Raw genomic sequence first — 72089 nt, 5'->3', positions numbered from 1 at the left:
GGACATCATTTATGTGACAGTCTTCTCATGCTCACTGTTGGTCATCTCTGCAGATTGCCATATGGAATTCAGGGTCATTTTCATGTCAGTCATTTCTCTATTGCCATTCCTTTATCAAATTCTCCCACTTCTAAAATTCACAAATTTACTTCACTCCTTCCTAGAATTCACCGAACATTGATGATACAAGCCTATCAGCTGCAGCCACATAATGATGCCCTTAAGGCTGAACCACCCAGTCTGGTGAAGATTCTTTTTTTTTTTTTCCAGAATGATTAATTTAATTGAAGAATCTGCCATTTTTTTTTATCTTTTTTTAACTTTGAGTATTTCTTATTTACATTTCAATTGTTATTCCCTTCCCAGTCAACATCCCCTAACCCCTCCCTCTCCCTTCTCTATGGGTGTTCCTCCCATCCTCCCCCCCATTACCGCCTCCCCCAACAATCACATTCACTGGGGTTTAATCTTGGGGACCAAGGGTTTCCCCTTCCACTGGTGCTCTTACTAGGATATTCATTGCTACCTATGAGGTCGGAGCCCAGGGTCAGTCCATGTATAGTCTTTGGGTAGTGGCTTAGTCCCTGGAAGCTCTGGTTGGTTGGCATTGCATATGGGGTCTCAAGCCCCTTCAAGCTCTTTCAGTCCTTTCTCTGATTCCTTCAACGGGGGTCCTGTTCTCAGTTCAGTGGTTTAATGATGGCATTCACCTATGTATTTGCTGTATTCTGGCTGTGTCTCTCAGGAGAGATCTACATCCGGTTCCTGTCGGCCTGCACGTCTTTGCTTCATCCATCTTATCTAGTTTGGTGGCTGTATATGTATGGGCCACATGTGGGGCAGGCTCTGAATGGACGCTCCTTCAGTCTCTGTTCTAAATTTTGCCTCCCTGTGCCTTTCCAAGGGTATTCTTGTTCCCCTTTTAAAGAAGGAGTAAAGTACCTGCATTTTGGTCATCCTTCTTGAGTTTCATGTGTTCTGTGCATCTAGGGCAATTCAAGCATTTGGGCTAATAGCCACTTATCAATGAGTGCATACCATGTGTGTTTTTCTGTGATTGGGTTACCTCACTCAGGATGATATTTGATTTTTGACAAAGGAGCCAAAACCATCCAATGGAAAAAAGATAGCATTTTCAGCAAATGGTGCTGGTTCAACTGGGGGTCAGTATGTAGAAGAATGCAGATTGATCCATGCTTATCACCCTGTACAAAACTTAAGTCCAAGTGGACCAAAGACCTCCACATCAAACCAGATACACTCAAACTAATAGAAGAAAAAGTGGGGAAGCATCTTGAACACATGGGCACTGGAGAAAATTTCCTGAACAAAACACCAATGGCTTATGCTCTAAGATCAAGAATTGACAAATGGGATCTCATAAAACTGCAAAGCTTCTGTAAGGCAAAGGACACTGTCATTAGGACAAAATGGCAACCAACAGATTGGGAAAAAGATCTTTACCAATCCTACAACAGATAGAGGCCTTATATCCAAAATATACAAAGAACTCAAGAAGTTAGACCGACAGGGAGACAAATAACCCTATTAAAATATGGGGTTCAGAGCTAAACAAAGAATTCACAGCTGAGGAATGCCGAATGGCCGAGAAACACCTAAAGAAATGTTCAACATCGTTAGTCATAAGGGAAATGCAAATCAAAACAACCCTAAGATTTCACCTCACACCAGTCAGAATGGTGCAGATTCTTTAAGTCTGGCTTTCTTTGTTCCTCTCTAGAAAACAATAAACACTAGGTAGAATGGACATCACGTCACATCTGCCTTGTAAGAAGCAAATGACAGGTTGGGGATTTAGCTCAAGCGGTAGAGCGCTTGCCTAGGGAAGCCAAAGGCCCTGGGTTCAGTCCCCAACTCCGGAAAAAAAAAAAAAAAAAGAAGCAAATGACATGGAGGAGTCACTTAGAAAAGTATGCAATATGCTCCGGGAATGAGGTTTTACTTTTTCCCTGTATATGCTAGCAAATTATATTAAATATATTAGTTGTTTAAAATCAAAAGTCTTTAGAGAAACAATATACTCAGTTTGTTTTTGACTCTGATTCTGTCAGGTAACGAGCTTAGAATATATGTCCAAATCTCAGAAGATTCTAGAGGACAAAATGAAGCTGTAACTAAGCAGAAATAACTCAGTCAAAATGTTAACATTCCACAAAATAGAGCTTGCTTATATTGGTACTATAGCGTGGTGAATTAAAATTTGGTAAAGCGTATGAAGGATAGAGTATTTTGATGATCATCGATAATTAGAACTAAAAACAAGTGGGAAAAAAACCCAACAGAGATTTTAGTTCTAACATATCAAATAAAAAAAGGGAAGAAATAGAAAGAACCTTTAAGTTATTCCTATCAATATTCTTTCAAGAAATGAATCTAATTAAGAATGAATCATAAATTGGCTCTTCCTGTGCAGATGAGTTTATGCATCTTCTACTGAGCTCTACTAAACTATTACAAGTCCTCTGTACTAAAATCGATTATTAGATAAATGTTTACGTTGAGGGTGGAAGGGGCAGTTAAGTCATTAAATTGTCTGCTCTGCAAATATGAACACCTGAGTTAAATCCATAGAATTCACCAGAGAGAGAGAGAGAGAGAGAGAGAGAGAGAGAGAGAGAGAGAGAACAACCCACGTATAGTATCTTAATTTCAGTTCTAGCACTAAGAGGAAAACCCAGGCAGATATGTGGGGCTCTTAGTCGATCTGCTTGGTGAGTTCCAGGCCAGGCAACAGAGAGACCGTGTCTCAGAAAACCAAAGTAGATAACAAAAGCCTGAGGTTAACTTCTGGCCTTCACGAGCATCTACACACATGTTTATCCTCACAAACACAAGTTCACATTGTGTACATACCAAAACAAAAAAATATCAGCAGACCTCAGCCAAAAAGGGAGGAAGCTCATGCCTGCAATCTCATACTTGGAAGGCTGAGGCAGGGGATCCAGAGTACTAACCCACCCTGGGCTATTTAGTAAGACCAAGACTAACCCAATCCATATGAAATCCTGTACAATAGAACAAGACAAAAGAAAAAAAAGGAAGGAAAACAAAGCTAAAGTTTTAGGTTTATACTGCACTATTCATACACCCATGGAGTAAACTATTTGGACATGATCTGTCACTCTTTTCCGTTGCTGAGATTTACTAATTTTTTTTTTATATAATTTTGGTCAGGGAGGTGAGATTTGTCTGTAATTCTGTTCTGTGTGCAGTCTTTCTAATTTTGGATGCATATTATACTCACTTCACTAAAACAACTTTGAAGGATCCTCTTCTTCCACCCCCTCCCCCTTCCTCTCTCCCTTCTTCTCCACCCCCTGGGCTCTGAATTTTTTTTAGTATTGGAATTATCTGTTCTTTGGTAGGATTCCTGGGCAAAACCATCTGCAACTAGTATTTTTGTTTTGTTATAACCCTTTAACAACTTACTGCTTTTTCTTTATCTGAACAGAATTTGTCAAATAAAACTGGTTTTATAATCATCTATTAGTGAAATTTGTCATTTAGTTTTTCGTTTTTCCTACTTTTATTTCCTCAATCTTTGTGTCTTTTGTTCATTCTTGCATTCATTCATTAGTTAATTTTATTCACCTTACACTCTGATCGCAGTCCCTTCCCTCTTCTACTCTCAATCTCACCCTCACGAACAGGTGCTCATTACCCCCTCCCCTTCTCCTTAGAGGCCAAACAAGGCATTCCAGTTAGGGGAACAGGATTCAAGGGCAGGCACCAGAATCAAGGGAGGGTACTTGAATCTCACTCAGAAGAGGAAATAAAATAGACATCAGAGGTGAACGAAGGGAGGGAATTGGGTGGGAAAGGGGGTGAGGAGGGGAACTGGGAAGGTGGTCAAGTGTGGGTAGCAGAGTAGGGGGCAGAAAGGGTGGGATAAAGAACAGAAATCAGTGGAGGAAGCATCTCTTGCTCAAGCCTGAGATCTGAAACAGGAAGGCTTCTGGGAGCCTATGAGGCTGACCCTAGCTGAGACTCCTAGCAACTGTGAATATGGAGACTGAAGTGACCACCTTTCAATGGAGGAGGGGATATCAACCCACCTACAAAACTTTCATCCCCAAATTTGTTCTGCCTACTAGACGCACAGGGAGCAGATTAAGGGAATGGTCAACTTGGGCCCCATCCCATGAGAGACAGCCCATCCCTGACACTATTAGTAACACTGTGTTATGCTTGCAGACAGGAGCCTAGCACAACTGTGTTCTGAGAGGCCTCATCCAGCAGCTGATGGAAACAGATGCAGAGACCCACAGCCAAACATGAGGCAGAGCTTCTTAGGGAAGAGTGTGGGACAGAAGTGAGTGACTCAGAGAGAAAAGAACACCACAAGAACACCTACAGAGTCAACTTACCTGGGCTCATGGGGGCTTAGAGACTGAACCACCAGCCAAACAGTATACAGGGACTGGATCTAGGCTTCTACGCATTTGTAGTAGATGCACAGCTTGGTCTTCGTGTGGGTCCCATAACAGTTGGAGCAGGGGCTGTATGTGACTCAGTCCTTTTTAACTTGCACTTCTATATTTTCTACATTAGAATAGCAAGTCCCAGGCATATTTCATTGTTTTCAAGGTAGACATTTGTGAAGGTATTAATTCATACTTCTGTTGCTCGACTCCTAAAATTCAGCTTTTATTTCCTTTAAGCTTTACTAATTCTTGCACTTATGTATTGATTCTACTGTTTCTTTCTAGCCTATTAAGTGCTTAACTTCTTTTCGTTGCTCAATATAACATGTAAGATTAATTCTCTCCTTTACACATCCTAAAATTTGTATTATTTGATATTTTCATTTTCTTTTCCGGATTTTTTTTTTTGTGGTTTAAATGTAACTTAGTTGAGAACTTTAGTATCAAAAGTAATAGAATTTTTATTTTCTGATTATGCAATAGTTTATTACATGGTGATCACAAAATGTGATCTATATCATTTCACACATGTCAGTGGATTCATCTTCCGTAGTTCCAGCTACCTGTAATCAGCCATAATCCAAAAATATTAAGCAGACGATTCCATAAATAAATCCTAAGTAAAGTTGAATGCAATTCTCAGTAATATGATAAAATTTCACATCATCCTATCCCATCCTCTCTGAGATTTGAACCACCTTTGTGTTCATCAAATCTGTACTGTATATGCTACCTGCCACTTTAATGATCTTCTCAGGTACCAAATTGTTGCAACAGTATGATGTTTGTGTTCGAGGATGCTTTGTTTTATTTGTTACTGGCTCTAAACTACAAGAATAGTAATTCTGGCAATTTTATTTCAGCATAATATTATAATTATTCTATTATTGGTGTTACTTTTTATGATGCTTGATTTATAAATTAAACTTCATAATGAGTATAAATTTGTGCAATAAATCATACTACATCCAGGAGTCAGTACCATCTGGGGTTTCAGGTATCCAATTGAGACTTAGAATAATACTAACTATGAAAACAGGGCTAATACCTATAAATAATGTGTGTGTGACAGAAAGTTTTCTCAACATTGTGTTTATTATTCTGTGCAGCTGTTTGGTGCACAGTCATAAATATTATATATTAATTTTACATTGTAATTTATATCTTTAAAAAGCTTTTCCAATTAACATTTTTACCTAATGTCTGTGTTGGAAGAGCAATATTAATCATTTATTCCTCCTCCTCCTCCTCCCCCTCCTCCTCCTCCTCTTCCTCTTCCTCTTCTTCCTCCTCCTCCTCTTCCTCCTCCTCCTCTTCCTCCTCCTCCTTCTTCTCCTCCTCCTTCCTCTTCTTCTGTATGATCTCAGTTGTGAGAATAAATCCAGGGAGTCAAAAAAGAATAAAATACCATTATGTCTTTATTAGTAGAAATGCCAGGAATTACCATGTCCTGCTCCACCATGGAATGACATGGTCCCTACCCCCTGGAACAGATGGCTGCTGTGTGCTGCATAAGTTTTGTTTGTATAATAATGTACATATTTTCATGCTCCTCCTTCAAGGAAAGTCCTCTCTGCCAAGGCTAGTGACACCATGATAATCAGAGACATCAGGAATCTGGGAGGCAAGGGTGTTTCTAATCTCTCAGCAAAATCATAGAACACCGTGACCTTCAGGACAGCCCTTAAGGCTAGGAAAGAACTCTGAAAACATAAGTTTGAAAATATATACCTTCTCAACTGTGCAAAATATAAAGATTCCATATGAATTGTATAAGAAGCTTCACAGATCTAAAGGAACAGAGGTGGTCACACTATAAGCCAGCTTGACAGGACGATACTATGGAAGGAGATAAAGAGATTTGGGGAGTGACAATCACAGGGTAAGGTCCCACCAACCTAGGTTTACAAAGTCAGACAGATTTCCAAATTCTTTTGCAATGTTAACAACAACAACAACAACAACAACAACAACAACAACAAAATGTGCTTGCTGTCCTTTTAACAAGAGTCAAGGGGGTAAGGTCATAAAATGCTGGTTCTGTGAGATGGTCTAGAGGGAACCTGGGATAAATGACTGATTTAATATGTAAATAAAAACACCTGGGCTTTTGGTCTGCACAAGATGAGCTAGCAGAGAACAATAGCAATTTGTTTGTTTGTTTGTTTGTTTTCTTAAGAATGTTTTTCTAGCAAGAACTGAGCTATCTGGAGATCCAACAACTCTTCAAGAAATTTTTCTAACAGGATTTCTGATTTTGTTTGAAAAATCCATGGAGAGTGAATATAGCTCTTTTAGGATTTTTCATAGTTTATTTAGAATTTTTTCTAATAGAATTTCTGAACTTGGTTGGGTATCCCAAGAATTATGTAGGAAGCTAACAGCTCTTTTAGAATTTTTCTAGCTTTCTGATTTTGATTAAAAAAAAAAGAATTTTAGAATTTTTTCTAATTGAATTTCTGACCTGGTCAGATAATCCAAGAATTTTTTATAGAAGCTTTCCTGACTTTGGTTGGAAAATCCATAAGCTATCCAGAGGCCTTTTAGAATTTTTTATTAGTGAAAGAGAGCTTTGTCAAGCAGACTACAGAGCCAAGAGCTCTCTACAGAGAGCTGTCTATAGAGCCATCTTGAGCAGAACATAGGACGTCAGCTTGGGTCCATGATTTCACTTTGAGTTGTTTGTCTTGAGGTTCCCGAACACCCCTTCTTCTCTCAGGAACCCTTCTCCAAGCCGAGGCTAGTCATCGGCAGGTAATCAATCACAATACCTTCTCAGAACTCAGACCCTATTAACCCAATGGGAGACAGTAGAACTGGAAATGTAATAACAGAAACATGGCTTGACCTTGCCAAGATTTTGCTTCAGTTCAGCTCCTACACAAGCCAATGATTAACACAGTGGACATATGACTCAATTACCAAGTTGTTACGCCATTTCAATCTTATCTATTCAATTAGTCAATCTTCCTCTCCTAGACTGGACCAAAGAAGCAAAACTAGGAATATAGGTTACCCTGTTCTGTTCCTTCCAGTGATCTTTTAGTAATAAGTGCTAGTTACCCGCACAGTAGACATTCCCTGCTTCTTAGCAAAATAACATTTTCTGGAATACAATGTATACTAGGTTTTCTATCTCCCATAAAAGTAAAATGGCTAACCCAGTGTCAGAATTAGTTACTTATTGAATAGGCAAAGCCCCCCCCCCCTTCTGCTTTATCTCATTCAGTCCTGTGTTGTCTTTCTGCTTAAAATGTAAACAAAACCACAAAATCCTAGTGACCATCTGGAAACCATAATGAATCTTTCTGAAGAAGCTCACATCTCAGAAGAGAGGAAGGATAAAGACGACATCCTCAGTGACTCAGCTCTGCCGCACCACTCCTGAACTGCCCACTTCTAGATGCCATTTATGTTCATATGCACTTGAGCCATCATATGCTCTCACCACCACAGCAAGCCTTTGGTTACTAGCAGCTGGTGCACTTGCCAAACGCATGTCACTTACAGACGTGCGACAGAAGAGTGTGAGCTGTGCTGACAATGAGGATCACACTGAGGCAGACGCAGACACCTTCCCATCTGCTCCTCAGAATATATCATGCCACTCATCCTTTATCCCTAAGAACCCCCTAAATACTCCTTATGATCACCTCTCCCTATTTGATATCTCTCACTTATCTTGCCCTTTCATATTTAGGATATGTGAGAAGCCTACACTGGCATAAAAAAACAATATATTAATCCATATAACCCCAAAATATCACTTCTTAATTGTTAGAAAAAGTCCATATCTGTGTCAATGCTGATAATCTTTTTATGTTTTTAATTTATAACTGATGACAAACTAATCAATCAGGGCCAGAGTTGTATTAGAAAGTCAGCATCATATCGGTGATTGTTGAAACTGTATCTTGGAGAGATGCTGCAAAGAGCCAAGAAAAATAGACCAAAGGCAGAAGCCAGAGGAATCTCAACTCACCATCTCTTTCTGAAGGGAAAAGAAAAGAACCTTATTGAAAATCAACATGTGGTGAAGACCCAAGCCACCTCTGGGACAGCTGACATCAGCTGTCTATAAAGCAGCACTTCCGGTTTGTTCCCATTTTGACAATTGAGAAAAAATTCTTCAGCTGAACCCAAACTATCAAACAAAAAGAGCAATGCTCATCTCATAAGAGAGATAAAGAGCTTCCAGACTTATAAGATAGCAAGTTTCTGCAGGAGCAACTGATGGCTCTTAACTGGCTATTGTAAAATAAATCAATAAATGTTCTTGTGAGTCTCTGTCATTTCAGATGAGGGTGGAAGGACTCCCTTTCAAAAGATCCAAATCAGTGTTTTACTAAGTGAAACTTAAGCTCTCTCTCTCTCTCTCCACTCACCCCAATGCCAACAGAGAATAAATGCAGGAAAAGTTATTCTTGAATTTAATGTATTTATTTCATAATGTTACTTTATCCTTGGGGCTTATGACCTCACTTCTCTATGCCTACTCATAGCTAACAATAGTGATTGATATTTTTCCTTCATCCAGCTTAAAACAAATTATTTTTTTAAATATTTTATTTAGTTACCACATTTCTCCCTTCCCTTTCCTCCCTCCAAACCCTTCTCTATGCTATGCCCCTACCCATTTCCCCTTCAAATTCATGAACTCCTTTCTCACTAATTGTGTGTGTGTGCATGCGTGTATGTGTGTGTGTGTGCGTGTGTGTGTGTGTGTGTGTGTGTGTGTGTGTGTGTGTGTGTGTGTGTGTGTATGTCTTCTGTTCAATGCTTGCTATCTATATGTATGTTTTCAGGGCTGACTGTTTGACACTAGACAACTGATTAGTGTCCTCTTTCTTGGAGAAGGCCATCCCTCCCAACCCAGCTTTCCTGAGTTTCCTATAGTATTTTTTGCAGGCTTGGGACCTCAAGGGCTTTTCTCCATTCAGTTTGGAATGTTTGTTGGTATCATCTTTGTTCAGCTCATGTTTGGGCAACCGTGTTGGTGAGACTTTATGCATGAGCTTCTGATAGTACTAAAGACGTGATCTCATGGCAAACTCCCCTATTCTCTGGCTCTGACAAGCTTCCTGCTTCCTCTTCTGCAATGTTCCCTGAGCCTTATGTGGCAGTGTTTTATAGATGCAGACATTAGGACTGAACTCTCTAACTCCGCATTCCCACTGGCTGTGGTTTTCTGTAGAATCTCGTTTACAATAGATGGAAGTATTACATGTGAATAAAATGCTGCTCGCCTATTAGTTTAAGCAGAAAATAGGCAAGTGGAAGTTCTGGTACAGACAAAGGATTTCTGGGAGAGTCAAGCACAGTGCTTTTGTCCCAGGGTCTAAAGACGACATTTGAATGAAGCTGAAGGAGAGGTAGCTGGCCATGTGACATGACTTAGACCAGTTTAAATGGGTTAATTGAGTTATGAACTAGTAGAAATGAGCCAAAGTGTTTGTTCTAGGCGTTTGTTCATGTGTAAGACATCTGAGAGTCATTATGTTAGGGAACTTGGGTGTGGATGGAAAAGCCCAAGTTTTCAGTAGTAGTAGTATCCAAAAATAAGTTTTCTTAATAGGAGGCAAAAACTACATTTATTTGTGGGCATAAGGACAGATGTAAATTGTGGTTAGGGATTATACTGGTTTAGTGAATTGGTGGCTATAGATTCTCCTCCAATAGCCATGACTTCACTAGCACTGAGTAGTTAACTAGGTTTCCGGACTGGACACAGTCTCTCTCTTGTTGAGTAGGTAAAAGCCCAATTAAAGAATTGTTGCTTATCACCAAGGTATGCATGCCACTATTGCATCCTTAAGGTTAATGTGCCATGCTGGTCATTGATGTGATCCATAGACATCATAATTCAGCAGGACTGTTGGTTTCTTCCTTCCTTTGGAAGCTTAGATGGTATCTATCTTCTGGTACCACGAATTCTAGTTTTCAGAGAAAGAGCACTCAGCTCAGTTCCAGCTCAGGAGTCTCTGGCCCGTTTCTAAAGTTCATGATGTCTTTTTCTTGAGTGGAAAACCAAGAGTCACAGCAATAAACTACATGTTTGGGGAACCTCTTGGACAGCCCTGGATATCAACTTAAAAGAGGAATTCTCATGTCTGGTGCTGAGTTTTCTGTTAGGTGGTCTTTTTCTCTTGGAGGGAGCATCATCAGCCCAAGTGAGAAAAGTTCATTAAAACTATATATGTGTATATATATATATATATATATATATATATATATATATATGGAATTACATGTGTTATAGGAAGGTTGGCAAATCATTAATAATATTTTAATCCTTTTTTTTTCTTTTCTTTTTTGTTTCAGACAGGGTCTCACTGTGTAGCCTATGTTAGTTCCCACTCTAGATCTTCCCACATGAGTGGCAGACTTCTTAGGATTACATACATATTTCACCATGGTTATCTGTCCTTCCTCATTAGTGACTCTTTCCTAATATCCCAAGAGTCCCATATGTTCCACCTGGGACAACACATTGTCCTATAAAAGGTGGGATTTAGTTGTGCCAAGAAGACTGATTAGCATAGGCTCAAATTCAATAAATGAAGTACTATGCATTAAGCACCTCATAGAACATGTAAAATATACAATGCTTTTGCATGCTCAGTAGGCATTGAGTTTCACATTATCATACTCTAGACATATTCCAGGTATCCACACTTTCTCTCATCTTCAGTAATCTTTCCCCATTAATACATTTGAAGAAAGTACAATTTGTGTTACCTCTAGTGAATCAACCTCACACTGTAGATGTGTCTTCTTGCTACTCTAAGCTACCACCCATGATACCTTGCTTAGATCCTCACCAAGAACACTTGGGATACCTTCTTTCATTGTCCTACTAGAGCTGTGTATGCAACAACAGAGGGGCAAGGGGAAGCTTCACTTCCTTTCACTGCTTTATCTCCCACACTATCACATACCAAGCATCTTTCCAGATATTTTAGAAGAGTGGGATATATAGAAGCAAAGTAAAAGATATAGCAGTCATCTTTCATTTGGCTTTTCTAGTGTCCAAAGTTAAAGAACCAATGTTTCCTTAAGAATACCTCAATTTCTTCATTCTTAAACAATGCCTGTTCTTCCACAAAAGGAGTCTGGACTTTCACTTTCCTCAATATGGTTCAATATAGCCCTATCTTTGTTTTCCTTTATATACCCAAGGTAATATGAGGGCATATTTCTCAAAGGATGAGCTATTCAATATAGAATAGCTAAGTATTTAAAATAGTGGTACAGAATGGTCCTTGGCACTCAGAATGAATATCCAGTCCAGCCTCCCTGGGAAATAGAAAAGTATTTTAAGATTTCACCTCCTTCTGGGTTCTATAAAAGATAAAATAAACAAACAGACAGGTATATACATGAACTCACGCACCTACTCAGAGATAATAAAATCTAAATCCACCTTGTAAAATAAAGGAGGGATAGATATAATAACATTCCCATAACTCCAAGCTGATTTTGAACTTGCCATCCTCTGTCTTAGCAAGAAGGTAGACAGATGACACAAAAGGTTGGCTGAAGCAGAAAGATGAAGGATCAAAGGTCACCCTAAACTCCCTATCAGGTCCAAGGCCATCCAGGATACAAAGAAAGACATTATAGAAAGAAAGAAAGAGAGAAAGAAAGAGAGAGAGAGAGAAAGAGAGGAGAGAGAGAGAGAGAGAGAGGAAGATAGAAAGAAAATTTTTTTCTAAAAGTACCAAAGTTCCACAATGTGCTCAGCATCTCCAGGGGAGGACAAGGCAGCATGTTACATAATAATTCAAAAGCATAGAAACTCTGTGTTGTTCGTCTTATCCTCAGCTCTAGAGCATAGGAGATTTACCAATTAGAAAGTCACTTGTCCTAGTTACCATCTCAAGGGGCAGGAATTTTGAAATGAAGTATTTAAGATTTGATTCATTCTTACAAATCAGTACATATAAGCTCCATGGATGAGAACTTTTCTTGTGCATATGTGAAAGGGAAGATTTATAGCCTTCCAGGCCAAGTAGTCTCTTCAAGAGTTAGAAGATTATCACCTACGATACCCAAGACTCTACATTTGGTCTTTGGTAAAACATGGAAGAAAGTTGGTACAAACTCTTGCTGGGTCTTGTATGAATCTGTACCTAGTGTTCCAGCTAAAAATGTTCTTCCTAGACAAATCCAGGAAAGAAAATGGGAAATACATTAAGTTAATAATCTCCTTGGGTCTAAAATTGTATCCAATACATAATAGCACTTAATAGTTCCAAAGTCGAACCAAAGTGATATCAAGTGGGCTTTGAGTGCTATAATTCTCAAAGAGATCTCCAGTTTTTAACAGTAGAAGGAAAGCCTTGTTGTTGAAAGCAGAGTTGAGTATGCTTATTGGGATTTAATTGCCAATGATAGCACCAGATTCATCAGAAGAGCACTCTCTGCAAGGTTTTATTAAGGGCAAGTTTAACATCTTTATTTCTCAAACTATAGATCAGTGGGTTAAGCATGGGAACCACATTGGTATAAAATACTGAAGCAAACCTTCCCTCTTTCATTGACCCAGGGAAAGATGTGGTTAAATAGGTGAATGCCCCTGACCCAAAAAACAGAGCAACTGCAACTACATGGGAACCACATGTGCCAAAGGCTTTGGATCTGCCCTCCGTGGAAGGAATCTTAAGAATGTTGGAGATAATCAACGCATAAGAGATAAAGATGCTGACACTGGATGCCGTGATGACCAGCCCAACAACAATAAAAAACACAAGCTCGTTGGCATAGGTGCTGGTGCAGGAGAGCTGTAGGAGGGGGAGAACTTCACAGAGATAGTGGTGGATCCTGTTGGACTCACAGAAAGTAAGTGTCAGCATGCTTCCAGTGTGTGCCATGGCTCCAGCAAACCCTATCACATATGAACCAAACATCAGCAGAGCACAGACCTGAGGAGACATGGTGACCGTGTAGAGCAGAGGGTTGCAGATGGCCACATAGCGATCATAGGCCATTGAAACCAGCACATAGCACTCAGAATTGACAAAGAAACAGAAGAAAAACAGTTGAGTCATGCATCCCATGTAGGAGATAATATTTTCTGAGACAAAATCACTCAACATTTTGGGGGTGAACACACAGGAGTAAAAAAAATCTATAAAGGACAAGTTGAAGAGGAAAAAGTACATTGGAGTATGAAGACTAGAATTCAACCCAATTAAGGTGATCAGCCCCAAATTGCCTACGACAGTGAGCATATAGATGCCTAAGAAGAAGAAGAAGAGAGGCAGCTGGAGAGCTGGTTGGTCTGAAAATCCCACAAGGATAAATTCAGTCACAGAGGAGCTATTTCTTGGAGCCATCGCCTAGAGAAGTGGAATAAAACACACAATGATGGCTATAGGCATGCACAATGGAAGAAGTCTCTAGAAGGTAAGTCAGTAAGTATGCATGCCTGCTTTTCTTGACCTCTCCTCCCTCATCTACACTTCTTTTCATCTTCAGTCACTCACTAATAGTGTGACTGAGCAGAGCTCATTTCCCATGAGTTGATTAAAAACAATAAGCTGTTTATTTACACGGATAAAAGGACTCTCTTCTCGCCTAATAATAGATAAGGAAGCAGATGACTTCAGCTAGCTACTCACAGGCTTTCCAAAAGATAACTCAAGATCCAAGAAGGCCTGGTGCCTTATGCTTTGTTAAATGTAGATCTGCAGAACTTATTCTATTCATGACTCTCTCTCAACCACACATGAAGTTCCCACCTACAGAGAAAATCAAGCCCGAAGTGTTCCCTGCTGGCACTGTTTTTACTGCCTTCCACCTTCAAATCCCTTTACTTACCTTGCCTGAGGGTTGACTCTAAGAGCAACAGAGTAATAAAGGATTTCTAGAGCCCTTGTGTATGTGTTTAGAAGAGAAACATCAAGAAAGAATTCAGAACTTTCCTCTCCTCCTTGGTTCTCAGTGCAGGGTTCTATTCAATAGCTTTTACCCAGAAGATAGTATTGCTAGATCGCAAGTCTGATAACTCCAGATGTTCACTCTTCTTCCGGTTCTAAGAGTCTGTGCTTTATATAACCCCAGTTTGCTGACGTGCTCATGGGGTGGACCTCAGTTAAGGTAGACTGTCACAGTTGCTCTCCATCAACTTCAAGAAAACAAGCAAGCCTTTTGACAAGAAGTAAAAGCTGTAAAAGCTGGGATATTGCAGGAAGTTGCACAGCTTGGTGATCTTGGGGACCTGATTAAGGCAGATTCCCCTGGGAATTTCTCTAAAATCAGTCTCTATGGGGATGAAACTACTTCCATTGTTTACTGGCTGTGTTAGATATTTCTGTTCCATCTAGAGGAATCAAGTTCTAATCAAACTTCCCCTGTACACGAAGCATATTATTATTATTATTATTATTATTATTTACTAAGTTTGGAAGCTCATTCTTCCTCTCCATCATTCTTGGAGCCTAAAACTGACTTTAAGAAGAAAAGACTCCCAAACTTAGTTCCTACCATTTCCTGAGGAGCTTTGAGGGGAAGACAAAGAGAACACATAAAATGTTCCCACATCCATGAGCATCTTACAACAGGGAAACACCACCACAGGTGCCACCTATACTACAGAAAAGTGTAAACAAGCCTTGATTAAAAGCCCTTGGTCCTGCCAAGACTGAACCCCCAGTGAATGTGATTGTTGGGGGAAGGGCGGTAATGGGGGGGGAGGATGGGGAGGGGAACACCCATAGAGAGAGGTGGAGGGGTTAGGGGGACGTTGGCCCGGAAACCGGGAAAGGGAATAACAATCGAAATGTAAATAAGAAATACCCAAGTTAATAAAGATGAAAAAAAATACCATAGTATACGTGAGAGAAGCACTCCTATCTGTATGGGGTAGGAAGTACTTCATCGTTTGATCCTACCCTTATTTAGATGACAGTGATACCTTTCATCCTCTCAAACATTAACATCTGCATTTTTGAGTTTCCACTGAAGCTACCTAAAATAATCTGTTTTCCTCGAGTGGCCCTAAAAAACACCACTTATCCTTGTATGAATATTAATAGCATGTCCTTTCACTCTTAAATATATTTCATGATGGATTGCAGGTTTTGTGTTTGTACTACTAAAAAGAGTGCAAGTAAGTACTCAGGTCCTCTGGCCCTGTGGTTTTGCGGATTGACTAATGTTTGTCTACTTTTTGTCAACTCTCTCTATCTGCCACCTTTTTTACCCTTCGAAGTCCTCCTTAACTAAACTTACCCTTCTTTTATCACTTTTCCTTCAAACATTGAAAGGACTTAAACTACAAGCTGCTTCTGATTTACTGAAGCCAGGAACTTTAAGCAAAAAACTAGAAACTCAAGCTATATACCTAAAATAGATTAGAAAGAAAAGCCAAGCACAACCAAGAATAAAATAATAAATCAGTCAGCATTGTTTAACTTTTTTATTTAAAAAAAAGCACTTTCTATTGCTAGGTGCATACTCAGTAAGAATATAAGTTGGCCTTAACTCATGCTAGGTAGTGCTCATAGCACAATTATATATATTATTATTATATATATGAGCCAAAAACTGAAAGTAACCTACAGGTCAAGCAACTGTAGAATGGATAATAAATAGTAGGATTTTCAAAATTTGTGGAATTGTAACAAAATAAGATTTCATTTAGCCATGAAAGTCCATGATATCAAGCTATCATGAAATAAAAGAAAGCAAGCACAAATGGGCACATGTCTGTGGCTCTATGGAATTGTGATTTAAATACAAAATGGATTCCTGAGCTCAAGTTTGAATGTTTGGTTCCTAGGTAATTAGAATATCTGAGGAAGTTGTAGAACCTTTAGGATATGGGATGGAGTCAGAAGAAGTCAGGCACTGGGGATGTGACTTTGAGGACTACACCTAGTCACTAGGTCCTTCCTTTCTCTATGCTTCCTTCTACTATGAGGTGAGTAGCTTCCTCCTCAGCACATCCCACCGCCAATATTTCCTGCCAAATAATTTGTCCTGAAAAATGTAAGCTAAAATGCCTCCTCTATTAAGTAACGTCTATCAACTATTGGAAATATTTGGTCACAACAGGATTAAGCTGAACATACATACATATAATTATAGTTTATTTATTCTTAATTTGCTGTATAACCTACATGTATGTCTGCGTTTTTAGCTTCCATGTAGGTGCTGGGAATTGAGCTCAGAGCTCAGGTCTTCTGGAAGAGCAGCCAATGTTCTTAACCACTGAGCTGAGCCATCTTTCCAGTCACCAAAATACCTTTTTTTTTTTTTTTTCTTTCTTTCTTTTTTTTTTTTTTTTTTTTTTTTTTTTTTTTTTGAGACAAAATTTCTCTGTGTAGCCTTGACTGTACTGGAACTCACTCTGTAGACCAGGCTGGCATCAAACTCACAGGAACACAACTGCCTCTACTTTCTGAGTGCTGGGATTGAAGGCCTGTGTCACCACTGTCTAGCAAGCAAAACAAGCTGGACATGTTTTGGGGTGTTTTTTCTTTGGTTTTTTTTTTTTTTTGGTTTTTTTTTTTGTTTAATTTTAATTTTTGAGACAAGCATACAAGTTTTTAAAACAAAAAATTAACCTGTTGTTTTAGAAATCAAGCATCAGTTTTCTTCACTTGGGGAGTTGGAGGCTAGTAACAGGAAAGAGACACAAAAGACAGGCTGCCAATGGTATTCTATTTCTGACATGACTACTGCTTGACTGTATCTAGTTAGCAAAACACTCGTCAGTTTATAGAAATATATGGTAGACTTAAATTAAATGTTTAAAGAATAAGTGGAGGACAAAAAAACCATCCTACCAAATTAATTTAAGCATAAAGTGTCTAAACATTCTGTGCCATAATGTTCTCATTTGGAAAATGGGTATTTGCTGTCCTGACAACTTGTTATACAGTAGAACATGCAAGAAAAATAGCTCTGTTTTTTATTTCTCATCCATTATATGTCTCTTAAAATAAAATCCTGTTTTATTTCTCCTTATATAAAAGAAGGAAGGCTATAGAAAAGATAATTAATGCATTTGGAGCAATCACAGCATTATGTTCCAAGCAGTATGCTGGATGTTTTCTAATATAATACTGTGTGTTTATAACAACTATGGAATGTATATGCATGTGGCAGATTGTCTTTTCCAAAGATGGCCACACCATCTCTCTCTCTCTCTCTCTCTCTCTCTCTCTCTCTCTCTCTCTCTCTCTCTCTCTCACACACACACACACACACACACACACACAAATATAGCTTGAGTCTGACATGTTCTTAGTGGAACAGGACTGATGCTGTTCCAGTAAAGTGATGGGACCTTGGCTCTGTGGATGCTCTGGAGCTTCTTACACCAATAGAGTATGATAAAATGGATGCCACATGACATCCAACAAGAGGTCATACAGGGATGTTCATACCGCATTTCTTCCTCTTTTGTCACCTTCCTGCTTTTTTTCAGCACAGTATGTTCAGAGCACTCTGGCCTTGTTTTAAAATACACTGCAAGGTAAACTTTCCAGTCTTGAAAGAGAACAGACAGTCTTTGGGATGTGCATGAATGGAGTAGATATCATAAAAAAAAAAAAAAACAAAACAAAACAAAAAAAAAAAACTCAAGAAAATGTCCAAGGGAGTAACCAGGACAGCTCTGAGTTATATGGTTCGGTGAGATCTGCATGCAACATAGAAACTCCCCTTTCAGTCCTATGTTGAATGATATTTTTGAGGTTTGTTTTTATAAAGAAAATGAGTGTTTCTTCTCAGTACATGTACTTTCTTACCCACCACATTCTTCCACCTTGGGTGGAAGCTTAGCAGCTGTGTGGCAGTGAAGGAGAAAGTGTTCTCTCTGTTCGTCAGTTTAGATGCCACCTTGTTCATCACTCATCAAATATTTATCAAGAACAACTATTTCTACAGTATTAAAACACTTTATATTTAGAAAGATTTCTTTTGATTTTTAAAAATTATAGAAATTATTGGTGAGAGGTACAAACTTATCTATTTTTTTCCATGAAAGACCTTATAGAAACTAAGTAAAAACTTGGTAAGAATAAAGAGGAAAATCAAGAAAGTACTAATGTAGAGGGACAACCACTAGAACAGGGAACCTGTGGATTCCTGGTGTCCTGTAACTTTGGGTTTAGTGAGTTTCCTATGCAGGACACAAGAGATAAAATCCAGCATGATGCTGAACCCCAAAGGAGGCATCTTATGTCTAAATTAAAGGAAAAACTCACAAAGGAAAATAACCAACGTTGACTTGGTCTTAAAGAAAGAAAATTAGACAAAACATTTCTTGCAAATCTATAATCACCTCCATGTGTGAGGTTAAAAAATATCCATATCACATGTATAATAAAAAAGTCACTATGGAGAATATTATTTCAATACAAATGCAAAAGAAATTCCCCCAAATAAACATCTGGGGATCGTGAGCTCGTCATGCAAATCATTAAACCAACACGAAACAAGATGACATAAGTGAGAATCACATGAATGACACACACAAAACATGCCTTACATTGTTTGCTACTTATAGAACTATTACGTGCGTCAGTGCGAGAGTTCTAAATAAATGCATTGAATATGTTTAAACAAATAAAGACAAATTGAAGATTTTGTTGTTGATTTGGTTTAATGCTTGTATTATGTTAATTACGTGAAGTTCCCAAAATTACGTGAGAATCCTAAAGTAAGACACTAAGGGTCCCTGCCCCAAGTTGGTCTCCATTGGTAAATAAAGTTTCCAGCAGCCAATGGCTGTGCAGAAAGACGGAGGCGGGACTTTAGGATTCATGGGCAAGGGGAGGGAGAGACAAGCTAGAACGGCTGTGTAAGAAAAGTAATAAAATCCAGGCTTAAAAGCTGCAAAAGAGAGGGCATACAAATTACGTAAGAGCCAGAGAAGAGGGACCCGCACACACCCCTCCCCACTGGGCCTAGGACAGTAAAGGTGGAATACAGATTTAGTAAGTAATAACTCAAGAGTATTGAACGGGAGGTATTAGCAACATGGAAGTTTGGGAGTGGCTCGGCCATTGAGCTGATTGAGGCATATTAAAATAGAAGGCTGTGTGTGTGTGTGTGTGTGTGTGTGTGTGTGTGTGTGTGTGTGTGTGTGTGTGTGTGTGTGTGTGTCTATGTCTGTGTGTGTGTCTGTGTCTGTGTCTGTGTCTGTGTCTGTGTCTGTATCTGTGTCTGTGTCTGTGTCTTTCATTCAGGAATTCAGAACACTGGGGCAGGTAGCAAGGAACTCTTGCCACCACCGCAGGGCGATTCAGGTAGCATTAATCGCCGACAGCAAGGTTTAATAACGGAGTCATGAAAATGCTAAAAAAAAATCAAGTAGAACTTTAGACAGTAAAATAGCATCACTGAAATCGGGTCCCGATTTATATAATAAAGTAGAATGATTGAAATTGGGACCGCTATCGATATGTTAAATATGGTAGACAAAATGAGTAGAAAATAAAATTAATTAACTGAAAGTGGATACAAGGACAGTACCTGGAAGTCAACATCAGTTGAGAGTAGAAGAGACCATGAATTAAAGATGTATTGTGACAAATCTAGAAATAAGAAGGTCCATCAGCTGAGCCAGTCTTATGCTTTCGTTGTCTCCATGTCAGAAGATTCAAACAAAAGCGGCTCAAAAAACGTTTAGAAAAAAAGTCCCATCTATACTGAGCTTGCACAAACTTGTTTCCTTTTCATTGTTCCCTAAACAGCCATTAAACAATTTGCATTGCATTAATATTGTATTAGACATTATAAATAATCTACTGATGATATAAATATATGTAACTTGTATTCAAATATTGTGTCATTTTACATAAGAAATTTTAAATTGGCTAATCTGTAAATCTATTCTAGTCCTTCCCCACCAAGGATACTGAGAGACAATTGCAAACACAGAGCACTGAACTTAATTTAGACCCAATTCTCCGCTCTAAAAATGAGGCAGAGATCAAAATAGACACAGCTCCTGTGGCTTAGACATATAATCCAGATGGGAAACCTAGAAGAAAATAAAACCTACACATAAATGATTCGAAAACAATTAGTGTGCAAGGAGGAAATATGAATTTCCATATAAAACCATATACGTGAACCCTAGTAAGCCTTGAAGGTCTGAAAAGACCTCTCTAAGAAACTGATATTGAGTTGCAAAACTGGAAAGTAAGTGGAAATGAAATTATTTATTGTGATTGCACAACCTCAGAATGTCTTCCATGTGTGCCTTCACCAGATCCAGACCCCAAATCATCTGACAACTCTTAGAAGCTACAAGCAGGGACTGTTTACACTACGTTTTGGCAAAGATGAAGAAAAAAAGACAAATGTCTCCATTAATAACATAGGATGCTGAATAGACCAGCAGGATCAGCCAGTGAGCCTAACCAGACAGTTCCACCTCCTGGCTCTCCTGTCATCCCTGATTCCAGCAGCTGGATCACTAGCCAGTTCTCAGAATCTGTGACCTACCTCATTTCTTGGCATTGAGCATCCTCTCTTATTTTTATTTTTTATATTTTTTTTTAGTTAACCATCATCAATTTCGCTGTTCAAAGCTAAATACTTGGCTTGCATATAAAAACAAACTTCAAAAACATCATTCAAATGCAGAATAAGAAAAGACTTTCTAGATAGTGAGCAAAATATGAGTGAGCCAAGTATCTCAGACCCATACTGTCTACTTCTCCGGCTTCTCCGGCCGTGACCTTAAGGGTATACTTCATGTTATCTACTACTTTTCACACACACACACACACACACACACACATCCCAAAGGGTATCTGCTCTCTCTCTCTTCTCTCTCTCTCTCTCTCTCTCTCTCTCTCTCTCTCTCTCTGCCTTTCTCTCTCAGCACTGGAAAAATAGCCACCAAGATTTTGCATTCTAGTATATTTTGACTAAAAGCTAGAGGTAATGGTTGACTACAAGGAAACAGTGATACCTGAGCACAGAGGGGCAGTTACACATGTGAATTCACGGCAGTTTTGACCACAAGCATAAGATCTGGGTAAGAGCAAACCACACGAAATGCCAGCATAGAAAGGGGAGGTAGTCAGGAATCCCCACCCCTAGCCAGGGAGCTATGTGCAATTGATAGCTACTGGAAGGAGACACGGCTTACTATAAGCCTGTGGCCGCTGATAGGCTTTCCATGCCCCAGTGGGAGAGCATAGACCTAAGAGTCCATGAGCAGCAAAAAATAAACTTGAGAGGCTTAGAGAGAGAGAGAGAGAGAGAGAGAGAGAGAGAGAGAGAGAGAGAGATAAAGGGGGGAGATGTGGGTAAGAAAGCAGGTAAAACTAGGAGAAATTTGAAGAGAGGACAAAAACTATCAAAATATATTATACGAAACTCTCAAAAAAAATAAAAAAATAAAATAAAAATAATATTCCCAATTGTAATGAACACAAGTTGCTTTGTTGGCTACAGACACATGCATTCAATTAAATATCTGGCCAGCTTTTTAGATGAAATGTCAGCTACATAAAAACAAAATGAAATTTAAGAGACAACTGTTTAATGTCTAAGGAAAACAACGGCTCAACAATTAATGTTATTAATAATTAGATGGTTAGTGTGTATAAATTATTCAGGGTTGTTTGACTATCCTGTTTTGTATGTATTACGGGTTGGCTTTTAGGCTTTGAATGAAATAACTATTATAGACTTACATATCATTTTTAAAGAGTCAATACATAAAATGTTTAAAATCCGTATCAAGAATAGATTTTTTACACATATTTTCAACAAATTTTTGCTAAATTTGGGAGATCTGACCAATAACCCCTCACTGGAGAGTTTATATGGCTCAGGCATTAACTTACTACTATGATTTTATTAAACAAACATAGCTTCAAATTGCCCTCTAAATGAGTATCTCTCTACCAATAGATCATTAGTGCAGCATTCCAATCTCAGAGAGAAGTTTCTTTGTGCACTGGACAGTGGTTATAGCAAAAGCTAACAACTGATCAATGTGTCGAATACGTATGGAGTGATCAACCACAGTGTATCCACAAAAAAAAAAAAAAAAAAAAAACTTCCCAAAAAGGGTCAGAGACCATCTCTGAAGAGGAGCAGAAGACTTATAGAACCAGAGGTCTGGGAGGAACAGTGTCTTCTGGGCATGACAGGGCTGTGGTCATGAACTCACAAGCCCCTGTAGCTGCATGCAGAAGACCTGTATAGCATTAAGCAAGCTGGTCAATATTCTAGGATGCAGATGGTTGTGGGTTCATCAGTCTCCACCCCTAAAGGTTGATAACTTTTGACAGTTGATGGTTTCAAGAGGGAGACACAGTTCCTCTAAAGATAAGGCCCTTGGTAGGTAGACCAGGCTGGAGTTGATGGCCTCACACTCATGTGTATATGGGCGGAACAAGTTGGATTCTGTGGGGTTTATTTTTTAAAGAATAAGAAGACAAAAAGATAGGAGGAGGTAAAAATGTAAGGGATAAATCTTAGGGGAACTGGGAGGAGGAATGAGCTTGATTATGACCAAAATATACTGTATGCAGTACAGGATTCTCAAGTAATTAATTAAAGTATCACATTTTTAAAATATGGAAAACAGTTTTACTCAAAAAAAGAAAAAAAACCACTGCAGGCTTTTATACAAAATATATCTTTGAGTTAATAGCATGTTGTTTGTGCTAATTCTGTTCAGAAAGAGTCTCTAATTATTATGTTGTTACTATGGAAATGCATACTCTGCTTTACCATACAGTTTGAGAAATCTATTCCTATTAATTTTGAATAACAAATAGATCGCCAGCTCAGAAATCAGAACAGTATTCTGAGCACAGAAAATGATAAAGGGGTGTGAAGAGAGTTATAAAGTGGAAAAGCCCAATGCTTCAAATTTAGAAAATGACAATGATATTGATAAGACATGTTATACATGGTAAGGGAGTTTGGTGTTGGTACAGTGTGCAAATGCTTTAAATTCACTGTTTTCTCCTCCCTCTCTAAGTCCATAATCAATTAAGAAATTATCTATAGAAGTCAAACAGAAAGCAAAGGCTTTGTGGAGGATAAATTCAGTTAGAAGTCTTGGCTTGGATGTGAACCTACTATAGGACATTGAAATCCCCTCCTTGTACATCACAACATGGTTGAATTTTTTTAAATCTGAGTTCACGTCCAAACTGAGCTGAAGAACAATTTATCTCCTGTCCAAAGAACACATGATTGCAAGTGGAAAGCCAAAGTCCTGAGAACCTGCCCGCCCTAACAGAAAGCAGGGAGCTGTGACTGGAAGAAAGGGTAGACCACTCTGAGCCACAAATTCATTCTCCCCACTTCTTATCAGTTCTGTTGACCTGGCTTCTCCACTGGGATGGAAAGAAGATGATGTAAGCATGAAAGAAAGATATTTCTGTTAAAATCCAGGGTCCCTCCCCACTAGAGGATGGAGCCTGAGTGAGGCCAGAAGGGCTCAGAGAGCCTGTCATCAGTTTGTATATGACTGTAATCAATGATGAGCAAGACAAAAAAATCAAAACACAGGATTCTTTAATATCTAAGGAGATTAAAAAAAAACTCCCTAGTTAGTTGTAGTGATCGTTAAATGGCTAGTGGGCATGATGGAAGTAGGTTAACCTAACTAGATGCATCCTGGGACTTTGAGAGATGAGAGAGGACTAAGGAGGTGGAATGGATGGTAGAGTTTGATAGCCACTAATAAGTCATAGGGAAAGCTTACCTCAGGATTTACAAGAGAAATTTAGGACATCAGAATAACAAATTAACAAATTTTAAACCCCTGTGATGAGAAGCACACAATACTATCTTTCTCTGTAGCAATCACAAAGTTTTGCATACCACTGACATTGCAGTATTAAACACATGATCATCACATAGCTGGTAAAAATCATTATTTAACACACAATTTTACTGAAAGCTGTGTTACATGTTTACAGAAAGACAGTAAAATTATAAAACGATACCTAATGAGATCATATTCTACACATGCATATATAGCATTATGCAAAGAGGTCCGTGTTTTTCTACTTATGGAAAGAGAGAGAGAGGGATGGGGAAAGTGGGGGTGGAATATTCTGAAAGAACATACACCAAAATGCCACGAATGTTAATATTTAAGCGCTAGGATCATGGCGTACTTTTCTTTCAGAGATTTTACTTATCTCTATGCACTTATTATCTCACACATTCTACCATATGAGCATTTCTTTTGCAAATTTGAAACAAAAATGTTTTTAAGAATTAAATTATGAGTAAAACACTGCATAATTTAAGTATTTTAAGTTACCACTGGGGATTTGTTCAATATTCACTTAACACCTTCTGTATCTGCCAGGCATCAAGTTCCCTGAATTTGTTAGCTCACCTGGATGAAATTGAGACTATAAATAAATGACTTGTGAATATGCTTCAGTGGTATCCATAAAACGATAGTCCGTCAGTCCCCATACATGTGTTAGTACTCATTCTATTAGCCCAGTGCCTTCTAGAAGAAAGAAAAACCTTTGGTGTCTTTCTTTTGACATATGCTTATAGGCAAATCGTTTCCAGCTCAGAGTAAATTCAGGCTCTTTCTCAGCTCAAGGCAGCAAGAACTTGGACTTCGTACAGGTGAATATATATGCACTGCACGATCTATTTCTTACACACCCAGATTGAGCCTTCTGGAAGGCAGCTAGTGTGAAAAATGTGGGCTCTTCAGTTCCATAGCTCAAATGCAATTCTTCATCCTGCTTCGTATTATCCGTGCAGCCCAGGCAGGTCCCTTCACTTCATGATTTTTTTGTCTTTTCCTCTATAAAATGAGGATAATTGTCTCAGAAATTTGTGTAAAAAGTTAAATAAGGGTTTGTTTATAAAATTCATAGAACACAGAAGGCCTCAAAACTGTATTAGAGATTGAAAACCATGAGGGTTTAAATTGGAACGTCTTGTACAGATGTCTTGTACAGATATCTACTTTCATTCTCAAATACTGATAGCCTGGACAGTTTTCTTCTAAAGGGAGACATCTAAAGGGAAAGATGGAAGGAAGCAAATGAGACAAATGGTCGGTCGTATCTTGAATAAAACTGAACTAAATTTCATCTACAACCAAATTGTACGGCTTTTTCCTCTCATCCCTGGTTCACTGCTTTCTCTTGGCCTTGACATCAGTGGAAAGCTACAGAAGATGTCATGTAATTAGGTGAAAAGGGGACCACAAATGACACAACACATGGGTCACCATTTTGAATGTCAGCAGACTTTCCAACTCACACAGAATCTAGGGACTTGGGGAGACAAATACCTAAGTGCATGCTTTGTAAACATGAATGTTTTCTCACTAAGTACATGATCTCATAATCACACTAAACATGACACATCCTACCACACACCCATGTCTTGGTTTTAAGCATTCTTAAAAGCAGAGCCAATGTCGAACATGACAGGTCTAAAATAAATCATTTACCAGAAGGAACTAAAATTCCCAAATTCTAATAAAGGTATATTAAAAAGGACATAGAAGCCAGAACAGCTGCTTTCAGCCAAGTCATCGTATGTTGATTATTAAGCTAAGTGCTAACTATTAGGAATCATAATCCATCAGACAAAATTAGAATGCACCACAGCCATGATACACATGACCAGTGACTAAAAAGGACCATTGTAAAAAAAATTCTAGCTAAAAAATTTATACTGAATTTTTCAGAAATCCCCATTTTTTTTTTTTTTTTTTTTTTTTTTTTTTTGGAGCTGGGGACCGCACCCAGGGCCTTGCTCTTGCTCAAGAACCGCTCTACCGCCGGGCAAAAACCCCACCCCCAAAAACCCCATTTCTTAAACATTCAAATCATAATAGGTTAAGGTAAGAATTATCAGTGTATGCTAAAATTCTGTGTAAAGGTTTGAAATGGAACAACACATTTTGAACAGTCTAAAAATAGCACACTACAGCTACTGTCAAGTCTTAAATGCCAAAGGAGTGACCATCCCCAATAAAATCACGAAACAGCTCATGACAAAGCCTTCATATTATCAAATGTTTGCAGAGGAAATCCCAAAGGATATACAATACATAGTCACATCTGAGAGAAAAATGTGACAGCGTGTCCTGACAAGGCAGCAGTAAGTCCTTTAAGTCAGCAATAAAGAACCATGTTATGGTCTTGTAGGCTTTGTGTTCAGCAAATTCACCTTGTGAGAACAGAGACGCAGGCAGGACTTGGAAGCGTAGCCACAAATGTGAGTGACTCCTTTTTTTCCTTGCCTAGGTTTTCTCTCCTGTTGTTGCTGGGCTATTAGTTGAAATGGGGTGAAAAATTAATTATCAAACTTTGAAATTTTTTTCGAACTTCGAGGTTTTATAAAACATCCTCCCAAGGTTTAATGAGATAAAGATTCGGCTTACTCATCTTATCTAATGCCATGAATTTTCACCTAAGAAGGGGAGGAAAGTTGGGATTTATATGTCTGCATTAGTCACCAGGTTAGGCGTCACAAGTAAACAGAGAATGGGGGATGGGACAGTGAGTCCAAACATGCCCATTTCTATATTAAAAGAGAAGGACATATTCAGGAGAATGAGAACATAAATGCCAATTTAGTAAATCAGATTAAAATCTACATGCCCCATTCTTGTGTCCAATGATAATAACACCTGCCTGACACGTGGTAAGCTAGGCAGGGATGGGAAGATGAGATGACAAGGATAACTGGGGATGTGTGCACAAACTGTAGCAGCCAACTTATGGTAGGGATGGATATAGAAAACTGAGCAGATAATGGCTAAATGCTAAGTATTATGAGAACACATAGAAAAGATGTTGACACCAAAGAGACACAAAAGTAAGGTTGTTCTAAAAGAATATCTCACCATAGATAAGCACAAAACCTGAGTCTCCACAGAAAATCTCCTCTTCCTGCAATAAAATGAACTATTTATCAAAGAAGAATTCCATGAAAGAAAAGAAAATTTCCAGTTTTGCTCTTTTACTAATTTCTTTTTGTTTAGTATTTTGTATGTATGAGTGTTGTACATATAAATGTTTATGTTTGTATTTGCTTACATGTGGATGTACATGCACATGTGTGTGTTTGCATGTTTGGGATTCTTCTTTCTCTGTTCCCCTTGCGAGTGGGGAGTGTGTATGTATTTGTGTGTGTGTGTGTGTGTGTGTGTGTGTGTGTGTGTGTGTGTCGTACATAGGCATACATAGAGACCAGAAGTTGATATCCAGACATTCTCTTCAGCCACTGTCTGCCTTACTTTTTGAAACAGAGTCTCTCACTGACTCTGAAGCTCACCAACTGGTTATGTTAACAAGTCCTCAACATCAATTTCTCTGTCCCACAGTGCCAGGGTTACAGATGTGAATACTTCCATACCCGGTTTTTATGTGGGTACTAGACTTTCAAGCTCCAGTTTTCATGCTTATGAAGCAGGTACTTTACCCATGAAGGAATCTCCATGCTTCTTTTTTTTTTCATTTCTTTATTCAAACAAATATCAGAAACAGATGGTGAAATAAAAAAGGGAGGGTGTAAAAGAAGAAGACAATAAAGTGAATGTTGCCACCACCAAAAGCGAATGTGGCACCCAGAGAGAGAACCAGATGAAATAAACTTTCAACAAGAAAAATTCAGGGGCTAGAGGGATGGTTCAGTGCATAAGATCATTGGCTGTTCTTACAGCGACCCGGGATCAATTCTCAGCACCCTTGGGTGCGCACAACTGTCCGTAAATCTAGTCCCAAGAGATCTGAAGTCCTTTTCTGACTTCCAAGGGCACCAAGCATATACTGGCACACAGACATATATGTACACATAACATTGTATGTATGGTATACATAAAATAAATAAATGTTTAAAGGAATTTTCTATAAAACTCAAGAGTCCTGCAGATGCAAGAACTGAAATATTTAGCTTTTTTTTTTTTTTTTTTCGTTTCTTTTTTTCGGAGCTGGGGACAGAACCCAGGGCCTTGTGCTTGCTAGGCAAGCGCTCTATCACTGAGCTAAATCCCCAACCCCAATATTTAGCTTTTATGTGGATGCTAGACTTTCAAACTCCAGTTTTCATGCTTATGAAGCAGGCACTTTACACATGGAGGAATCTCCATAGTCCATTTTTTCACATATATTCTAATAGAAGAGAAACTTAAGACTTGGTGAATATAAGTATGTTTAGCAAGCATAATTTAGAAAGATGGAAAATAGCCTAGTACACAAGAATAGAAGATTGGTAATTACACAGAACACATCCATATGATGGAAAGTTGAGCTATCATGATAGTTGAGTCAGAAGCAAAAGATAAAAAAAGTCTTGCTGTGAGCCATGTCTTTCCCAGTATTCACTGTCTGGAAGCCATGTTTTTACTTTTTTTACTTCTTTTTATTTTTGCATTTCTTCTCCTGGTCCCTTTTGTCCATAACTACAGTCCTACACATGCATCTTTATTTCTTTCTGACTCATTTATTCATACTAAAAACAACTTCTTCCTCTTCTGATTAATTTTCATCAGGAGATATTTTAAACTTTTTTTTTCCAAAACCTACTTTTAATAAGGGTTCTCAAACACCTCGACCACCCTTCTAGCCCACAGGTCAAATGTTGGAGAGAAAAGATGGTAAAAAATGGACAAAGGGGTGTGGACCTGTTTAGAAGTAGTTCTCTGGGACAATTTCAATTGCTGTTTGTCAGGATACTAGCAGTCTAGTTCACTAATGTCAGGATACCAAACATGAATCAGCCATCATGGCCTGATCCAGCAGAAACAGCCAGGCCACCACCAAATCAGCATGAATCAGTGGCTGTGACTCCCAGTCCAGAAGCCAGAAATTTTCTGCCATGCTTCTCTCAATGAAGTGAAGATCAGCAAAGACACAAGACAAACTAAGCATTGCAGGGCTTGCTATGCAAGCACCCCATCATTGTCCATTGAATCCTATTTATACTCACTCCAAACATCATGTGTCCTCCCATGGGTCTTGCCTCAGCAAAACACCACAACAGTCTGCCTTAGCAAGACATTAGTGAGTCTACATCACATGACCCAACCAGAAACTTCCACTTCAAGATGTATTTTAAATCATCTACTCATGGCTTGAAAACAAGAAAAATATTATGGTAAAATATTTTGACATGCACCCACACTTGGACATGCATTGAGTATAAAAATACACACCTAGGGGGAAAAATGGACTAAGGATGGACTCTGAGATTACAGGAGAACCACAAAGCCAGCAGAAATGGAGATGTCTTCTCTATGGTTTTCTTTGGTAATAATTATAAATTCTACATTTTCTTAGCTTATTTGGCCTACTATAACAAAAACTTTACAATGAGTGGCTTACAGGCACTTCATTTTTCACAGTACTGGATGCTAGGAGTGCAAGGTCAAGGTGTCAATAGATTGATTATTCTACCAGAGTCAACTTTTTCTGGTTAAAAGACTGGACTTTCTTGCTCCTCCCTTATGATATGAGATGCAAAGAAATCTCTTGTCCCCTCATGACATAGTCACCTCTCAAAGATTCTACCGCCTAATGTGTCATTTAATTTAGGGCAGTATATTGGCATTCATATTAACAAATGTGTACTCTAGTTAATATTCAAATAAGTATACATTATCAATAGGTGTAGAAATGATCTGGTCAAACACGGTTTTTATATGTATATTCACGGACTCAGAAAAGTGATGATTGTTAATTGCCTAAACTCACACAATAACTGATATTAGAAGAGCTGATATTTGAAAAAATAGATCTAGAGAAATGAAAACAGAATTGTTGGGTGTCAAGCATTTAATTTCCTTAATTTCATTTAAGTTCTTGTCCAAAAATATCACGTGACCTTCTTAAAGTTACACAACTGCTGAGTAAAAGCTGGAAATCCAACTTGACTCTCCCTCTATCCCTCTATCATCTCTGCTCGTTCTGAGTCTTGGTGGTGCTCTGCCCCTACCTTGTTCTAGTTTCCCAGATTCTATACAGTTCCTGGATCCATGCTCATTCTTTAAGAAGAAAACATTTTCCTTAGAATTTCATGCATGAATACTGTGTTTACATTATTTCACTCTATAACCTCTACCCTCTATCCTCTCCTATGTCCCTCCCCTCCATTTCAACTTCATGACCACTTCTTTAACTATTATTGTTACACATACACACAAAGACACACATATATAACATATATTATATATGCATATGTAAAAGTAGAGCCTGGTGAGTCCATTTAGTATATATATATATATACATACATACATACATATTTATATATATATATATATATATATATATATATATATATATATATGGCTGACCTTTGAGATCAGGCATCTTGTCACTGGAGAAGACTGAATCTCTCATGCTCAATAGCCATTAATTTCTTATAACTCTTCATCTAGGAGCAGGACCTTGTGAAATTTCACACATGAACACTGGGATGTTGTCATGTAACTCTTGTTTGAGCAACAATGTTAAGATTTCGTACGGACAGCATTCCTGTCATATCTAGAAGATTCTAGCCCCCGAAGAATTCCTGGATCTCTTTTTGCATGAGCTTCTTTGATATCCTCACAGCATTAGCATAGAAGTTGTGTTATAGGTATAAAATTTGGGATGGGTTTTGAATGTATCTTTATAGATCTGCATCATCCCAAACGTCAAAGCTATACCTTTGTCCAAACTTCTTGTCTTACAAATGAAAGAGACTTCTTCCAAAAATAAGCTTCACTTATTACTTCACAAAAAATTTACTATTTATAATTTTCTTCTAAGCCAAAGGTAACAACCTTGCTCTGCATAATGCTTTTAGCTCAACAATTTATGAGTCTGAGGTCTTTCAGATTATCCACCTCTTACTGGGAGCTATCTCCATAAGTCCTAAGAGAAAACAAATGATCCAGTCTAACAAAATGGCTGATAATACAATGCAAGAGCTACTTACACAGGTTTAGACATAGTTATGGTTAAAAGAAATTATAAAGGAACTGCCAAGCTTGACCAGTCAGCAACAGCACCAGGGAAGCACAATGATATCTTGGCATGAAGAAACAGCAGAGGGAAGCCCAATAGAAAATGGACCCGAGCTAGCAAAAGGCCCCAAAATAAATGCCACTATATCACCCTTTCCTTGTTTCTTGATTCCACTGTCAGGATTGCAGTTGGCTTGACCCCAAAAAAATAACCCAGAATGAAGGAGGATTATATAGGGAATTCATGAATTGGGGATAGAAACTGGGTGGCAGAAAGTTGATCTGAAAAAGGTACAAGGAAACGTCACACCTAGTCTCTGTTGCTTGCAGTACCTGTGACATTCGGTGAACATCTCTTTTGCTAACCGATCACAGTATAACCTGATTATGACTTGTAACACAGTTGTATTAGTCTAAAATATTCTCTAGGTTCTTAACCAATAACTCTTTGTCTCACATGTCTCCATGTTAACTTTTAAGATATACTATGAAAATAGTGAAATAATATACTAATTCTTTCACTGAGCTGGGCATGATGATGCATGTTTTTAATCCCAGATCTTGAGAAGTAGAGGCAGGAAGATCAAGAGTTCAAAGCCTGCCTCACCACATAATGACTTTGAGACCAGCCTGGTTTACTGAGGGTCTTGTTTCCTAAAAAAGAAAACGTCCAATTTCTGAAACCTAACTTGTTCTATAAATTCTTCCAATCATCATCAATCCCAGCCCTTAAAAGACCAGGTTTCACATCACTGTCTCAGGAAGTATCATGCCTACTACTCTCTAGGTCATTATAAACTTCCTCTGAACTCTGTAAAATACTTCAAGAAATTTTCTGATCATTCATCCAAGACCATCTCGACGAAATCTTAAACCTCTTACCTTTTTGATAGAAAAAAAGTTTTAGTTAAAATTAGCCCTTAAAATGTTACATAAAACTCCTTTAGTCACAACCAGACTTTAATATCCTAGCCCAGCTCAAATTTGAAATGAAGTGCTCTGTGGCCTGAGGGAGGAAGAAAGTAAGCCATAATGGAATGCAACCAATATGAGAAATATTGAACCTGTGGTCTACCTACCGTTCTGCTAAGAGACTGACACACACACCCCAGGAAGAGACATGATTTGCATCTATTCTTGATAAGAAAAGAAACTGATTTGTCTCAAAAAGTTTGCTAAATATGAGCATTCTGTATCGTTAAGGATCTTCTAATAAACCTTTCACATGGAGATGAACTCATTTGGGAAAGAATGAAATTTTCCTCTATAGAACACACGAGGACACAGTCATTTATGAAAGGGGAAAAGAGCAACTCTTCAAAACATTATCTCTTCCTTAGGAAAATGAACTTTTGTTCAATGTTTTTCTCAGAGCAACTTTGACATCCTTATTCCTTAAGCTATAGATTAATGGGTTCAGCATGGGTACCACAATGGTATAAAACAAGGAAGACACTTTCCCCTGGTTCATAGGCAAAAGGGAAGAAGGTTTGAGATACATGAATGCCCCTGACCCAAAAAAGAGAGAAACTGCAATTATGTGGGAGCTGCAGGTGCTGAAGGCTTTAGACCTGCCCTCTGTGGAGCTGATACGAAGGATGCTGGAGAGGATGAGGGCATAAGAAATAAAGATGGTGACTGTGGGTACCCCTATATCAATGCCCACAACAATGAAGACTACCAGCTCATTTACATGGGTGCTGGTGCAAGAGCGTTCCAGAAGAGGGAGGATGTCACACATGTAGTGATTGACAAGCTTGTCAGCACAGAACGTCAGTCTCACCATGAACGCCGTGTGAGCCATGGCTCCAGCAAATCCCATCACATAAACACCTAGCAAAAGGAGTAAGCACACCTGGGGAGACATGGTCACGGTGTACATCAGTGGATTGCAGATGGCGACATACCTGTCATATGCCATTGCTGACAGGATGAAGGACTCAGAAACAACAAAAAAAAGAAAGAAGAAGAGCTGAGTCATGCAGCCAGGGTAGGAGATGATGTTTTTCTTTGAAACAAAACTCACCAGCATTTTGGGGGTGATAACAGTGGAGTAGCAGAAATCAATGAGGGACAAGTTAAAGAGGAAAAAGTACATAGGGGTGTGCAGGTGAGAGTTCAGCCCTATCAGGGTTATCAAGCCCAGGTTCCCCATCACGGTGACCATGTAGAAACCTAGAAACAGGAAGAAGAGGGGCATGCGGAGTCCTGGCTGGTCTGTCAGGCCTGCGAGGATGAACTCTGGCACAGAGGCATTCTCGGTGGCCATCTTCATGGCTTTCTGATGAGACAGAGACAAGAGAAAAGGGTCATTGTAGAGAGAGGACAGACGACGTTGCTGCCCTCCCTGTCAACTCCCGTGGTCTGGAGAGTTACATATACACAGATTATGGATTTCGACAGAGCCTGGTTTCTGGTTGCCTGTGCAGTTGTTCCCAGGGTCCCAATGACTCCACACTGCAGTGCCTCGAGGAGAACAGAAGGACCAGTGAGGTTAGAAAGGACCCCAGAGAGCCAGTGAGGGAACTCTCGGGTCTTTAATTTGGTTATGCTGTTGTTCTCCTCTAATGCCAACCTTTGTTCAAGTTTACAAAGTTGTGCCAGTCTGCAGGACGAGTTCCCAGAGGCTGAGGACTGCCGGTGTCCTTCTAATGGTTATCCTGGGGGAGTTTTTCTCCGAGATTTGGAAATTATTCAAATCTTTCACTCAGATTCAGCCACTCATCCTCCTTCAGCTCCAATAATCAGGGCTGTGCCTCTCTTCCAACTCTTATCTTCCCGTTGCTCAGGGAGGCTGCAGTGCTAACCCAAAGTTAGACAATAGACTCTTTACCTTCCTCTGCAAGCAGGCATGCTAGAGCCCTCTCAGCTCCCTGGACCTCCTCGTATGCTAGAGATCTCTAAAGAGTTCTCCCTAAGGTTCTCTAGCTTTCAGGAAGGCTGAACAATTGCATTCTGCCTTTGCAGATCTGGGACCTGGTTAATGAAGAACTCTTGAGATTCCCTGGGGGTCCAGACAAAACACTGGATATTAACTTTTTTAAAAGAAGAAATGTTTGCTTATCCCTTGATAATAATCAAATGAGCTTTTGGTAACAAAAATGTTCATTGAGGGACTGAGGATAAAATGTAGTTGTGAGGTGTATCTAGTATACACATGCCCTGGGTTTAACTCCCAGTTCAAGGTGAACCAGGCGCTTGGCTGTGCTTTCCTATAATCCTAGCAATGGGGAATATGAGGCAGGATGAACAGAAAAAAAGAATCCATGCCATCCTTATAGGAGTTCAAGGCCAGCCTGGAATACAAAGGAGCCTTTGTCAGCTTGTGTATGTGTATGCATGTGTGCATTTGTGCATGTGTGTTTGTGCACGAGTGTGTATGTATTTGCATGTTCATTTAATATCTATACAGTACTATGCAAAGGACTGCAATCCACCATATATTATTTAATGCATATTAATATCTGTTTTCATCCTAGCATTTTCTTCTTACCCCAGCATGGCAGAACTTTTGGGGAGGAGGGGGCGCAAGCACACAATGGTACACTTTTCTTCTCCCTTGAATCGTATGGGCAACACTTATCAACCCCACTTTTGAGATGAAATAATTCTCTAGATATCAATCTAGGGGAGCTACATTAAACACTGTTTTCAACCCTACTCCAAATGTGGAGTCAAAATTACTTTTAATATCTTCCAACAGGAAGTTATGCAAAGTAAGGTCCTTCCTTTCAAGGCTGCGACAATGTGTTCAAAACTATGACTTAATATCTGACTAAATATATGATAAGATCCAGAAAAAAGCAAATTAAAAAAATGCTACCCAGTTCAGAGCAGGGTGTCCCACAGGATGCTTCCATTTCAGATCATCAGAAGAAGCCAGCCTGCCCTCTCACAGGAATTTGAGGTTGGTATTAATGACCCCCATCAGTTATGAACCGTTTTTCCAAAATTGATAACTAGCCAGAGAACGTGCTCTAGCTTGACTCCCTTCACTCTGCCAGACATTAGCTGTGCCAGTTCTCTTCCTTTGCTCTTTTCCTAATTCCTCTCTTGTGACAAAATTTACCTCCACAGTGCCCCAGGCACTGAGTCTTCTCCGAGTTTAATGACAGTTTAATGTCACTCTTAGGACCTCATCAATTCAAAGCGGTATTTTAGGGTATCAAAAAAGTGTTTTAAAAGTAGTTTAAAATACCCTAGCTGCACAGTTACAGAACTACAATCTTATTTAAAATGTGTATCTTGCTCCCCCAATGCAAACATAATAAATAGGAATCTCTTGGAGTGAGACTTTGTAACCAATATTGCTCTTCTAAGTCTCCCACTTGTTGTCTGGGCATTTGGCCAAGGATCCCCTGACCAATGTTTATATTTTCAGCAAGAAAAGCAAAGCTCCAGTCTTCAGGGAATTGTTTGATGATACAATCAAGAATAAATATGGGTCTCCAACCTCTACAGTTCCACTGCCTTGGGAAACATCTAATTGACCTTTAGAGTCAGGGCATCAGACTTGGAATAGCATCCCATGGTCATACAGAGGAGAAACTTGAATACCACAATACTAATATAGATGATGTGAATCCATGGACCACATTGAAGAAGGGAGTGACCTGGTGAGATTGTGCTGAGAGAGATCAGTTCATTTAATGGGATATTCAGTATCAGCAATTTGATGGAAAAGTCCTTCTAGTGTTCTTTGTAACTTGTGATTCAGACATAATTTATTAATTAAATGAGTCATCATAAGACAAGAAAATTGAGACTGTTAGACCAAGTACTTGGCAACTGGAACAAAATACATTTTTATACATTTTTAGGACCTTATCAATTTTATGATGTGACCCTGCTTAGTAGTTGTGGTCTCTCTACCCTCTACCCTCTACTTTGAACATTTTACAAAGCCCTGAAATCAGGCCCCATTAGCCAGTGTTTTGCATTGAACATATTTATTCCTCCTTTCCTATTACTCAAACTGTCTGTTTTGACTGGGGAATATACTTTTGCTATGGCAACAAGCTACGTCCAGTTATGGCCAAAAACACTGCATTTTGACACAACACTGTTCTCCTACCCTTTGCCACAGATCTCTGTAGTCACAAAATGAAATGTGGTAATAGTGCATCAGTTTTGAAGATGTTGTACAAGCTTCATATAGTAGCTACTGTCAGGTGCCAATGGCTAGATGTCCTTCCGTTTTCCTAATGGTTCATGTTTTGCGGTATCTCAAAGACTCCATTAAGGTACCAATACCATTTGCTTGCATTGACTTTTTCCTCCTCCCCCATTTTACTCATTTCAGCCCTGGGATGCTTTCTAAAAAAAAAAATTACCTACACAACACATTTCTGTCTCCAGCCTCGATTTCTGCAGAAAGTCCAGGTGAAATGTTTTTAAAGTAGTATTGGAGCAGGTCACAACAAAGTGTTCCTTACCTGAGTTGGGAGGATAGGACCTTACCCAGAGCTGTTTGGTTCTATGTCATAAAACCAAATATGAATAACTGCATTTATCTAGAATTTCACAGTCTAGAGACAGTATCTTAACCATAGCCTGTTAATTATCAGAAAGACTTATGATCTCAAATTATTATCAGCTTACTAACTAATAGAGACTAACTTGCAAAGTCCTATACACTTAATCATTAAGCATCCACTCATGACTATTATTATGACTATTATGATTATTATTGTCATTGTGACATTATGTTCATTGTAATACCTGATCTCTCCGTGAACAAATGAAAGACAAGTAAGTTCATTCATTTTATACCACTAGGAATAAATGCAAAACATGGGTTAGTGAAATAGACGTTCATTAATGTCTGATTCCCAATCCCCCCATCTGAAAACTGAAAATAAAGATGATAATTGTAAGATGTCACGAGGGCCAAATTGGATCAATAAAATGGAGGATCCCAGCATAGAGGCTGACTTGTGGATAAGACGTGCTAAATGTTCTAAAAATATACCAAAGCAAAAATAAAATGTATATAATTTAGAGGTAGAATGGTTGAGAATATGTCTGGTTGAAAGTTATGTGGATTGAAGGAGGCATTCAAGGGCTGGAACAAACGGAGAACTGAAAGAGGTCAGAGCAACATTGAAGCAACTCCTTTCTTCAAAGATTTGTCCAGTAAATAATCCTCTACTCCTGTAAGTAGCCATTGGGTTACTGAAAGGACATTTAATCAGGATGTAGGTTTCTGGGAAGAAGATATGTTTTAGTAGGGAAGAAAGGAGAAAGATTGTGGGAAAACTCAGGATATACGTAGGAAATTATCAAAGAAGGAAAAAAAACTAAGATTCTTCCACCTAGCTGAATCCTCAGATAGTATCATGGTCCTTCACTGTTTTATCATCTCCTTGCTTCCTACCCCACCATCTATATCCTATTTCTCAAAATCCATATTCAATCATGCCATAAAACCTAAATCATGACATCAAGTAAGATTTTCCTCCCAGCTTCAAGTCTTCTTTCTTGTGTGTCCATATCTAGTTTCAAAAAATGTTCTCTTCCTCAAACACTCACAGACAAAGTGTGTGCTCTGCCTTCCATTCTCTGTCCATATCAGTTCTCTGGAAGTTTCGTTCAACCCTATCACCATGTTCTTATTTGACCTGGACCAGCAGGTCATTCATCAGTGACAGGTTCCTGAGGGAGAATCAAGGGATGAGAAAAGAAGAAAACAGGAAAGTTTGGAATCAGGAGTTCATAAACAAGCTGATGGCTCATATAGTCACATTCATTAAGAAGTACAGCTTCTTATATATACAGTTTGCAGCAAGGAAATTGGACAAAAGCAGCAGGAAGCTCATCACACAAAGTGAACACAGGGTATCTCAAGTGTTCTACAGACTGAGTTCTCCAAAGCCTTGAGACTAAAAATCTTAGACCTTCAAAGAAGTGAGGAAAGTCAAGATTTCATGATCCAAAACCTGAGAGCCCGGGTCCCAGGGATTACTGGCCTTTCCAAACCTGTTCCTGCTTTAGACAAGGAATTAAGATCCTTCTCCATACATCAGGGGAAAGGTCCTGGATCAGCCTGAACCCCCAAATATTGTTAAAGCTTGTTAGGAGTCATTCACATTCCACATGCTATTCTCTCTCTCTCTCTCTCTCTCTCTCTCTCTCTCTCTCTCTCTCTCTCTCTCTCTCTCTCTCTCTCTCTCTCTTTGGTCAATCTTGTTAGCAGCTGATTGCACTCCAGCTGCAACTCCTATATCAGTGGTGGGTGTTAGATGTGAGTGTTGGGTGATGTTTGTATGTGTATCAGTGCTCACTGTGAAGTACATTTCGGGACTGGGGAGATGGTTCAGTGGTTAAGTGTACTGGTTGCTGTTACAAAGAACCCAAGTTCAATTCCCAGCACACAAGCACATCTAACCCCAGTCTCAGGGATTCAATATTCTCTTCTGATCTCCACCAGCATCAGTCATGTCCATGGTACACATACATACATGCAGGCAGAACAAACGAATCTTTTAAAAATGTTTTAATGAGATGCATTTCAGTAACTCCTCAGTAACAAGAGACCTCAAGTGTAAACCTTAGATTTAGAAATGTGTCCCTGCCTTTGATAATTATGATAAATCCCAATTCTTCTCTCAATTTCATTGTCGTTAACACACAATTAAAGAAATTAAGCCATTATTACAAACCAGAAATGAGCCCCGTAGGAAAAGGACTCCTTGGGGTGCAGACAGCCCACTCAGATTTCATTAAAACTTGACATTTCTCCTGGTACAGCAGAGGATTCTTCTTGGGATGATAGAACAAGCAAGTAAAGTGCTTCTGGATTTATGTCACTTTGAAGTCTGTTGCCATAGAGACTGCATCTCCAAATCCTCTCCACAGGGGACTCACTACAGTCTTGTTCCCTAAGGAGCAGAAAGCAGTGTAGGAAGAACTATTCTTAACTGTCTCTTTTCTTGAAGATCTCTCTTCTTTCCTGGACTTCTGCACAGTGCACCTTCATTTCTTTACTTCCATTTCTTCGATTTTATTGCATTCTCTTGTGTCATTATCTGGACGGTGAATGTAAAGGCAACAAAACGCCCCTGAGGCATCTGTTTCCTCAGACTAGAAGTCTGAGGACGTTGACTCAAGAACGTCACCCATCACCACCCAGCAAGGGTGATCGTATATGGTTCCCTAAGCCACTGAACCTTCCCATAGTATAAAGACAGCAAAAGGCCTGCATTAGTTCAGAAAGTAAAAATAGTCCTCAGGAGCTGCATGTCACTTACTACTGCATTCCCAGTTTCTGTTTCCTTTCATTGTCTTCAACTCCTTAATGCACCCATTTATGCATAATTGTAATATATATATATAATAGTTATATATTGCTATATATAACTATTATATATATAGAGAGGAAAATCATCCAATGGATTTAAAAAATCCATCTAATAATAGAATTAATTTATTTTATAAGCGAACCATGTTTTGGATGAGCACTCTACTAAGTGTTTTACATATATTACTTAGGATTATTTTCTATAAAAATATTACTAAGTAGATACTAAGTAGGCTCTGTTATTGCCCTTTTCTGCAAGGAACACTTCTACAAGACAAAGGAATCAAACCTTTTAGTGTGGTTAACTTGGAGCTCTTATAAAAGTCAGAAAACTAAAAAGAAGTCACGGGGAATATTAATGGGGGGAAAGAACACATATGGAATAGGAAAAAAATGGGATAATGGGAAATCAAATAATGGAGAGGGGTCTGGGAAGGTAGAACAAAGAAAGGGGTAAGAGGGAGATAGTAAACACTAAAGATGTTTGAAAAATTCATATGAAAACCTAGTTGTTTTGAAGCTTCCTTATATAAAAGTGTGTGTGTGTGTGTGTGTGTGTGTGTGTTTGTGTGATGCGTTTAAATGGACTTACTGTATATAGAAGAACAATACTTTTCTCGACACCATATTAAATTAAATATCACATGTAGGATACTAGCCTCAAAGGTATTTGCCAGGAGGTGTCCCATAGACCAGCTCCAAACAAAACAGGTTCCTATGGCTACTATTGGCATAGCTCATGCTTACCCATCAGAACTTGATGGTAAGATGGTATTGCTGAAAAAAAATTTAAAAAGACATACTTATGTCATAGGTAGTGGAGAAATCAGGCTGGAAGCTTCCTCCAGACTGGCTGAGTTTAAAAGTACCAGAAGATGCTACCAACATGTAAAAGTAATCAACGGTCTTGACTATGACTCTTACAAGCTACAATAATGACAAGTGCACATTGATGGTCACATGAATGTTACGGAGATAACCAACCTCTTTCTGATTAAATGGACGGCCTACGACATAGGTTCAAACTCATTCTTGGAAGTATAAGCCTGGTCAAAATCCCATACTGGGGTGTTATAGACACTAATGGAAATCCAACGGCCTAGTAGCAAACTGTCCTCAAAATAGGTCTATCTGTGCTCATGGATTATTGCAGCTTCAGTCCTCATGAGAGAAGCTCCTTTGTGCAGTAGATGGTGTTCAACACTGTGACTCATAGCTGGTTAGACTATAAAGAATGGGTACATACATGGGACATCTGTATCATAGCTCTCCCCTTATGACTCAGGGAACATTGTAGAAAAGAACAGGGAGAGATTGTAAGAGACAAGGATTGAGGAAGACTGCTGCTAAACAATGTTTCTGGATATAACCGGCTGTTACACTTAGAAACTCCCAGAACTTGTGGCTGAATGCACATGATTGTCACAAGAAAGTGCCTATCATCATTCCAGCCTAGATAGGGAGTGGATCATGAGGTCCCACCCATAGCTGTAGAGCATTGGCAGTTGAAGGCTGCTAGGGATAGAGCAAATCAGTTCTCTTAAGGAGTGTGGCTTCTGGCCGATTGTCCATGCTCCAGTGGATGACCCTATACCCATGGACATACAGGCAACACTGATTGGGAATCAGTGGGCTACAAAAAAGAACATAAAGTTGGGAGAAGGATCAAGGAGGAGTTGGAGAGGCAGTAAGGGTTCGATATGATCAAAATACATTATATACATCCATGAAATTTGCAAAGGATAAAAAAATTAGACAAAAATTGTCAAAAATACAGGTAATCAAAATGTAAAACTAGGGATGTATTAGAGAAGGCAAAGGTCTGTGGCCATCCTGGAAGGCTTTGTAGCCAAAAGACCTGTGTTCTAATCGCTTCTTTCACTGCCTAAGTGATTTTAAACTGTTGGGATCACAGCGATGTCATCAGTAAATGGAGATATCAAAACCACAATAGATACATTTTGGGATCAGATATCAATGTACATCTATTGTATTTCTACTTGTATTTCTATTCACATTGCAATTATATCTACTTATTTTGTCTTTCTTTTTTTTTTTTTTTTTTTCGGAGCTGAGGACCAAACCCAGGGCCTCGCGCTTGCTAGACAAGCACTCTACCACAGAGCTAAATCCCCAACCCCAACTTTATCTACTTATAAGAATAAAATAATTTGATGAATGTAAGCAAACTACAGCAATAAAATCAGGGTATTTAGCATTTTTCCTTCTTAAACATTCAACTTTCTTTGTACTAGGAATCAGGGGTAGGTCAGTTCCTACTATGTCACAAGCTATGGCAAGTTAAAATCATGTGTTCAAACACTATTTACTGTGCTAGCCCAATATTAACTACAATTATGATTGTGTATATTTATCATAAATATTTACTAGATTACATAGAAAAATATGTCCAATAAAAACCCTGATTCAAAAACAGTTAATTCCAGGATACATTTCTTTTTTCCAAATACTAGCAAAGCTCATTTGAGATTTTCCATAAATAACAACAGGGTGAGTTCACTTCTAAATCTAAATAATGTAAACTATACATAATTGACATCACTGTATTTTTAAGATTTAAAACTTGCAAATTTCACCCCTGACCTGACAATTGTGCCTTGTTGTACATTCCTGTTGAATATGACTTCCAGAACCAAGATGTTGACACATTAGATGGAACCTCCTGGAATTTTTAAGGACTAGCACAAGGAAAGTTACCCAGTGACAAAAAGAGCTACAAAAAGACTTCTGAAAGTTAAGAGCTGCCCAGTGCTGAGTCTCATCATAGCCCACAGTTTGGAGCTCCTAAAATAGGACTCCATTTTTAAGTGACATTCATCTCAGAAATATATGTGCTATATTCTAAGAAGCAAATTATACTAGCACTACCAAAAAATATGTGCTTTCCAGGTGTGTAAAGGGAATGACGTGGCCCATGGTTGTGTTAGAGTAGAAAATGCAAGGAGATGCCATGGCCTTACTTAAAGACTGCTTTGTGGAAGAAAGCAACTTTGGCATTAGTACAGATGTCAAATGGGACACTTCTTAGTAAATCCCAAACACGAAGACTTGCTAAGTAGAAAGCAACAGACGTCTCTGTTGGACAGAGATGTCTCAAACCCCAACTGCAGGAGAGTAAAGGCTCTTTGCTACTTTTTAAACATCTCTGCTGGACAGAAAGCCACAAGATCTCTCTGTTTTACCCAACCTTTTAAGCTTCTGCTAGGGGAATTTCTTTTTAAGGCCAACCTTATTCTAGAATTAATATCTTATAGTTCAAAGAGCTAAGAAGCACTATGTAAGTCCTTGGTGGCCTGGAAAAGTCTAACTGTTCTTAACTTGAGTTCCCTCTTCTGTAAACAAGACAATCAAAGCCTGCTTTGTCTGTTGCACAATATTAAAGTACATCATGCTTCATGGCTTTTCCCCTTCCTATCAGGAAGGATGGAAGTTTTTCAATTCCCCAGCCCTATCTTTCCTAGCTCTTCATCTTCATACTTCCATCCTGTCCTATAGCTTGTCATCTTTAATGTGTTAACTATGATGCCGTTATACCAAGTGTTCATTTGCTAAAAGGACTATCTGAATTGCCCTTCAGCCAGAAAGCATGCACTGCAAAGATCCAGAACTCTTAGAATCTTCTTAGACATCTCACACAGGGTTTCACAAGCACACATCATCTCTGAATTTAGAACCAACAGCAACATACGCATTGCTGAACAAAACCAAACTCTTACACCAAAGGAAATAAGAGATAATTTATTGATCACAACTTCAGAAAGCCACTCTGTGTGTGTGTGTGTGTGTGTGTGTGTGTGTGTGTGTGTGTGTGTGTAGAGAGAGGGGGGGAAGATTTGAGAGTGTTCATGCACTCATGCAAAATACATGTGCATATGTGTGTGTGCATGTGTGTGTACATGTTTTTATTTGCAAATGCATGTGGAGGTCAGAAGACAACCTCAGTCCATATTTTGTTTTTTAAAAGGGTCTGGCATTTGTCTGGAGTTAGCCAAGTAGGCAAGCTCCAGGGTTCCTGTCTCTACTTTCCCAGTGTTGAGATAAGAACACACCACCATGCCTAGCTTTTTCACATGGGTTTGGAGGGGATCAAACTCAATTCTTCATACTTAAAAAGCAGTACTTTGTCAACTGAGTCCTTTTCCCAGCTCACACAAAGTTTTTACAGCAGCAAAATAAGCCAGGTATGAGGTGCTGTTAAGACAGCCCAGTATATAAGAGCACTCCCTGCTCTTCCTGAGTACCCAAGGTTGGTTCCCAGAACTCATGTCAAGTCCCTCACAACTATGTGTAATTCCAGCTCCAGGTAACCTGACTGCATCTTCAGGCCTCTTCTGGTACCTAAACACATGTGACATACACTCACATGGGTACAATAATAAACATACACATAAATACAAATAAATCTTATTTGAAACTTAAAAATTAAAATAAATTAATCTAGACAGAAGGAATAGCTTCACAGTTAAAGAGAATTTAATGCTCCTGCAGAGTACCTTAGTTTTAGTCCCAGCATGCACATTAATGTAACTATGGTTCCAGGGGGATCTGATGCTTCTTCTGGCTCCAAGTGCACTTGCATATAAACTCAGGCAACTGCATACATGTACAAATAAAAATTCATAAAAATGAATAGCTTTAAAGTGCTTCAAATGCAGTGATGAAAACAGCAAATATGCAGGTATGGTAGTTTGAATGAAGATGGGTCCTGTACTTGGCCCCTTAGTGAAACAATCTGGGAAGGATTAGGAGGTGTGGCTTTAATTGAGGGTGTGTCACTGGGGCAGACTTTGAGGTTTCAAAAGACTTATTCCCAGTCTCTCTCTGTCTGTTTGTCTCTCTGTGTGAGAGTCTCTCTGTGTGAATCTCTTTTCCTTTTCTCTCTCTCTCTCTCTCTCTCTCTCTCTCTCTCTTTCTCTCTCTCTCTCTCTCTCTCTCCTCTCTCTCTCTCTGCCCCTACTTGTGAATCAAGACATAAGCTCTCAGCTGTTACTGCCACCCTTCCTGTGCTCTATCATTAAGGACTCTAACCTCTGAAACCTGAAGCCCAAATTAAACACTTTCTTTCATAAGATTTGGGAGGGGATGGATATTTTTCCATAGCAACAAAAAAAGTAAGAGAGCAAGTTACTACAAAACAAAGACTTCCCTGCTATACACCTGAGATGCTCTCTGGTGACATTCTTGATCTTTAGAATGATGGGAAATAAGAGGAATGTGTACATTTCAAATGTATTTATCTAATAGGCACAAACATGTTAGGTCACACACAGTGGTGGGCAATAAACACCTGTTAGAAAATCAAAGAGAGCCAAAGATAATCTTGGTTTCCAACCTGAAAAATTCTAACTCTCCACAATCCATCAATCAGCTTTCTAAAGCTAATGTTTAACATGGGTGTGACTTTTTTCTTAGGACTGAAGTTTCCAAGACAGTGGGAAGATAAAAGTGTATCAAACTTACAATGAGCTTGCCTTATATACACAGTCCACTTATGTAGCCAAGCTTAAAAATGTCTAGGCTCTGTTAAAATCAGTGACAATTATGTCTACTGTTGCACTGTTACATAATCAGTGGTTTTTTTTTTCTGGATAGTGTTGATAGCCCTGGAAAAGCTCATAGAGCCAAGTCCACACAGCCTATCTTTGCTGTCTATATATACTCCACTGAATTGAGCACTGACTGTGTTACACATCAGTAAGTCACGAAGATTAGCATTACACCTACAGTGTAGATTGACCTACAGTGGCTAAGAGTGCCTCATGCTGTACAACTGACAACTGACCATTCTAAGTTCAAGTCTAAATCAGTCTTATAATACCAGCACATCAACAACATCTCCATAAACAGCTCACATATACCTAAAATCTACCCATGGAGAATAATTTATATTACCCCTACAGTAGTCTCTTCCTATGTTCTCAGCATAAAGACAGTCATTTCTACACCTCAAATCTAGATGTCATAATGAATTTGCCTATCTCACCTCAGCAGCTCACTCACAAAGACCTAGGGGAACTGATTTTAATGCCAGTTCAACTGTATGGCATCAGCACTTACATTATAAGCTCCCCATATTTGAGAAAATATTTCACTCAACTTCCTGAGATCATTTAATCCTCAAACTTACTCTTGTTAGGATTAAAATTAGCCAAATAACCTTTTATAACATTTTATTAATCAAGTAATTAATAATCAAGTAATTTGGATAAACAAATTTTACAGTTTTTAGATTATCTTTGATATTAGTAAGAGAGTACATTTAAAAATAAAACTGGCTTTGTTTTATTTCATTTGAGACCAATTTCACTATGTGGCCAGACTTATAATCTTCCTACCTTTAGGGTCTTAATTTCCAGGATTACAAATATGTGTGGCCATGCCCAGCTTTAAATAAAATTTAAATTGAGATTTTTTAATATGCAAATGCCTCATAACCTCCAGGATTCTGACTTTTACCCACTCTGAACTGCTGTGTTGTACATCATCTTCCAGATGTAGTAGACAGATAGCATCTAGCAGAGGAAACCTATTTTACCAGCCACCTAAACCAATCATCCATCCTGTCCTGACATCAGTGACCCTTAGTTTTCCTTATTATCCAGTAAAAGTCTCTGTCCACTTGTATCAAGGAATCATTCAAAAGAAAATTCTAGTTGGGTTTTTATATACTTGATTTATTGATGAAAAGAACAAGGGAAATTATATTATCAGAAGAAGTTCCATAGACAATAATGATTGTATGTAAAGTCCAAATTTTAACCTAGATGTAAAATTATATAGGTACGTGTGTGCACTTATGTTGAGAAGGGTGTCAGGAAATCAGAAAGGAGATCATGAGAGAAGAGAAGATCTCAGTGGAGGTAAAGAAATATGTGCAATAAGAAAGCAAAAGTTAGGACTAAATAGGAAAAGAAAGGGAACCAGCTGGTGGAAGTCTAAGAAATAAGAAAAAAATATAATGCCCTATGTATGTGTCAAGAAAGAACCCATTATTTTGTATGCTAACTTACAAAATACACATATTCAAATACACATGTATAAATAAAGTCAACATTTTAACCTCCCTTTTTGTTTTGTCTCTTTTGTTCCATTCAGGTGGTCTTGCATCTACCCCAAACATCTGTTATGTGTTATGTGTATTCAATACTTAGTGCATACATTAACTCTAATTGTAACCAGGAAAAATAAACTAACATGGAGCAAAGAGGAAAAACTAAGAGGAAAGAGAAGCAAGGTGGCTGCAGTCATTTGGGAAGATCAGGCAGAGGGCAGGAAACCTGAGGCCCCAGCGTTGAGAGAGCACACAAAGGCAAGGAGCCGATGACATGTGCCCCACCCAGACATCCAATCTGCCGAAAGCACCACACTTTGGTCTTAGTTATCTTCTGATACCATCATCACCTGGCTTATGTGCCCACCAAAGCAAGAAATGAAGGTTAAGTTTTCTTTCTGTCTTATGTCCCATGTAAAATAAACCGTAGCCCAATCTGATAATGTTCACTTTGCACAATATAGAAATAGCTATCAAAATTAATACACTTTTCATTCTTAGTAGGGCCTCTTCATCCAGTCTAGAATCATACACATTAATTATGAAACTCCAACTGGGAACAGCTCTGGTTTTTCTTTATAAACTTGTCCTTCAGAAAGTTTGTTGCTATATACAAAATAGAACTACTTATTTGACAGAGATAATCAAAATACTACATCTTTTTATTACATTTTTATTTAATCCTTAATATATGTGCCCACATATGCATGCATATCTTTGCATAAAAGAAAGTACATAGGTGATTTGTGTGTGTGTGTGTGTGCGTGAGAGAGAGAGAGAGAGAGAGAGAAACAGAGACAGACAGACAGACAGAGAGAGAGAGAGAGAGAGACAGAAAATGGGTGCATGCCATATAAGAACTAAAATTAAAGCCAGCATTACATGGTTTAGCAAATGGTGAGTGCATTAGGAGGTTTCAAACCTCCTGACTGTAAATTCTACTCTCCGCTTTGATAAACTGATAAAGCATTCTAGCTGAGAAGCCAGCTTTATGGTGAGTATCAGGCAAACAAGCTTACATATCTCTAAGTATCCTAGAATTTCAGTTTCCTAATTACCCTCAGAATAATTCAAATAAATCAATGCCATCTCAAATGAAGAGGGAGAAAGAGGGAGCATGACATTCTCAACAATCCAAAGCCTGATTCCCATGGTCTCTAATAGTTTATTCCATCATTGCAGTTTCTTGGTGGCCATGCAAGGTACAGAGTCCTCCTAGGCTGTGCATAAGTATAAAAATTAATCTCTGTCAGATGCTATGTCAAGGTATCTGTCATAACCCATAACCACAGAGCAGGAATCCCTCTATATAGAATATGGCCACACTAATGAAGCAATATGGCCACAGGGTCACTTTATTGCTGTGGTCATTTAGCAGAATACTACTATAGCTTTTCTCCTAGGAGCCAGAACCTCCCTAGTCTCAGATTCTTGGTCTTATTAAGAGCTTCAGGTGGTAGGTCATATCTCACAAAGCAGATCTTAGATCCAACCAAAAATTGGTTGATTATCCCTATAGCATTTCTACCACCATTGCACCAACAGGCATATCTCGAAGGCAGGCCACTATTATAGCTCATAAGAATTGAAGCTGGATGAGATTTATGATGACTTCTCTCCTCCTGTGGGGTACATAGTACCTTCCAGAACTATGAATACTAATCAGTAAGGATGAAGCTTCCTGTAGATCGCCAGCTTGATTTCTTCATCTTTAATAGCATACGTATATAATGTCTTCACCAAAATGGTCTTACTATCAGGTTGTGGAGGATAACCAATAATATTAGCAATAATCTGTAATGTTTGGATAGAAAGGAGACCCTATGAGACCCTTTTGGCCAATGACTCAAAACAATGTAACCAGTTCCAACCAGTTCCTGGTACTGGGAGATATTTGGTTGGGTTATTGTCTCCTTCATTACATGGGGATTCTATTTAAATTTTATATATATATGTATATATATATATATATATATATATAAAGTTTTAACAGTGGTAAGTTTTCATATGACTTTTCAAAAGTCTCCTGCTATTACTTGTCCCTTCCCATATCCCTTATATTTCAATATCCATAGATCTCAACTGTAATTTAAAAAGTTTCTTCTTGCAATACATAGTAACACAGAGACCCACACCTCAGAAAGTAAATGACTTTGGAACACTTGGCTCGAAGTGCATGTCTTTACCCTGCTTCTCTCCTCAAGGCTTATGAAAGAGGAGACAGAAAAAAAATGTAAGAACCAGAGATATTACACAACTTCAATGAGACAGCGTCTTCCAGACACAACTGAGATGGTCCTCCTATGGATTCCCAGAGACTGTGTCAGCATGCACATAAGTTCAAGCCAGAAAAGATCCCCAGCACAAGCAATGGGACAAGGACACAAAAATCTCACCCCTAGCCAAGAAGCTATTTGCTATGGATAGCTGCTGGGAGAAGGGAAATGAGTTTTCTTCAGTGGAGTGACACTGGGTAGATCAACCACTTTCCAGAGCAGGCTTCATGCTCAGTGGTTGGCCAACACAAAACAGGCCCCACGTTTTAGAGGGAGGTTTTTGTTGCTGGTTTTAGTTTTGGTTGTGTAGGGGTAGGTTTTGTGAGCTTTTTTTTTTTTTTTTTTAAGAAAAAGAAGATGGAGTTGGGTAGATAAGTAAGGGGGATCTGAGAATATTTGGGTGAGAGAATACAATCAAAATATATGAAATATTAAAAACTCATTTAAAAATAGAAAGGAAGCCTTTATGAAAACTATTTTTGTGAGAACACCTTACCTATGTTAAATATTATAAATACATCTACATCAAGAATGATGCTTTTTTTACCCAAGCTCAGCTAAGCTGTTGCTGTCAGATCCTCCCTTACAGGAGGCCTAGGAGTCAGCAAGAGACTTGTTCACTCCATTCATGCTACGTGCATTGATTGTTATCTAACTTCTCTCTCCAAATTTTACAAACAAGTCTGTGATATGAGACCCAGCAGTTATATGGAGAGATTGAAGGTAAACCCAAATGTGTGGACAGACATCAACACTTGAACAGGCTTCCACCATCATCGTCTTAGGAAATTTATGGAATCTCTGCATTTTACCGATAATGTCACTCACAAAACTGAAATGCTGCGTTGGCCAGGTCATCTAAATGTATCTGAATTTGGGCCACGCCACTTTATTTTACATGTTTTTACTTATTCATATAGATACAGAGACTCCCTAGATAAGAAAGACAAATAGATTTCTGAAGTTAAATAAGCCATTTTCGCCTGTCCCCTGAGATGCTCCACCCACCAGCTGACAGATACAGATACCCACAGCCAAACGAGAAATGGAACTTGGGGCTCTCATGGAAGAATAGAAGGAAGGATTGCAGCTCTTAAAGGGGTAAGAACTCCACAGGAAGACCACAGAATCAACTAATCTGGATCCAAAATCAACTAACCTGGACCACTGGGGCTTTCAGAAACTGAACCATCAACCAAAGAATATACACGGACTGGACCTAGGCCTCCCTACACATATATAGCAGATGTGCAGCTTGGTCTTCATGTGGGTCCCGAACAACTAGTGCGGGGTCTATCCCAAAAGCTGTTTCCTGTCTGTGGGATATGTTCTTCTAGCTGGGCTGCCTCGTCTGGCCTCAGTGAGAGAGGAAGTGCCTAGTCTCGCAGAGACTTGAAGTGCCAGGGTGGGGAGGTGGGAAGGGAGATACCCAGGGTGGTCCTACCCACTCAGAAGGGGAGGGTGGGGGGTATATTGTGGGACGGCTAACAGGGGGAGGGGGCAGTGAACAGGATGTAAAGTGAATAAGTAAAAAATAAAAATAAAAAATGAAAGAAAAGGCCATTTTCTCTTACCTCAAAACATTTGGGAAAGTCACGTGCCAAAATACCTCAGCTGTGAGTGCACCACAGAGTCTCCTGAAGCTGTCTGTAGAATCCTGGTACACTGACAAAGCTACAGGCAAGTTAAATCAGAAACTGAGTGCAGATCCGCTAACAGGAAGTTCTAAAGCTCCAGTGATTCAGCATGAAGTCAAGCTTGAGGGTCACTGCTAGGGATAGATAAAACTCTAGATTAGGGTCTCTTTTCCTATCATTCCTGAATTCTGAAATCAAGACACTTTTGGACGCAACTGAAAATAGAAAAAACATAAATAAACCCAGGACTGAAGAAACAAGAACAATCAAGAAACAAATGCAAACATGACGGTTTATAAGGTTCCCCTTCTTCCTCCTTCTCCTCCTCTCTCTCTCTCCTCTCTCTCTCTCTCTCTCTCTCTCTCTCTCTCTCTCTCTCTCTCTCTCTCTCTCTCTCTCTCTCTCTGCCTCTCTTAGTGTCTTTGTGTGCGTGTGTGTGCACATGTGCACATCTCTCTGTTGGTTTCTGTCTCTGTCTCTGTCTGCCTGTGTCTGGCTCTATTTCTATCTCTGTCTTTCTCGGTCTAGCTCACTCCAGTTCCAGTGGATCCAACACCCTCTTCTGGCCTCCACAGGCACTGCAGGTACATGATGTACAGATACTCTTGCAGTCAAAATACCCACAAACATTACATAAATAAATCATAGTGAAATAGATTGTCCTTAAATCAATTTTATAAATGAGGAAAGTCTAATTTACAGAGATAGTCGATTTTCTATAAAATCATAGAAACAGCCATAAGAAACCAATATAATTTTTTCACTCCTGTAACCAAATCTTACATAGTGATAATCTGTTTTCTCTGAGTTGATAATCCCTCTATGTGTGATCACATGTAGACTAAATGTCGGTGCTTCTCGCAGAATAACTTCCTCGGAAGCCTCCTTCTGCTGTGTTGGAACCCCCTTCCTTTCAGAAAACTTCAATCTGATGGGGGTGAGGGAAGGCACAGAAGTTAGCTGTGACTTCTCTCCTAGTGTATCCCAGCATCTTTCTGACCACAGAGTGCAGTTCTACAAGCCTTTTCTGTCCTGTCCCCACAATTCTCCCTCTGTGACTGCCATCCCCACAGACCTAACACTGTGGAATTCAATATTTTAAGCAAGGGCTGACACTTTTTAAAGTCGTTTTTAAAAAAATAGCTAATACTATGTTTTATTCAGTGCTCAAAACCTTAGGAGAGAGTATTATTTTCTGTTATTATACAAGAGAAAACACATCCCTGGGATTTTTATAGATCCACTGGGAATTTTTCAAATTATGGGGCCTAAATTCAAAGTTCACTATATAGTTTATATAGTTGTTCATGGGCAACCTTTCCATACAGCCAGAGACTGATGCAGAGGACTAAAGTGTAAAGGAGATGCTAACAATACACTTGAAATACGCTGAAAAAAGACCAGGCTCTAAGAAAATCAATGCTAAATGCAGGACAGTGTGTGATGATAAATCACAGCATAGGGTAGTGTTTCGAACCTGACCCCTAGCAACAAAATAAGGGCCTTCAGTGCATTTTTAATCAAATTACACATCATTTAAATGAGTGGCCTGGCACCCAAAACATTCCCCCTTCCCACAATCCCCCAAACTTGAATAATGAGAGGGTAGGAAAAAACACAAGGCTCCACCCACATAAAAAGCCCAGGGCAAGCAGCAGGGTGGCACCAATACCAGGAAAAGTCCAAAGTTAGGTCCTACATCAGTAAGAGCCTACTGAAGGGCAAGCCTCCCTATAATTACCAGTGCCCCAGTCAAGAGCCAGGCAAGTTATTTAAAGTATTTTTGCTTTTAGCATAGACATTGCTCTAATCCAGGGCAGCTGTCTGAAGCCATCCGATCTGCCTGCCTCTGTCCTGACACTCCTTGTAGTAGAATGTTTTTAGCAGAAATTGCAGGATACATGTTCTCAGATACCCTAATGGCTTAGAAAAGGGTCCCACCCTAAGACACTGAGCCTGGAACAGTCCCTGATTTGGATAAAACTACTTTAAACCTGTAACTACAGGTTTCCACTTGATGATATCTTTATCAATGACCTGGCTTTTTCCCAAGTATTTTCTTATGTAAGCTGCTGCCATTGCCCACTTCCAAATTGTAACCCACAATTTAAAAAAAATTCTTTTCTGAACTACATACTTTGTAGAGAGAAAAAAGAGAGACAGACAGACAGACAGACAAAAGTAAAGAAGTTAAGCATGAATTACTATTATTTCTCAATTTTTCAATAACTCACAGAAATGAGCTATTTTAACTTCAAGTTACTTATAATTGCCTTGAAAACATTTAAATTTTTCATTACTCATGTTTGATTGTTTAGCGCACAATAATCTATGGCTCGGAACTTCAAAGGGACTTCACCACGGTAATTATCCCTTCTGTGAGGTCTCCCATTACCCCTGAAGCTCTTGATTAGATAGCATTAGTGCCTGGTACGGACAGGTGGGATGCATGTGCTGGACAAAGACTTCCGTTTCTTCATTGTTTTCTTTTCATTTCCTTGTGAACACTATTCAGAACCTTACCATAAATGTTATTTGGACCCTCAACATTTTCAGACACCACAAAAAAAGAGCCTCTATTAAAGAGAATATGGATGAACACAGATTTTTAGGGAGACAAAATTACTCTGTAGTTTATTGCAATGGTGGATACATGACATTATAAATGTGTTCAATCCATAGTTTGTATAATACTCACATAAATGAGTCTTGGTGTAAACCATGTCTCCGTAGGCTTATCTGTGATATTAGTATACCATTCTGTTACTACATAACAGGAATAGAGCAGGTTACCTATCCGTAAGGGCCAAGAGAAGATGGGAAAAATCAGCATCTTTCTTAATTTTGTCATTAACTAAAACACTAATTTTTTATATTTTGAATGATGTACATTTATTCACATTCTTATAATTTGCATTCCTTTTTTATTTACATTTCAAATGTTATCCCCTTTCCTGGTTTCCTCTCTGGAAACCCCCTATCTCATCCCCTTCCCCTGCTTCTATGAGGTACTCCCCACTCACTCCTGCCTCCCCGCCCTGGCATTCCCCTACACTGGGGCATCAAGCCTTCACAGGACCAATGGCTTTCCTCCCACTGATACCCAACAAGGCCATCCTCTGTTACATATGGAGCTGGAGCCATGGGTTCCTCCATGTGTACTCTTTGGTTGATGATTTAGTCCCTGGGAGGTCTGAGGGATCTGGTTGGTTGATATTGTTTTTCTTCCTATAGGGTTGCAAACCCCTTTAGCTCCTTCAGTTGTTTTTCTAACTCCTTAACTGGGGATCCCATACTCAGTCCAATCGTTGGCTATAAGCATTTGCCTCTGTATTTGTCATGCTTTGGCAGAGCCTCTCAGGAGACAGCTATATCAGGCTCCTGTCAGCATGCACTTCTTGGCATCTGCAATAGTGTCTGGGTTTGGTATCTGTATATGGGATGGATCTCCAGGTGGGGCAGTCTCTGGATGGCCTTTCTTCAGTCTCTTCCCCACATTTAGTCTCCATATTTCCTCCCTTGAGTATTTTTCCCCCTTCTAAGAAGGACTGAAGCCATCCACTCTTTGATCTTCCTTCTTCTTGAGCTTCATGTGGTCTGTGAATTGTATCTTGGGTATTCCAAGCTTTGGGGCTGATATCCACCATCAGTGAGTGCATACTATGTGTTCTTTTGGGATGATATTTTCTAATTCCACTAATTTTTAAATGTTCTTTAACATGGAGAAAGAGGAGAGAATAGCTGGGAGTTAGACCTGACCCTCTTCTTCCGTTGTTATTTGCTTGTAAAACTGATCCTCAAGGTAGCCTCAGCCTCACATCACCTATGTGGCCACAAAATGGATAAAAGCATAAATCCCAATTGTCTCTATTTCTCTAAGGAACAACAAAGCCTAAGGCATTTTTGCTACACTTGCATCTTTCATTCAAGAGCAACCAAATCTCTGCTGCCCCCTTCCCCCTAAGCTCAACATCCAGGCATTAAACACTCTGAAAGATGTTGTCCATTCTGCTGCTGCTGCTGTCTACTTCCAACTGCTTTAAGGAAGAAATTTTAAAAAACTGAATTCTTTGTTATTCTATGATATATGTGGGCTATTTTTATAAGAATTTTCACTATGGGCACCATTTTTTTCAAACAACTATTGTGACCTGAAGAGAATGATGTTTATAATGTGTTTTTTCCTTGATGATAATCTCCAAGATCTTCATCCAGTTTCTGCCATTCCAAGTTAGTCTCTTCTTGTTGCTATTCCCATAACCAGAGATCAAACTCCCTATGGCTTAGACTGTCAGTGAAGTAAGGCTTCAGACTTCCACTAAGTGAAGAAAGGGACTGAAAAAAATCACCTGTGGACAAGAGGCAGGATTCAGGAATAAAAAAAAAAACCCACACAATTATTAACACACAAGATTAATAAAAATGGTGCATTTAAAAGGATTTATTTGTCTTTTCTTTCTATCTATGAGTGTTTTGGCTACATGTACATATGAGCACCACACTGGTTTCCAGTGTCTATGTGATAGCAAGCACCAGCAAGCAGCAGAACTCGGCAGCTTCAGCCATGTGCCTCTGGCTTTAGAGTCCAGAATAAAAGGGACAATTAATGCTGGTGAGCTGGAACTAGAAGCAGTGATTAAGAAGAGACTAGCATCACTGAGGTGAAAGTTTCTGAGGAGTGTTTTCTGACAACACAAAGAAGCTGTGCTTCAGAAATAGCCAAGGTTGTACCTGTTACTACAGCTGGCCTTGGTAATGTGTAAGAATCACCCAGCTGGTTGGTACTGGTTTTGAAGGTATGTAAGGGTCATAGAGATCAGCTGAGGTTTACCAGGGAAGGCCATTGGTGAAAGTGCAGCCTTATTTGCAGTTAATGGCCCAGGACTGAAGTGGGTCATGCAAAGAAGTTGAGACTTGACACCACGAAGAGAGCCTATAAAAGATTATTGGTGAAGCCTGGTTGCAGCAGAAGACCCCAGCATACTAGAGATGCCAGTACCATAGGATGATCACCAAGAACATAAACCAAATTTGAATGGAGTCGAGCAGAGCCTAGAGTGCTACAGAGGGCAGGGCTGGAGAAGTGACCCAAGCCATTTTGAGAAGCCCAGAAAATCATGGGTGGATCCCAGACATTGGAACAAGTAGCTGTAAGGTTAAATTTGCCTTGGATACCCCAAAATGTCAAAGATTTCAGGGCAGTGGTATACCTGCAAGTAATGCTCTAACAGGGAATGAAACCAAGACAAAGAAGTGTGCTGCAGTCATCGAAGCTGTAAAGAATTGGATATCAGACATGGAGATGCAGCGTGTGGAGTTTGCACAGCTGGTGTTTTGGTCTTGCTTTGGTCTAGCATTTCCTCATTATAACATTTTAGAATAATAACATATATCTTGTGGTATTGGAGGTATGTGATCTTTTTTTATTATGATTTTATGTGGGATTATAGTTAAGAGATTGCATGAATCTCAGAAGAGACTTTGACCTTCCTTCGGACTTTTAACATTGTTGAGACTGTTATATAGACTATGGGACTTTTGAAGTTGGACTAAATGCATTTTGCATTATGTTATGATTAGGCATGACCCCCATAGATTCATCCATGTGTTTGAAAAAGCCTATGGGGGCCGGAGAGTGGAATGTGGTGGTTTGAATATGCTTGGCACAGGGAGTGGCACTACTAGGAGATGTGGCGCTGTTGGAGGAAGTATGTCACTGTGGCGGTGGGCGATGAGACCCTTCTGCTAACCACTTGAGAGCCAGTCTTCTCCTAGCAGCCTTCAGATAAAGATATAGAACTCAGCTCCCCCTACACCATGCCTGCCTGGATGCTGCCATGCTTCACCCCATGATAATAATAAACTGAACCTCGGAGCCAGTAAGTCAGCCCCAATTAAATGTTGTTCTTTATAAGAGTCATCTTGGTTGTGGTGTCTATTCACATCAATAAAAACCCTAAGACAATAATCATTTATCTCAGTGATGATGGAGTGAGCACAAGCAGAATCCACTTGAGATATATACATGTGTTGACTGCTTATAGCAAATCAAGATTCTTCAAATAAGTTTTAGAAAATAATTACCCATCTATTAATCCTCCAAATTTTGATGAGATTCATTAATTCTCATGGTATATCTTATCTAATAATTAATGATCATGAGTACAGCAGACATTACAGTTTAAGTGGTCAGTGTTGTGACAAATATCTATGTTTTATGAATGGTGCTTAATAAATAATCTCCATCGAGTTTACTATTTAATCAATCCATGAAGTAGCTTACTATCCAATTTTTAATTTTCAGTAGTAGAATAATTATTTTTATTGTACATGCTTCTATGCAGATGACTGGTCATATACTTACTGAGCCCACATTTTCACTAAGATACCATGTACCATTATAGCATTGTTACTATGGAAACGTCTGGTCAAGTTGAATTATGCTGGAAACTAATTGCTGTTGAGTCCCGAATGATAATTATAAGCTGACCTGTGAGGAAAAAAGACAAATCATTTCCCAGTAGAGAAATAAACTACAAAAAAAAAAAAAAAAAAGACTGCATTTTCCAAAAGACCTACTTCCTTTGGGATTGGAGTGATCATTACTGGATAAATCACTAGGTAAATTAAAAATAATATTGCTATAAACAGAGAGATTAGGGGAATAAATCATCAATCTTCACTCACGGTTTGAGGGGGGAAACTGATGGAAAAATAAGACACAGCAGCTGGACAGAAAGGGATGAAAAGACTTAGTTGGTAGAGGGCTGGCCTAGCATGCATGAAGCCCTAAATTCAATCTGAACCACTTGAAACTGATCAGGATGTAAACAATCCACTTGGGAGAGGAAGGCAAGAGGATTGAACGGTCAAGGTTATTACACAATATATAGCAATTTTGAATCCAAGTGGGCTACATGCGACCCTATCTCCAGAAGAAATACCTAAGCGAGGTGTGATGGTACCTGCCTTTAATCCCAGTGCAGGAAAGCAGAGGCAGATGGATCCCTGTGAGTTCCAGGCCAGCCAGAGCTATACAGTGAGAATTTGTCTAAAAAGAAAAATACAGAGAGAGAGAGAGAGAGAGAGAGAGAGAGAGAGAGAGAGAGAGAGAGAGAGAGAGAGAGAGAGAGAGACAGAGACAGAGAGACAGAGACAGAGAGACAGAGACAGAAAAGAGGTACAGAGAGACAGAGGACCTTTTAATTTTAATGTAGATAAATGTGAGTGGAGGATAGAGCTGAGATCTGCAGCCACATTAAAATTATCAAGTGGCTTCTATCACACATAGAAGTTTCGTAAGCCAGGGGAAAACCAAACCTAGAAATCTTTAGGCTTTCTCTTCAAAATGGAAGAAAGCACCTCCTACCCTCAGTTGCTCTTCAGCCCCAACATTTCAGAGAGTAATGCCCTTCCTAAAGGGAGGTGGATAATAAAATGTCAGCAAACATAGAATGACCTGAATTGTGTGTTCTAAAGAGACAATGGAGAGAAAGGTGCTCACTTCCAGGGGATATCTGCTCTGCTCGGAGATCAGGCCACTCACAGGAATCATTTGCATTTGTATTTCCTCCTATAGACCAAAATGAGATGTGTGTAGGCTTTGTTCCTGAATCCTAGAAATATAACTCATTTTTATGTTTTAACACATTTTTAATTATAATAGAATCACATCACTTTCTCCTTTCTGTTTCCTCCCTACATTTCCTCCCAGATACCCTCCCTCAAATTCCTCCCATACCCCTCACCCTGAAATGGAGGGTCTCTTTTCCTTTGGTTATTACATACATACATATATGTGTACGTATATGTATGCACAAGTATATAAATACAGCCTGAGCAGTCTGCCACTGTTGCTTGAGTGCATATGGTTACCTAAACTGGTGACATGAGAGCTTGGATAATGGACTTTCTGGTTCAACAGCTGAGTCCTCTTGCTCAGGAACCATAAGAAGAGAAGATTTGGGATTTATGATGCTGTGGTGATGGGAAATCAAAGGGATGGTGAAGGATTAATTTTAAAACATCACTACTATTACATGTAGGTTGATGTGGACAAGAAAGAACAGGGTATAGGGGCTGCTTGGATTGGGTATGGATCCAGGTGGGTGGATTCAGCCTACAGAGCTAACCAAAGAACAGACTAGAGTCTCACCCATGACTGCTCACTAAGACTGAAGCAAAAGGTCAGCTACTTCGTCTCCTACGAGCAAGGCTTCAGAAAAGCTAACGAGGTAAGTCAGAGGACATACTGAAGGACAAATTGACACTCTACATACCCAAGAGAAGGGGGGGGAGTGACCGGATAAGACACGGACCATGCAGTTACCTCATCTATTACAGACGTGAGGGCCAGGAGAAGGGAGTAGATACCCAGTCCTCCAGGATGCTGGGGTTTGTTGAGAGCAAGCTCTTGTCAAAAATAGAATAGAACCAAGGTAAGTGGGACAGAGTTGGTGGCTGGAACTCTAAGCATCTGAAAAGAGCAAAGGCAGAGGAAACCAGGATATCACTGACAGCAAACAAGCTGTCACCTTCTGTTCTAAGGGTGAGTAACTGACTCACAACTAGAAGGAAAAAAATCCCTCGACAGATAGAACCTAAAAATATAATAAACACACCAAAAAAAGAGGACAGGCTCAAGAAACAAATGGGCAATTCGGATGTGATGAGTTTCTTTTGGTTCTCTTTGTGTTTGTCACTAATAGCCAAGCAGTGACATGAAAACATTTCTGTCAGCTGAGAGCCACACCATATACTGTCCATATCCCTTTATAAAAATTTTATACACACTCTTCCTTACTACTAACAAGGACAGATGACTCAAACTGAATTTGGAGTCTTTAAGTCCCTTCCATATGCCTACCTACATTCATCTATACCACATACACGAAGGTGTTCTACGTTACTCAAAATTCAGACCATGAGCAGCTACTCCAACAAAACCTGAAGACCCTGTTTAAAACCCAGAAAACCAAAAATACCTGTCATCCTACAGCTATGCAAACAAATGGCATGAGGTCATTAAAAGCCAGGAATTAAGTGCTCAATACAATGAAGAAAGATGAAGACAGATTTATTATAAACTTCCCCTCAACTCACTGACCACGGATCCCTCCTTTCTATAAGTAAATAGTATCTCTGCTTCCTTCTCTAGAACAAACAGAAATTTAGATTCAGGACAAACTCCTTTGACTGTGTTTATCATATTATGTGTTCTTCTAATGATGTGCAGGTTTGACCATTCTAGATTAAAGTCTCTCCATCCCCATGCAACTAGACCAGGTTGATCTACACACGGGTATGTGTTCTCTAAGGACTAAACTTGACTCCTAAAGATTATGAGAGTTAGAAATGACAAAGTCATTACATTCCTACAGAATGATCCCTTAACTAAGCTAACTTCGAACGGTCTGTTCTACATTCCCATTCTCACCAGGCAATAGGCAAGTGTGAAGGACAGGTATAGATGGACCTGTGAGAACAGAAAGTATTGTCCAGGCTTGGTGGTGCACACATTTAATCCCAGCACTTGAGAGGAAGGGGCAAACATATCTCTGTGACTTTGAGGCTAGTCTCATCTATGTAGTGGCTTCCAGGACACCGTATATATACAGAGTATATAATCTATCAGTTCTGTTCCTTTAGAAAATCCTGAGTAGCATGCATTATTATTATGGAAAATAGTTACAGAGGTTATTCAAAAATCTAAAAATAGAATTTTCATATCGAGCAAGAATCTCACTTCTTAGGTATTCATCCATAGCAGTACTTGCATTTTAAAGGTTATTTGTCATGATGCCTGGCTTACAAGGTGCCTAGGATCAACCCCAGGCTTTCAAGCACGTAAGGTAAGGAACCTCCCAAATGAGCTACATCCCAACCAATCTTTTGTTGTTTCTGTAGTGTTTTTTAACAGAAGTCTAGGAAATCCATATCCATACTTCATTTTTTCCCCATGGTGGCAAGCAAGGTCAATTTATTTATTTTTTATTGGATACTTTTTATTTACATTTCAAAAGTTATCCCCTTTCCCAGTTTCCCATCCATAAACCTCCTATCCCATCCCCCTTCTTCTATGAAGGCGTTCCCCCTCCCCAAATCAACCCCCTTCCCACCCTACACTGGGGGTGTCTAGCCTTGGCAGGACCAAGGGCTTCTCCTCCCACTGGTGCCCAACAAGGCCATCCTCTGCTACATATGCAGTTGAAACCATGGGTTCCCATTCTTCTTTAAGGAAAGGACCTGATAGTCAAGATGGATATATTTTCGCTGATTTCTTTAACAATTCCTGTGTTGGTAGTATATTAATCTTCCCTATATTTCCCAGCGGGGCCTGCATGCATTCCTCGCTACCTGACAAAATGCTCTGGATTCTCGAATGAAAGACAGACATGCACCCTTATATTTTAATATGCCTTAACCTGCTCTATGGAAGGGCCATTTCAGTCCTCCAGGTTACTAGCAAACTCTCCCCATCTGATATTCCTGAATTATTACTTACTAAAAACCCCAGCCGCCCCAGACCGAGGACTGCAGCCCCCCTGAGCCGTAATCCCTGACTCTTACATGTTGGAAGTCTGTCTCTCTGTCCTACACTTCTCAGGCCTGAACCTTCTCTTTCCTGGGCATGGGGCCTTCTCTTTCCTGTGTTTCACTTGCCCAGGAAATCTAAAGTCCCGCCTCTGTCTCCCTGACCAGCTATTGGCCAGCAACTTTATTTAACAATGAGAAACCATCTGGGGCAGGGGCCCTCAAAATCCCACAAACGGGATGCAATTTGGGAACCCATGATGCAAGCATTAAACCAAATCCACAACAAATTTCCTCTTTGGCTAGTTTTCTGCTACTAGACAGTGAAAGGACTGGATGTAGACTTCTTGGTATTACATTTCTTTGTGATTCTGGAGGTCGGTGGACGCATAGATTCAGTCTATGACTAATCTCAAGAACTGTCAGAACAAGTGCTATTTCCACTTTGTTCTTTTCTTTTTTTTTTTTCCTCTTGTCTTATGGAAATCGCATTGACTGATGCAACTTGTGTGCATTCTGTCTCCCTTGCTTTCATTTCATTTTCTCTTTACATTTCACCTTGGAATATTTCTATGAAATGTCTTCCAAAACAGTGATTTTGTTTTTATGTCCAGTAAACTGGTGGGCTTATCAAGGGTAGTTTCCACTTCTGTTACTATGGGTTTTCAGTATTTCCTTTGGATTTCATCATATTGCTCTCATCTTTCTGTTGACACTATTTTCCGCTACTTCCATTGGTGTCCTCGGTATATTAGCTGCAGTTTTAAACAGTTATTTCCACAAGCTCACTGAGTATGATTCTGTTGCTCATTTCATGTCATTAGACTTTAGTCTCCCAGCATGACTTAGGACTTTTTGTTAAATGCAGATGTGGCACATTGGGTTATGGGAACTGAGATAAATAGATCTGTAGTGTGAAGTTTCAGTGTGGTTTAGCATCTGGTTTCATGTTTCTAGACTAAGGTCTGTGCTCACTCTACTGTTTGCTCTAGCTGTAAGTGTCTGAGGCTTCAATTTCCTCTGGGGTCAATTGTTAATAACTGTTTTTATTTTTAAAATTATAATTACCTCATTTCCACCTGTGTCTTTCCTCACTCTAAATCTACTTATGAGATTACATGTTTCAGATTCTATAAACAAGTAGATAGGAGAAGAAATCATCTATAGAGTGATCCCTCTATGAGACTATCCCCCCTTTTACACTCACAGTATAAGTGTGCAGAAATCAGAGTTTGAAGCTGGTCTCCACTATACCTACACCTAGCAAAGAACTCTGCCAGACCAGGAGCAAGCTGAGTGGTCTCACAACAAGAGGACTATTTAATTTATCTCATACATAATTTTACATGTGTTATAACGTTTGTCTCACGGTTCTCTATAAAGACTAAAATGATCACAGATGTGGGGCAGAGACAACTTGCTGCCTCCTCAGCTAACCCCTGCTTGGCTGAAGTGCAAATAAACCCACGCTCCTCCACCAGTTTCTATTCGCAAACTTCTTGAACATACATGAAACCTGAACTGATGAAATCTCAGGACTTTCTGTGTCTAGTCCTCCTCTTCAACAGCAGTTTCTTCTCAGACCATTTCTATTGGAAGATTCATAACTAAATGCTCTTCTCTGATACTTTAACAGATAAATATAGAGAGAGGTAAATAAGTGCCACCAGGAAGATAGCTGTGACTTTATACATTAAATATAAAAGAAGGAGCAATGATGGCTGGCTCATGAAAGGAGCGGATACGTAATTATCCTTCAGGAATGAGGTTTATTAGGATAAAGAAAAGCAGAAACCATGATCCTCCTAAAAATAGACAGGCATTAAAAAGGAATAAAGGAATAGTTCATCATGTCAGAAAGAAGATAACAAGGCCATAAGGGAAAAGACAGGTTCCCTTTTAAACCCTGGAGAGGAACTTCATTTAAAGGAATGGCTTAAGGAAGGGGGAGGAGGAGGAGGAGGAGGAGGAGGAGGAGGAGGAGGAGGAGGAGGAGGAGGAGGAGGAAGGAGAAGAAGAAGAAGAAGAAGAAGAAGAAGAAGAAGAAGAAGAAGAAGAAAAGAAAAGAAGAAGAAAAACAGAGAGAGAGAGAGAGAGAGAGAGAGAGAGAGAGAGAGAGAGAGAGAGATCCACAAGACAAAATGGCCGAGGGACCCAGAGAGGGACTTCAGAGAAATTCCCAAATAAAGGAGATTTGTGACTTTTTTATTGGTTTTGAGGATGGTAGGAAGTTCCACACCACCTGATTTAATTCAACATAGCATCAGTAACAAACATCCTGGAGGAGCCAGATGCATGAATTAGGAGATGTTAACAAACGCAGAACAGCTTCCTAAGTCTGTCTTAATGTGAGAACTGGAGGAAGGGAGGGCAATTTCTTCAGTCTTCTATGATATCTGGTCTCTTAAAGTGACCATTCTCTTTAAATAGCAGGCCCATAATCTAGCAATATATATCTATGATATAACTGTTTGTGGCTACATGGATATAAGTATTGAAAAGCTAAAGACTTCTTTAAAAAAAACAAAGAACAAAGAACTCAAATGCTTTATATAAAGAAACAGTTTGTCTCTAATTTGCTGCACCATTCTTCTTCCAGGATTCAGACGGTCCCAGAACCGTTGCCAGCCATTATCACAGGTCATTATGTAGTGTCAGTGGAACAAAATCCTAAAGCTTATTTTTTTATTCATGACCTAGCACAGCGACTGTGATCATCAGGAAGTTGTCACTGTCAGTCTCCTCAGGGCCCAGCTCTCAGCTTCCTCTAGCATTATATCCGTTATATCATAATGCTTATTACATTGGCTTGGTTTACACATCTACCTCTGATAGCTTATTTATGTTAAATTATTTTAATTTCTTAAACTGTGTTGGTTTTAGCATTCACAGGTTTTAGAATTTAACTAAAGGTGAAATCTGTTTAAAGGGAAACTCTTAGCCATTCACTTATAACTTATGTTGCTTTACAACAATGTAGAAAAAGTAGACATTATCGAAATTCTTTTACTCTAAAGTTATAACATGGCAGGAGTAGTCATTATTTTCCTTTCTATCTACCATTGTACTGGAAGTATTAATACAAAGGAGAAATGTGACTGTTCAAGAACAATAATCCTGTCCTTTTTGCAACATGATTATAGATACGGAAACATAAAAAATAAGATTCTCTGTTTATCTTCGTATATTTCAGTAATCTTAGAGCAAGTACATGAAGTTAGCAAAATACATGCACTTGAAGCAATATATAAAGAGCAATTATATTTCTACATGCCAGTAAGACTTATTAAAATTTAAATTATAAATATTAAAATAGAATAAAAGGCATCAAATGCTTAGAAAAAAAACATGACTCCACTTCAAAGCAATACAAGAATGTTTGTTGTCATGATTTATATTAAACAATTTACCACAGAACATAGTACTTTGATTTCAAGCCTCCTTTCCAAATAGACCCATAAAATTGTTGTCAGTTGATCTTCAAATCAGCTCACAAAATTATATCAAAATCAATTGAGAGAAAAATAGTTCTTTCAATAAATGATGTCAAACAATGTCTTTGAAAATATAATTATCTTGCCCTATATGCAACAACCGATACAACTATCTCATTCTGCATACAATAATTGATTTGAAATTGTTGAAAGATATGATTATAAGGGACTAACCATAATGCTTCCAAGTGAAAACATGAAAACATATTTGAGACTTGCTAGGAGGAAAAATTAAACATAACAAAGCACTCATAGTAACAAGAAGAATTGATTTATTCACTATTAAAACTAAACTATCTCTCACCAAAAGACAAAATAACCATGTGAGTGGACACACCGAAGACTTGAATAATAACTTCATTATATATTTCTGACGAAAGGATGTATCCAAATTACTTCTTTGAAACTTAAATGAATTTTCTTGAGAATAACACTTGGTTAACAAATCGTTTGCCATGAAAACATGAGGACCTAAATCCAATATCCAAAATGCATGTAAAGAAACCAGGTATGATGATCCATGTTTGTAATCCCAGTACTAAAGACACAGAGATGGGCAGATCCTGGGGCTTCCTGGCCAAGCAGCCTAACCCATCAGTGAATTCTAGGCCAAGTAAGAGTCCAAATCAACAAACAAGGTGTACAACACCTGAATAGTGACACCTGATGTTCATCTTGGCCCTCCACAGGCATTTGTACCCACACCCATGGACCTGTCCACATGATCACTCACACACACATACACACAAACACACACACACACACACACACACTCACACACACACACACAAACACACATACACACACACACACACACACACACACATTCAGACTAATGCTGGTTTAAGTAGGAAAAAGAAATGAATAGACACTTCGAGAGAACAATATCCAAGTAGCTAATAAACATGTAAGAAATCTACATCACTCTTTCTCTAGGAAACTTAATAGAAATGCATATAGTGCTCTCTCACTGCCCAGCTAGCAGAGCGCTGAAGTGAGAAATACTGAAAATAACACATATTCATATAGAAAGGAAACAATCTTACCTAAAAGTTGTCTGTGAGAGCAAAAAATCGTTTAAATACTTTGTGACAGAACTTTGTGGTACTTAGAAATCCTGTAGCACAGAAAACCCACAAATGTACGTGCCCAAGAGAAATAAGAGTGCACAGTAGATAGAATACTTTCTTGATGGTTTGCATAAAAACTTTATTAGGAATATGTACATTACAGAAGCAAATCTCTACTGAGACAAGTAAGCAAAATTATGTATTAGAGTACATACTGAAGAGCAATGCCTAAGGAAAATGTTACAATAGTATTCACAATCAAAATAGCCCACACTCAAAAGATTATGCGGTAGGCTGTGGATGCCGCTCAATGCTGGCATGTGCACGACCCTTGATTCCAACATGAAAATGAAAACATCAGTGATAAGCTTAAAGACAGAGAACCGGCCATGTAAAGGGTGGAACAAGAAAACAGGCTAAAAGAAAATAGAATAAATGTTATTGGAATTCAAGGGCCTGTACTTCGCTGCCGGCTCAAGTATGAGGAGCATGTGAAGTCTGAAGAGGTCCTGAGAGCCTTTAGAAATCAGAGCGGGCAGCACCTGATATGAAATGCTTATATTAGGTTACCTTTAAGATATATTTTATCATTATGAAACAATATCTACAAAAGGAAAAATAATTGAGACAGCAGACTGGACAGATTTAAATATTCATAAAAACAAGATTTTGTTTTCCTGTTGGTATAACACTTCCCCTCATTTCTTTTACTAAGAAATAATAATTTTTTAATCTTAATAAAGCTTTGGGTGTTATTTCTAATGTACTTTTAAGAGAAATTTTTTCTGCTCAAGGTTTTCTTCAGAGCAATTTTGACATCCTTATTCCTCAGGCTATAGATTAATGGATTGAACATGGGCACTACAGCAGTATAGAAAACAGAGGACACTTTTCCCTGATCCAGAGGCAAACTAGAAGGTGGTTTGAGATACATAAAAGCTCCTGACCCAAAAAAGAGAGACACTACAATAATATGGGAAGTGCAGGTACTAAAGGCTTTGGACCTGCCTTCCTTGGAACTAATGTGGAGAATGCTAGAAAGGATGAAACCATAAGATATAAAAATGGTAACAATGGGTACTCCAATGCCAATGGTTACAACAATAAAAACCACCAACAAATTGATGTAAGAGCTATTGCAGGACAGCTCAAGGAGGGGAATGATGTCACACATATAGTGGTTAATGATGTTGTCAGCACAGAAGGTTATAAACTGTAAGTTTCCCATATGGGCCACAGCCCCAAAAACCCCCATCCCATAGACGCCTGACAAAAGGAATGAGCACACTTGGGGAGACATGGTGACCCTATACAACAGTGGTTTACAGATGGCAACATAGCGGTCGTATGCCATTGCCGACAAGATGTAGGACTCAGAAAAGACAAAGAAACAGAAGAAGAAGAACTGAGTCATACACCCTGCGTAGGAGATGATGTTCTTCCTCACAACAAACCCCACGAGCATTTTAGGGGTGAGTGTAGTAGAGTAACTGAAATCTATGAAGGACAAGTTGAGGAGGAAAAAGTACATGGGAATATGCAGGTGCGAGTTCAACCCTATCAGTGTGATCAAGCCCAGGTTCCCCACCATAGTGACCATGTAGAAACCTAGAAAGAGGATGAAGAGTGGGATCTGGAGGTCAGGCTGGTCTGTTAATCCAACAAGGATGAACTCTGCCACCGAGGAGGTGTTCTCTGCAGCCATTCTCCTCTCAGAGTGTCTGTGAGGGGGAAAAAAGAGTCAAGGGGAAGAAGGAGTAGTTACATACCACAGAAGTACATGGAAGCCAGAGGAGGGGGGAAAACAAAAGAACAAAAACATCTACTGACGCTAACTATGGAACAAACGCTTTCTAAACACTGCCAATTCTCCTGATTTTACTGGTAAGGCTTATGGAACTAGCATGAAGTCTCAGTGCTGCAGAGTCACTAAAGCACAGGAAATACAACTGCCCAGCTTCTAACTGCTCTGGAGGACTGCTGTGGGTCAGGCAGATACTCACAGGTTCAGCTTGGAGCCTCACTCTACCGCCTCCCATCCATATTGTTGCTGGTGGCGAGGGGCATTGTCTAGAGGACAGAAAACTGACAGTGTGCGTTGACAACGGTTCTACCTCTGCTTCTCCACATTTACAAAGTTTCTAACATACCCTGGCCCTCGTGCAGAATCGGATGCAGAGCTTGCCCTTGGGTTGTTCGTTTGCCATGGGCCCCCTGACACTTACTAGGAAAGGCACAGCATCCTTCTCTAGCTCCGTGAACAACAAGGAGCTGTGCCTTTTTTTGGAAATCCCAGTGAGCTTGTCTCAGAGGCTCCCAGAGGACCATCGCCCCAGTGGACCCCTTCCTAAGGTAATGCTCATTACCCCCTTGTTAATGTTTCATGTGGCCTTTAACGGATTTCTTCCTTAAACTACATCTTTTTAAAACATTATTAAAAACAGTGCATTAAAGTCAAAGTCATTTTTACCCTCTAGTATAGAGCACCTACTATCCACCAAGCATTGTGCCTAGCACCACACGGCTACAATGGACAAATAAAACATTCTGCCTCGTTTACTACTTATAACAACCTGATACATTAGGGTTTTTTTTTTTCAGGGACAAAGAGAATTTTATTTTCAGGTAAATGTTTTTGCTTTAGCATAGAAGTGATAAGAAGTGGATTTAAGTCACATAATTACGACTATGTATAGTTAAATGAGATAGGCATCATGTCAGCACTAATTTCTGAAGCCTACTCTTATATGAGCTGGGAAGCTGAAGTGTTCTGCTTAGAAATATACAGAAGATAATTGACTGTTAAAAGCATGCATTGTTTGATATGAGAGATAGTCTTTTTTAATTAATTGATTGATTTATTTACAATCCAGCTGTTGCCCCTCCCACAATTCTTCACCCCATTCCTACGCCCCCTGTCCCTAAGAGGATGCTCCCACCACCACCAGGCCTCTCCTACTCCCTGGAGCCTCATGTCTCTCGAGGATTCAGCACATCTTCTCTCACTGAGGCCAGGTTAATGCACTTGTTAGCAAGTTGTACTTAACCATTACACAATGGTGATATACTTTAGAGCATTGATAAGTATGTACTACATCATCTACTGATTTTTAAATCTATTGATTTATAAATAAGAAGGCTCACTTCAGAATTTTGAGTCCACTCTGATCTCCCCAACTCCAATGTCTACAGTCTTAATTATTGCCTCCACTGCCTCCCCATCAGTGGCCACAAGATCTCTGAAGAACTGTCATTAGTTAGAAGGCTCTAGAGAATATATATATATATATATATATATGTATATATATATGTAAAACAGCCATTTTAAAGAAGGGTAGAAAGTACTAGACGCAGAAACAATCAATTCAGAGGCTGTCAGACATTAGAAGAGGAGGGTAACCATTTCGTTCATGTGACAAAAATCACTTGACCACCTCCAAGCTAAAATATAAAGAAGCTTATTATTTCATCCTATTATCTGCTCAAGCAGACTAACCTTAAAAACAATTCCTTGCCACATACCTATTGTTTGTTAATGTCTGAAAGACCAGGCATTATTCCTACGTCTAGCAATAGGGATTTGATGACTGACCCAGAATGGCATTTCACGTCTGCTGTATCCCAGAAATTTTCTGAGCCACTGTTTAGGGAAGAATAATAAATTGAGTATTTGTAGAACATTATTCAAGTACAAAAAAATATTTTTCCTCATAAAGAGAAAAAGTGTAAACCACTCAAGAGACATAGAAAGAGGAAAAACATTCCAGTTTTGACTAGAGTTATCTGACATCTGAAAACAAGATTTGAGAAGTGTTTGAGGAAAGCAGTTACTGAACTAACATGCCAACATCCTCTGTGTGATACAAGACCCTCTCCAAGGCATAACATTTTGTCAGGAAACTTAAATTCAATTAGTTAACTCAGAAAGTGACTCTAAGGAAGAAAGTCCCGCATGTAGTAACAGTACAGATGGGCAGGAGACATTGCTGAGGATTTAAGACAATTATGAGTCAACTCTATAGAGGTGTGTGTGTGTGTGTGTGTGTGTGTGTGTGTGTGTCTGTGTCTGTGTCTGTGTCTGTGTCTGTGTCTGTATGTGTATATGTGTGTGTGTGTCTGTGTCTGTCTGTCTGTGTGTGTGTCTGTGTCTGTATGTGTATGTGTTTGTGTCTGTGTGTGTGTGTGTGTATGTGTGTGTCTGTGTCTGTATGTGTATGTGTGTGTGTCTGTGTCTGTATGTGTATATGTGTGTGTCTGTCTGTCTGTCTGTGTGTGTGTGTGTGTGTGTGTGTGTGTTTGTGTGTGAGACAACATATGTATAGAAGTGGTAGCTGAGTCTAGGGAGACGGATTTCTGTATTAAAATTTTGAAACAATTCCAAGAAGTCTCTAAGCTTAACTCTGGCTAAAATCATGCAAACAATCTGATAACTAAAGCTTTTGTTTCTTCATATTTCTTGATTATGAAATTCATCAGCTTTAGTCTCTGGTAAAGAATGAAGAATATAAGTTTCTACACAAATGTCTCCTGCACACACACACACACACACACACACACACACACACACACACACACACACACACATTCAGTGAGGATTTACTAACTCTCAGCTTGGTCTCAGCCATAACTGTTTCATTGATCAACTGTCCACATCTCAGACTGAGAATGATGACTGCCATCATCTTCTGTTCTCAATCCCACTACACACACTTAAGGAATATATAATGTCTAATCATTATTTTAAAAATATTTCCCACAAGAGTTCTTGAAGATTGTGAAGGCTTGTGGGGAGACCTTAAGGATTCATTAAACATTTGATTCTCTCTGGGAGCTTTGGCGAGTCCTATGTGCATGATGTAAGAACCAGAGAAAGTTCTTCTGAGGATTTTAACAGTTCACAAATGGTTTCCATGGGAACTTCATTTCAGTGCATCAAAGTTTTATTTCAAGTAAACTGGGGCTTCTCTATCTTTTTACTGTTAACTTGATGCAATATAATGAAAGGAAAGCAAGGAAATAGCATTCTTGATTAAATTTCCTGAAACCAAACCATCCCTCATCACGAAACTAAAACTTTGTCTAATAGCTTCCTTGCTTGATTTACTACAAATAGAAAATTGTATGTGAGACACAGATTATAGCAAGCTTGTCAGGGCAAACATATGTGCAATGCAGAGCTTTTACACATATGGTGTACAGGTCAGCCTCCAAGAGTCTGGCCTATCATCAGATAGTGTGTGTTTGTGCAAAGAATAACTTGTCCATTCCACACAAGAGAAAGCCAAGCTATAACTTCAACAGACCTGCCCAGAGAAAGACGGCAGTTGAATTGTCCTTATCCAAAGTGAGTTCATTGGGAACCTTAGGATGTGAATAGACTAATGTCATCTCCAAGAAGTCTTACACTACCAGCACTAATTAAAATATGCACATTTATCATGTCAAAATGCTAAGTAAAAGGTTCAAAGGAAATGACTTGTTTCCTAAAGGTTTGTGATCTGATAGAGGTATCACCCATCTGTTTTCTCCTTCTTTTACTCACTTTCTGTGTTCTAAAACTTCCGGGATCCAGTTCTCGATGATCTACACCTCCTCTACACACTGGATATCTCATCCTATGGCTTTAAAATTATCCTCTGTGACTCCAGCAAGGGAAGCAGGCAAGCAAACTACAGATCTTCACATATAGCCTCCCTTCTCCAAATCCTTACCCCCAGCCCATCTCATCCCTAGCCTCACAGCAGACCTCCTGCTGAGACCACCCCCTGCCATCTTTCCTCATCTCCAATGGATCACACAGATCTTCCCTACCTAACTTCCCTCCCCCACCTCACTGCTTTATCCTAGGTCACAACTCCAGCAGGCATTCCCTGGGAACCTACAGACCACTCTGATCAGTGAAACAGGTAAGATTTTCATCTCTCCTTCTGTTCCTCCAAATCATATCCTCCAGCCTTATTCTCAATTCTGTACCAGGTAATCTTTTGCAGAGCCAACCCTCCCACCCCATCTCCAGTATGTCACACAGATCTACCTCTCCAAACTTCCTACCCCAAGCTCATTACTTCATCCCAGCCCTCAACTCCAACAGGCATTCTGCCTCCATTCTCAGGGAAATAAGAAGATCCTGGTAGAACATCCTACTTTCCTCTCTCCTGTGGAAGTGCCCACCACCATCACTTCCTGGACTTTCTCCTCCCAATACCTGGACAAACATTTTATGTCATGTTTTAGGGTTTGATTGCTATAAAGAGACACCATGACCACAGCAACTCTTATAAAGGAAAATATTTAATTGGAGCTGGTTTACAGTTTCAGGTGTTTG

General features: G+C 39.2%; 3 protein-coding genes across 3 annotated transcripts; all 3 read right to left on the bottom strand.

Annotated features, from left to right (window-relative positions):
• Nucleotides 1-12853: 12853 nt before the first annotated feature.
• On the bottom strand, nucleotides 12854-13786 carry LOC116907433 (olfactory receptor 8B4-like). Its single transcript, XM_032910403.1, has one exon. The coding sequence runs from the start codon at nucleotides 13781-13783 to the stop codon at nucleotides 12854-12856; it is 930 nt and encodes a 309-aa protein (XP_032766294.1). The 5' UTR covers nucleotides 13784-13786.
• An 18933-nt stretch (nucleotides 13787-32719) lies between these two features.
• On the bottom strand, nucleotides 32720-33676 carry LOC116906878 (olfactory receptor 145). Its single transcript, XM_032909790.1, has one exon. The coding sequence runs from the start codon at nucleotides 33656-33658 to the stop codon at nucleotides 32720-32722; it is 939 nt and encodes a 312-aa protein (XP_032765681.1). The 5' UTR covers nucleotides 33659-33676.
• Nucleotides 33677-66533: 32857 nt separating this feature from the next.
• LOC116907838 (olfactory receptor 8B12-like) lies at nucleotides 66534-67469 on the bottom strand. Its single transcript, XM_032911024.1, has one exon. The coding sequence runs from the start codon at nucleotides 67467-67469 to the stop codon at nucleotides 66534-66536; it is 936 nt and encodes a 311-aa protein (XP_032766915.1).
• Nucleotides 67470-72089: the final 4620 nt, after the last annotated feature.

The sequence above is a fragment of the Rattus rattus genome, chromosome 8, assembly GCF_011064425.1.
Source record: "Rattus rattus isolate New Zealand chromosome 8, Rrattus_CSIRO_v1, whole genome shotgun sequence".
In the NCBI taxonomy this organism is placed as follows: domain Eukaryota; kingdom Metazoa; phylum Chordata; class Mammalia; order Rodentia; family Muridae; genus Rattus; species Rattus rattus.
This window is presented reverse-complemented; position numbering and strand designations above follow the sequence as displayed.

Coding starts and splice junctions, on each gene's coding strand:
- LOC116906878 (XM_032909790.1), bottom strand. CDS start 33,658: ATGAAGATGGCCACCGAGAATGCCTCTGTGCCAGAGTTCATCCTCGCA.
- LOC116907433 (XM_032910403.1), bottom strand. CDS start 13,783: ATGGCTCCAAGAAATAGCTCCTCTGTGACTGAATTTATCCTTGTGGGA.
- LOC116907838 (XM_032911024.1), bottom strand. CDS start 67,469: ATGGCTGCAGAGAACACCTCCTCGGTGGCAGAGTTCATCCTTGTTGGA.